Source organism: Lepidochelys kempii, chromosome 19 (genome assembly GCF_965140265.1).
Source record: "Lepidochelys kempii isolate rLepKem1 chromosome 19, rLepKem1.hap2, whole genome shotgun sequence".
In the NCBI taxonomy this organism is placed as follows: domain Eukaryota; kingdom Metazoa; phylum Chordata; order Testudines; family Cheloniidae; genus Lepidochelys; species Lepidochelys kempii.
The window spans coordinates 61,662-133,750 of NC_133274.1; the positions used below are offsets into that span (position 1 = coordinate 61,662).

General features: G+C 41.0%; 2 protein-coding genes across 4 annotated transcripts in view; both read left to right on the forward strand.

The window, feature by feature from the left end:
- MYCBP (MYC binding protein) overlaps positions 1 to 11,885 on the forward strand; it is a 14,046-nt gene extending 2,161 nt beyond the window's left edge. Inside the window, exons 3-5 of one of the 2 annotated variants that reach the window (XM_073318028.1) lie at positions 6,291 to 6,339; positions 7,211 to 7,340; positions 8,329 to 11,885. In XM_073318028.1, coding sequence (XP_073174129.1) covers positions 6,291 to 6,339; positions 7,211 to 7,340; positions 8,329 to 8,445 — 296 coding nt within the window. In that variant the 3' untranslated portion in view covers positions 8,446 to 11,885. The remainder of the gene's footprint in view (positions 1 to 6,290; positions 6,340 to 7,210; positions 7,341 to 8,328) is intronic. The other variant, XM_073318029.1, reaches the window with a different exon arrangement.
- Positions 11,886 to 14,117: 2,232 nt separating this feature from the next.
- On the forward strand, positions 14,118 to 37,859 carry RRAGC (Ras related GTP binding C). 2 transcript variants are annotated; one of them, XM_073318022.1, is made up of 7 exons: positions 14,119 to 14,523; positions 25,585 to 25,788; positions 27,419 to 27,618; positions 28,558 to 28,672; positions 30,938 to 31,080; positions 34,412 to 34,560; positions 36,178 to 37,859. In XM_073318022.1, exons 1-7 carry the CDS (start codon positions 14,260 to 14,262, stop codon positions 36,324 to 36,326), a joined length of 1,224 nt encoding a protein of 407 aa, XP_073174123.1. In that variant the 5' UTR covers positions 14,119 to 14,259; the 3' UTR covers positions 36,327 to 37,859. The 2 variants fall into 2 exon arrangements, with proteins under 2 accessions (XP_073174124.1, XP_073174123.1); XM_073318023.1 differs by lacking the exon at positions 25,585 to 25,788 and having other exon boundaries at positions 14,118 to 14,523.
- The last annotated feature ends 34,230 nt before the right edge of the window (positions 37,860 to 72,089 follow it).

Below are 72,089 nucleotides of genomic sequence, written 5' to 3' on the forward strand. Positions count from 1 at the left end.
CTGCTACCACTGAGAACAGTCTAGAGCCATCCTCTTTGGAACCCTGTTTCAGGTAGTTGAAAGCAGCTATCAAATCCCCCCCTCATTCTTCTCTTTCACAGACTAAACAATCCCAGTTCCATCAGCCTCTCCTCATAACTCACGTGTTCCAGTCCCTTAATCATTTTTGTTGCCCTCCGCTGGAAGCTTTCCAATTTTTCCACATCCTTCTTGTAGTGTGGGGCCCAAAACTGGACACAGTACTCCAGATGAGGCCTCACCAATGTCGAATAGAGGGGAACGATCATGTCCCTCGATCCGCTGGCAATGCCCCTACTTATACATCCCAAAATGCCATTGGCCTTGGCAACAAGGGCACACTGTTGACTCGTATCCAGCTTCTCATCCACTGTAACCCCTAGGTCCTTTTCTGCAGAACTGCTGCCGAGCCATTTGGTCCCTAGTCTGTAGCGGTGCATGGGATTCTTCCGTCCTAAGTGCAGGACTCTGCACTTGTCCTTGATGAACCTCATCAGATTTCTTTTGGCCCAATCCCTCTGTATCCTATCCCTACCCTCCAGCGTATCTACCTCTCCTCCCAGTTTAGTGTCATCTGCAAACTTGCTGAGGGTGCAATCCACGCCGTCCTCCAGATCATTAATGAAGATCTTGAACAAAACTGGCCCCAGGACCGACCCTTGGGGCACTCTGCTTGATACTGGCTTCCAACTAGACATGGAGCCATTGATCACAATCCGTTGAGCCCGACAATCTAGCCAGCTTTCTATCCACTTCATAGTCCATTCATCCAGCTCATACTACTTTAACTTGCTGGCAAGAATACTGTGGGAGACCGTGTCAAAAATTTTGCTAAAGTCAAGGAATAACACGTCTGCTGCTTTCCCCTCATCCACAGAGCCAGTTATCTCGTCATAGAAGGCAATTAGATTAGTCAGGCATGACTTGCCCTTGGTGAATCCATGCTGACTGTTCCTGATCCCATTCCTCTCCTCTAAATGCTTCAGAATTGATTCCTTGAGGACCTGCTCCATGATTTTTCCAGGGACTGAGGTGAGGACTTATGTCCCGTCTCGGTCTTCTCTTTTCCGGACTAAACAAACTCAATTTTTTTCAATCTTCCCTCATAGTTCATGTTTGCTAGACCTTTAATCATTTTTGTCAGTCTTCTCTGGATTCTCTCCAATTTGTTCACATCCTTCCTGAAATGTGGCGCCCAGAATTTGACACTCCAGTTGAGGCCTAATCAGTGCAGAGTAGAGTGGAAGAATTACTACTTGTGTCTTGCTTACAACACTCCTGCTAATACATTCCAAAATGATGTTCATTTTTTTTTTTTTTTTTTTTTTTGCAACAGTGTTACACTGTTGACCATTTAGCTTGTGATCCACTATGACCCCTAGATCCCTTTCCGCAGTACTCTTTCCTAGGCAGTCATTTCCCATTTTGTATGTGTGCAACTGATTGTTCTGTTTCTTCCTAAGTGGAGTACTTCTCATTTGTCTTTATTGAATTTCATCCGATTTACTTCAGACCATTTCTCCAGTTTGTCCAGATCATTTTGAATTTTAATCCTATCCAAAGCACTTGCAACCTCTCCCAGCTTGGTATTGTCTACAGACTTTCTAAATGTACTGTCTATGCCATTATCTAAATCAGTGGTCACCAACCCATCGATCGCGATTGACTCGTCAATCCTGGAGCCTCTGCTACTCGATCACCATCCCTGGGCCACTAAAAGTCACCTCCGATCCTGACTGAATGGCCCCGAATCCCTCCGAGCTCACCCTAGTGCTGCTCCAGGTGAATCAGTCAAGGAGCCAAGTTAAATCTTGCACAGTGGGACTCAGGCAGGCTGTGTGCCTGCCTGCCGTGGCCCCATGCCACTCCTGGAAGCAGCTGGCTGCTGGCATGTCTCTGTGGCCTCTGGGGTGCGGGTGTCTGTGCGCTGCCTGCCCCCGCGGCCACTGCGCCCCCCCGGCCTGGGGCTGTACAGATGTGCCAGCAGCTAGCCGCTTCTGGGAGCAGTATGGGGCCATGACAGGCAGGCCCCGCTGTGCTGCCGATTGGGAGCCGCCTGTGCTAAGCGTCTCCCAGCTGGAGCCTACACCTCGCACCCCCTCCTGTATCCCCAACCCCCTGCCCCAGTCTGGAGCCCCCTCCTGCACCAAACTCCGTCCCAGAGCTTGAACCCCACATTCTTGCACCCTTGCCCCAGACTCAACCAATGCACACCGCACAGTTGAGAATGTTACTGATTTGTGATACTGTCTGAAGGATTTTGGATCTATAACCACAAATGACACTAATAAAAGGTACAACTCCTAAAATGTCCAGTGGAGTCTGAGTTTAGGTACATTGTGACCATATGACCCCTGCACCCAAACTCCTTCCCAGAGCTTGCACCCCTCACTCCTGCACCTCTGCCCCAAGCTCAGCCCAGAGCCCCCTCCCACACTCTGAACCACTCAGCCCAGAGCCTGCACCCCCTCCTGCACCCCAACCCCCTGCTCCAGCCTGGTGAAAGTGAGTGAGGGTGAGCAAGTGATGGAGGGAGGGGGGAATGGAGTGAACAGGGTGGGGCCTTGGGGAAGGGGCAGGGTAGATCCTGGGTTGATCTTAAATTCGAAAAGTGATCTTGTGTGTAAAAATGTTGGAGGTCCATCTAGGTTGTATTTCCCTAGTTTGTTTATGAGAAGGTCATATGTGACCATATCAAAAGCTTTACTAAATTCAAAATATACCACTTATGCTGCTGCTTCCCCCTCTATACACAAGGCTTGTTACCCTGTTAAATCAAGTTATCAGGTTGGTTTGACCTAATTTTTTTTTTTGACAAATCCATGTTGACTGTCACTGATGACCTTATTATCTTCTAGATGTTTTCAGATGGATTGCTTAATTATTTTATATAGTCATGTTGCCTGGGTGTAGCAAGTGCAGAATAGAGAGCACAGGAGAGAGTCCACATAAGGCCCCCCCGCAACTAGGAGGAGCAATTGCAATTACAGGTGAAGCAGGCTCAGAGCAGACTGAATTTTGGAGAAATTTAGCCAACAAGAGTAACACACCTCTGCTGAGCAATTTCTTGGTTCTCTGTAATTTGGGCAGACTTGTAATGTGGATGGCAAAAGACATACTCCTGACACCAAGGCCATCCATGCGTGACACATAGAGGCACTAGAGATTCTTAGTCAAATGACTGTAAGAATTTTTAACATGGGCAAAACAACTTTTTTGCCTTAATCTCATTCTTGGAAACAGCTGAACTGTTGGGTACAACTTTCCAAAAATTTCAGCATGAGGCATGCACATGGCATGTAAGTAAAATTTCAGTCCAATGGTCCATAAAGTTAAAAGTAACTATAAACAAAAGGAGTACTTGTGGCACCTTAGAGACTAACCAATTTATTTGAGCATAAGCTTTCGTGAGCTAAAGCTCACTTCATCGGATGCTGTAGCTCACGAAAGCTAATGCTCAAATAAATTGGTTAGTCTCTAAGGTGCCACAAGTAGTCCTTTTCTTTTTGCGAATACAGACTAACACGGCTGCTACTCTGAAACCTGTAACTACAAACAGGGGGTCTCAGTGGAAAGTATTAAGCAACCTTACCCACAGGTCTAATTACCAGCGCTGGCTATAATCTGTGTTGTGAAAGTACCCATCCGTATCTGGATTGGGGTGCCACTGGGTTAAATATTGAACGAACAAACAGAAAATCTGACAACTTCAGTAGAAATTCTGTGTTGGTTTTTATTCTGCCCTCATCAGAGTTCCCTATGTGTATAGCTCACAATCTAAGAAAGTCAAGCAAAATATATATAGCACTCAAGAAATATTTAATTCTCTCTGTACTTTTTAGTTTTGTAATTGCATAAATATTCACTTCCTCAGTCTATAAATCCATGCATGGGTTTGTTTTGTTTGGGGGGTTTTTTTTTGTATCTGTAATGGCAAATTTAGTTTTGATGCTTCTCCCCTCTCATTTTTGTCATAAGTGCCTAGTGAAAAAGACTATGCAAATATAGTGGTGCATAGCAAAAGTCTGTCAGAGAGAAAATAGGCATTATGCAAATGAAAACGTATCACAAAATGTTGCATGTGCATACTTAAGCTTGTAGAAAAAATACGGTATCTTGAGTTTCAGGAATACTCTGTTGTGTAATTAAAGACTGCATCATAATACGTTTTCACAAGCAGACAGTCAAGGTTGCAAGTTAAACTGTGCAACCTTAACATTCTTGTTCTTTTTGAATGGGATATATACACTAATTCAAAGCGTATTATATAAAGTGTTCTCATAGCTTTCCATTCTTTAATACCATATTAGAAACAAAAAAATTAACATTTGTTTTATCTATTTCTAGTTAGCTTATATTTTCTCCTTGAATGAAAATGAAAGCAAGTAATCTCTGTTTAATTGCTTTATGAAGTGCTGCCATAGCTTTTAGGTCAAAACTATTCTGTAAAATGGAGCAGTTGGACACTCAATACTGGTATCTCACTTTGGTAGGTATATTCTACCATTTGTACCAAGTTTCAGATTATAGTGACTGTTTTGGAATGGAGCTAAATTGCACATACATTCCGTCGTTTCGTTTAAGAAACGTGGTATGAGTGCAGATCAGCTTACTTTTACTCACTTCCATGGTGAATACATATTTAGAGTGTGGAGGACACTTCACTCCACATGCAGTTTTTTTTTGTGTGAAGTCAGTCTTTTTGCCACTTTTAGGTAAATCGGTGTGCTCCATCTGGTGGCTCTAAAGCTGCTGCTGTTCACTAACAAACTAGTCTAAAAGGATGTAGCTACTCTTCAGTTAACTGACAGTGAACTCGACTAGCTAATACAGTTGTCCTGGAAGGGAAGTTTTGGAATCCAAAATTACATGAACAAGTGTTGGGACTGTCCAGGCTAGCAAGTTAAGATGTGTTGGCTTACTTGACAATACATTAACTTGGTACCTATGACAGTGATATTCTGGTCTGTGACTGGGAATAATTTAAAAACAAAAAAACCAAGTGTGGACATACTGACCGTGATAAATGGTATTCATTTTGGCTTCATTCCAAGTCCAGAAATCTAAGTATGAATTAATCAACAGGAGAACTGATGGCTCAGGCTCTTTTGAGGATTCAGTCAACAAAGCGTTGAACAGTGAATACTTCAGAAGTTCGTGCCTGGTGGCTGTCTTTGGTGCACATCTGTGTTAACTCAAAATATTAGTTATTGAGTTCCATACCCAATGTAAGACTCTGAGTGCCCCTGGAGATGAGAACAACCTATAGATGGGTGATGGAGGAGCCAAGTGTGCGACTGTAAGAGTGCAACTGCATTCTTGAGACACCATTTAGGATTCTTGCTTCCACTTTAGAAGCAAAGCAGCAGGTGGTTGCGATTTGTTAGTTCCCCCTGATCCCCCAGTAAAGGAGGCCTGGTGATGGAGGAGAATATTGAGTTTTTCAAACTTAGTAAAGAAGATTCTGTCCTTGGCTACACTAGAGGGCTTACAGCGGTGCAGCTGCACCGCTGTAAGGTCTCTAGTGTAGCTGCTCTAAGATGATGGGAGAGAGGTCTCCTGTTTGGCTTAATTACTGCAGCCCTCAGAAGTGGTGGTAGTTATGTCAGTAGGAGAAGCTCTCTGGCCAACAGAGTGCTGTCCACACCAGCACATAAATTGGCATAAGTTATGTTGCTCGGGGGTGGCTAATTCACTCCCTGAGCAACATAATTTATGTTGATTTTAAGCTTTAGTGTAGATTACTTTTGATTACCTTTATTATAAGTGACAGATATGATAGTAGGCAACTTCTTTACTGGTAGAGAATGTATATATCCTGGAACTATTATTAAATAGGTATGTATTTGATCAGTTTATGGAAAAATATAACTGCTTGAAAGTTACTTGTAATGTTTGTGTTTATGTAAGTGCAGAATTTAGTGCAAACATTTAGCTTTACAGTTCATTAAAGAATTGTTGAAAAAAAGCGTATTCAAAAGAATTCCAGCTGTATAACTGTAGTCAAAGCTTATGTTGGATGCACAGGAGTCTCTCAGTAATACTCGGCATAATCACGAATACGTGTTCATTGTCCTAATTTTTGATTATAATAAAAGTTAACTTTGTGTGTGAATGTTTAAATTAGTGAAACATCACCTTTAGAACACTAATCTGGAAGTAATCCTTTTTAAGTCTCATATGTATTACCTTTGACTACTGGTGCACATTTCAGAAATTGAACCATTTGAGGTGTTTTCTGCTTTCAACTGTTGGATGCTTTTTATTTACAGTGTTGGTAGCCCTATATGAAGAGCCAGAGAAACCAAATAGTGCACTGGAGTATCCTTTTTCTTCCTTCTGTGAATTGATTTCAGACATATGTGAGGCAAAAGATGGAAGCATAGTCCAAGGCAGATACTCGTTTGTCTCCATATTATATAAAGTAAACAAAATATTTTATTTCCATATTAAATAAGAACAGCAGCAATTTTGGGGAAATGGCACTCGGTCAACCAAGTACAATAGAGAACTGGAAATTTAGCTCTTGCATGATACAAGTCCTTACTACCAACAGCCTGAGGCTTTTGGCTTATCTAACCCAGTATCTTGGTTGGTTGGTTTTTTTGGCAGTGGCTTGTGTTTTTAATAGACTTTTGCCTTCCTTTTGGTATTAAACATTTTCTATAAGGCTATTTGCATAGGAATGCCTTCCTTTTATTTGCAGGTGTACTGCTTAGTTTGGAACAGTGTATTTTGCATAACTGCTGTTTATTACTGACAACTATCTAGTTCTTCTTAATCTTGCTGGGCTTCCTCTTTGACCTCTGCCTCAGTGAATTATGAGGGCTTACTACACAAGTGTTTACTGTCAAATTTTCTGCCTTACAGTTTAGTATTCCCTTGTTCTTATGTTGTGGGAGAGGGTAAAAGGAACATCTTTCAGCTTTTACTTTATACTATTTTATAACAGTGCCCTTCTCAATCTTCTTTACAAGCTAAGTAAACCTTGCTGTTCTCCTTCATTGTGTTTTAAAGGCCTGCAGACAGCCATGTTGCCATCTTCTTTAAAACAATTCTGTTTGGCTTTTTTCTTAACTGACATATCTGGTGTATCCTGTCAGTCTGCCCTTATGTCTTGCTCTACCAGTGTTGTAGTTTATTCAGATTCAGGCTATCATTTTTAAGTGAAGAAACACTTAACTTTTATTAGCTTTCTGAAGCATCATATAGGAGCTGCAGCTCCAGAAAATCCAGAAGTAGAGGCCCTTCGCCTGGAAGTGGCAGAGATGAAAGAAAAATATGAAGCTGTGTTGGAAGAAAACAAAAAACTAAAAGCAAAGGTAAATATTTGAGTCTCCATTGCTGTATCTTCTTAAAATGTAAAAGAAAAATACAGTGGTATTAGCAAAAAGAGAGAGTACTTGTGGCACCTTAGAGACTAACCAATTTATTTGAGCATAAGCTTTTGTGAGCTACAGCTCACGTCATTGGATGCATTCAGTGGAAAAAAAATCACTGGTATTCGTTACTGTATCAGTAGTCAACATTCATCAGTGATAATGCAGTGTCACTTTGTGCAAGTCTCAGAACAAGGGGAAAGCCTGATAGGCTCTTGGTGGGGGGGCCACTCAATTGAAAAGAACACTTTTCGTGTTTTAATATGACTATCCACTCAGTTTCTTTTTCTTAACTTTCTTTAAAAGCCATGGGAAACCATTACAAGTACCAAACTCAAGTAAAATTGAGTGGAAACTATAGAATTAACTTCTTAAAAAATGGTGTAAAAATCAATCTAGATGATACTTCCCAAACAGATTACAACATTTTAAAGATGCTAACTGAAAAAGCTTCTTACAGAAAATAAATTCAAGGTGGAAGAGTCCTATTAGGTCAATGGGATCAACACCTTGCAAGATCTGACCCACTGGAGGCATTTATGTGTATGCAAAATAAAACCTTTAACTCTAGTTTAAAATACCTCTAGTTCTCTGACTCTGAAAACCTTCTGAATGGATCCTGAGTGTAAACTAAGGCAGAGTCATTGTTTTGGGTATACAGACTGCCTGCACCTCTCAGCTATCTAAGTAGGGTATCTGTTCTTAAACCAAATTATATTTGAGACAGATTTTTCAAATAATTCATTGTACAGTTACCATAGTTATACAGATCCATAACTACACATGCAAATAGCCACATAAACGAGGGGCAGAAACAGTGCTGGTTCTGAAAGTGTGTGACATACTTTTTCCCATGCAGTGATGCTGTTTTCTACACTAACTTTACTTACCAAATGACTAGTTACTACATACTATGTTTTACCTTCTACAGCTTTTGATCATGCAAGCTTTTTTGCATGGATTATGGGACTGCCCACAAAGAAGCCTGAAGCCTGCAAGCTGCTATCTTAGTACACACCATATATTATCAGTGGTAGTTCCACAATAGAACAAAGGCACTATTTGTCCATTATTTGGTCCAGAAAACACCTACTTAACAATAAACTCATTGGTCAGATTTAATGATCTCTCCGTTAAATTTGCTGTCAAGACATATATGCATAAGAATGGCCACGCTAGGTCAGGCCAGTGGTCCATCTAGCCCAGTATCTTGTCTTCTGACAGTGGCCAATGCCAGATGCCTCAAAGGAAATGAACAGAGAAATTATCAAATGACCCATACCCTGTTGTCCAGTCCCAGCATCAGGCAGTTGGGGGCTTAGGGACATCCAGAGCATGGGGTTACATCCCTGACCATTGGCTAATAGCCATTGATGGACCTATTCTCCATCAACTTGTTGAATTCTTTTTTTAACCTAGTTGTACTTTTGGCCTTCACAACATCCCGTGGCAACAAGTTCCACAGGTTGACTGTGTTTTGTATGAAGAAGTACTTCCTTTGGTTTGTTTTAAATCTCTTGCCTATTAGTTTCATCAGGTGACCCCTGGTTCTTATGTTATGTGAAGGGGTAAATAATACTTCTCAATTCACTTTCTCCACACCATTCATGATTTTATAGACCTCTATCATATCTCCCCTTAGTTGTCTTTTTTTCCAAGCTGAACAATCCCGGTCGTCTTAATCTCTCTTCATATGAAAGCTGTCCCATACCCTTAACCATTTTTGTTGCTTTTTCTATTTTTTTCTTGTATCTTCTTTGAGATAGGGCAACTAGAACTGTAACAGTATTCAAGGTCTGGGTGTACCATGGATTTATATAGTGGTGGTATGATATTTTCTGTCTTATTTTTCTCTTTTCTAATGGTTCCTAGTATTCTGTTAGGGTTTTTTGTTTTTGTGTTGTGTTGTGTTTTTTTTTTTTTTTTTAACTGCTGCTGCACATTGAGTGATATTTTCAGAGACCTATCCACAATAACTGGAGGATCTTTCTCGAGTGGCAGCTAATTTGGACCCCATGGTTTTGTATGTATAGTTGGGATTATGTTTTCCAGTGTGCATTACTTTGTATTTATCAACTTTGAATGTCATGTGCCATTTTGTTGCCCACTCACCCAGTTTTGTGAGAGGCCTTTGTAACTCTTCACAGTTGGCTTTGGACTTCACTATCGTGACTAATTTTGTATCACGCAAATGTTGCTGCCTCACTGTTTACTCCTTTTTCCAAATCATTGATGAATATGTTGAACAGCACTGGTCCCAGGACTCATCACTGAAGGGGAGGGGAGGGGAGGAGGATGCCACTATTTACCTCTCTCCATTCTGAAAACTAGCCATTTATTCCTGCTCTTAGTTATCTGTCTTTTAACCAGTTGCTGATCCATGAGAGGACCTTTCCTCTTATCCCATGACTGTGTAGTTTGCTTAAGAGCCTTTGGTAAGGGACCAGGTCAGAGGCTTTCTGAAAGTTCAAGTACACTATATCCACTTGATCACTCTTGTCCACATTTGTTTTACAGTAAAAAGGCTATAAGTATTTGACTTGAACATTCTGCTGAGTCAAGCTGCCATGCTTATCTAAATGGTCCTGGCTTGGGTTAAAATGGGAGTGCTTCCTTGAGGGGAAAAAATTAGATGGGTTGTAGGAGGAGCATGGATGTAGTTTATTGCAGCTGGCAGGCATTTTTTTTGGTCTCAGATGGCTTAAAATGAGAGTAATCTGACTTTAGCAGAAGGGGGACTTTCCTATGAAAGTGGTCTAAGAGATCTGATAAACTCATTTGGTAACGAGGGTTGAATTATACCTTAGTGTGTGGGCTAGTTACAAAGTTTTGGGCCATATGCCACAACTCTGTGAAAAGGTGCAAGAGGCTGCCCTCGGCAGTAACCAAGTTTGTTGGGGAAATCAGGAATGATTCAGAGTGCCATTAGGACCAACAATTTTTCTGCTCTCATTTCCTTGTATCTCTCCTCCCTCTGTATCTCTGAAATTTTTCTCCTTATTGATTAGTACTTTCCCTTCTCCCCTCCTATCTGCTTTTTATGCACTTTACCTCTTTTGTTCCATCTGTCTTTTTTTGTCCTGCACAGTCACCCATTCCCCTGGATCTTTGAGTTTTGTTGGGTTTCTGAATGGCAGCAGAACAACTTTACATGAGAGGATTGTGGAGCAAAATCATGTTCTAATCAGTTTCTTTCATTAGTCTTTTAGCATGCAGAGCATTAAAGAGGAAACATTTATTTTCCCTTTCCATTAAGTACTGTAGCGAGTTTAAGTAACTAGCAAGTTTCCCTTTTCAGTTGGGTGCCTGTGTAAAGACCTCTGTGCACAGGGGAAAACCTGCTAATCTGAAGAAAGTACATGTAATTAACTGAAAAGCAAAACTTGACTAAGATCCACTCATACAGTCCAGAAGTTTTATTTTGTAGCTAGCTTGGTATGCAAAAGACATGGAGCACTGTTTCAGCAGCTGTTGCTGGCAGCACACTGTGATAAGTTTAATCCAACATTATTTGTAAATGCCAGATGAATATTTCGATCAGACTTGGAATTTCTAACCCATAAATGAGAAACATTTTAAATGCAAAATTTAAAACTGAATGGCAGATTCCAGATATTCTAATATTTACTTTCATAACCTTCCCTATGTCTGGGATTCTTTTCAAAGGGTCTGGTGAAATCTACTTGGTCTTCAGCTACCTAATTTTTATACCTATGCATCTTTAACTGTAGAATTCAGTGTGTATTTTAAGTGGCCAAATTATCACTAAATCAGTGTGAAGTTTTGATCTAAGGTTCTGATGGTAGGTTTGTCCTCTATTTTAAACTTGGAATAGTCTCATGAATAGCTAATCCCAATTCTAGTGGTGGCAGTCAGACTATTTTACTCCAGCATATTTCAGTACAGCATACAAGAATGTAGGACGCTCATTCTGCCCAAAACTAACTCAAGATGGCCAGTATTGGGCAATCACAATGTAAAACCCTCTCTTCTTTAAAGTAAGAAATTAAATATTTGTCAGGGGGAAAAACTGTCAAAAGCATTTAATAGATCTTGTGTGCTGAAATTTCCTGACTCTATAAGTCACTTAAGAACTTTTGAAAATCGTGCCCTGCACCTTTAAAAACCTCTCTCTCTCATAGCTGCATCTTTGCACAATGCATTGTTCCCTCCCTTCTCCCGCACCCCCACAGAAAAAAGGTTTACCGCATGTTTGTAGTCTTTGAAAATAAGGGGACCTAAGTATTCAGTAGCAGATTAGATTTTGTAGAATAAAGCTTGCTATAAAACAACTACTCCTCTCTCCTGTTGGGGTAAAATATGCCATCAGGGCTTTTTTAACATTCTACAGCTAACAAAATCACACTTTTTTTTTTTTTTTAAAATTCTACAGCTGTCTCAGTATGAACCACCTCCAGAAGAGAAGCGTGGTGAATAGGAATGCTTTCACCTTTTGGTTACTTACCTGAATAAAGGGCTTCATCAGAAGTTTACTGTCTTGACTTTTTTTGGATATAAATATCTTGAAACATTTCATGCAATATGTTGGCAATCATCTTACAACTACATGAATTGCCTAGGGAAGTTGTGGAATCTCCATCCTTGGAGATTTTTAAGAGCAGGTTAGACAAACTCCTCTCAAGGATGGCCTAGATCAGTGGTCTCCAACTTTTTTTTTATGCCCAAGATCACTTTTTGAATCTAAGGGCAGCCCAGGATCTGCCCTGCCCATTCCCCAAAGCCCTGCCCCAATCACTCCATTTCCTCCTCCTCTTGGTTGTTCATTCTCCCCCACCCTCACTCACTTTCACCAGGCTAGGGTTGGGGTTCAGGAGGAGGTGTGGGCTCTGGGCTGGGGCTGAGGGGTTTGCAGTGTGGGAGGGGGCTCTGGGCTGAGCATGGGGCAGAGTGTTAGGGGTGCAGAAGGGGGTGTAGGCTCTGGGAGGGCATTTGGGTGCAGGAGGGGTCTCCAGGCTGGGGCAGAGTGTTGGGATACAGGAAGGGGTACATGGTGCTGGCTCTGGGAGGGGGATCAGGGCTGGGGCAAGAGATTGGGGTGCAGAGGGGGCATGGGGTGCTGGCTCCGGGAAGGGGCTCAGGGCTGGGGGTTGAGGTGCAGCTTCTCGTGGGTCAGCACTTGCCTTCGGTGGCTTTTGATCTGTGGCAGGTGCAGCAAGGCTAAGTCAGACTCCCTGCCTACCCCAGCTCCACAGGGCTCCTGGAAGGGGCCAATGTGCCCCTGGGAGTGGGGGGCACGTGGCCCTGCAAGCTGCCCCTCTGTAAGCACTGCCCCTGCAGTCCTCCTGGCCAATGGGAGCTGCGGGGGTGGTGCTTACAGGCAGGAGCAGTGCGCAGAGGGAGACCCTTGTCCTCCCTGCTCACTCACGGGGTCGCACTGGCCACTTCTGGGAGCAGTGTGGGGCTGGGGTAGGGAGTCAGCCCCCCCAAGATGGTGATTGACTGGAAGATCCTCTAGGATCACTAGTCTAGATAATACTTGGTCTTGCTATGAGTGCAGGGGACTGGACTAGATGACCTCCCAAGGTCCCTTCCAGTCCTACAAATCTATGAAAAAAGGCCTTATGATTCTTAAGGTAATCTGCAAACATTTGTAGTGTTCTAAACCTAACTTTTTATAAGCTTTGGAAGGAGTTAACTCATGTGATGTGAATGTTATACCTTTCAGAACAGGCTAACAAGACTAATTTAGCACAAAGTGCCTGAAGTACAGTGAATAATTTCAGTAGCACTACTAAGACTAAATATTGCTTTTCATATTAGCTGCAGGGTGCATTCTATTCCTAGCTATTTACAAATGTGAGGATTGATTACATTGCACAGCAAAAACCCACTAGTGAAGATCTATAAATACAGGTTTAATGAAACTATACTCGCTAAGGGACAAGAAGTGAGGAATGGATGAAGTTTAAGGTGATAAATTCTGGCAGTCTCCAGGGCTACACCCTATTATAGGCCAGGATTGTCATCCCTTTACCACACCTACTATCACTTTTTTCTGGCTGACAAATTATTTAGGTTGGCTGTCTGTAAATCAGAGCTGTGAGATTGCTGGTATTCACTGTAAGGTTGCCAACTTTGGATAAATTCCTGGAGATTTCATCACATGGCAATCTTTAATTAAGCATTAATCTTTAAGTTAGGGAGACACCAGGACAATCTTAGAGGGTTGGCAACCCTAATTCACATACATAAAGTTAAGCTACTTCTACATTAATAGGGTGATTTTGTTCACTGTTCATGAGGTAGGTTGTGGAGGGAGCAGAGGTGTTCAGGTAGCAGGTCTCCTGGTATGGGGGATTGTCAGGTGGAGTACGGAAGGAGTGTTGTACCTTGTACCACTCTAGCTCCCCAAGTTGGCAGTTATCACAACCCTCCCATCCTTCCCGAGCAGCGGGAAGCAGTCTCGGGCTCCGCGCTTAGATTCCCCGCCCCTGCTGGTCCGGTGGGCCAGGCTCCGGGTTTTTGATGCACCCATCGCAGCCGTGAGGGGAACACACATCTGGCCCCGACCCAGGCACCGCCTCCCTTGCAGGGACTGGTCCATCTCCGTGGGGCGTCCCACCCCGCCCCGAGGAATGGAATCCCAGCTACATGGCCCCGCCCGACTCCCTCTGTCACGTGTAGCGGTATAATCAGGTGACTCATCACCTGATCCGAGTAAGCCTACCCTGCGGGGCCCAGCCAATCAAAACTCACGGTTGTCAGGTTAGGCCAATCGGCGCGGAGGCATGTTAGGTTGCGTTAACGCGGTAGGAGTTGGGGGTTCCTTCCATCCCGCCCTAGGCGGAGCGAAAGCGAGGGTTTGCGGGGTAGGCAGCGCTGGAGCGGGCGGCCTGTGGGGATGGCGCTGCAGTTTGGGGGGCCGGGCCCGGTCGGGGGGACTGAGGAGCCGGCTTTAATCGGGGGAAGCTTTGGCGCGTCTGATTCGTTCCCCAAGGACTTCGGCTACGGAGAAGAGGAGGAGGCGGAACTGGAGGGGGGCTCCGGCCCTGGTGGAAGCAGTGGTGTCCCGGGTGTGGCTGGGGGCGGCCCGGGTGGTGCGGATTCCAAGCCCCGTATTCTACTCATGGGACTGCGGCGCAGCGGGAAATCGTCTATCCAGAAGGTGAGGCCTGTAGGTGTGGGGGGTTTTGTGGGGAGCGGGAGTGTACGGGGGCTGTTCGTGGGTAGAGGGCCCCAGGGGGTGGCTAAGGGGTGCAGGGGCTAAGATGTAGCCGCTCTATTTGTACCTGCACTTCGACTCTCGTCTTCCTTTATCTCTCTCCTCCTCCTCCCCCCCACCCACCCCCCATAAATGAGGCACCCGAATCTTGAGAAGAACATTTCTCTGAGCTGCAGTTCAGGCCTTGACACCGGTTATATAGGCGCTTCCAGTGTAGTTGCCTTTATTCATTGAAATGGGCCCTGAGCTTGCTTGGTCTTTCTGTTTCCCTATTTTCTCAGTAAATTGTGTGGTAAGCTGTCTAGGGCAGGGGGCCATTCCCTTTTAACTAACTATTTAGCAGGCCGGTAGCCCAGCGGCGGGGAGAGTGGCACTGGCTCCTTGTCTCCCGGGCTGGGGGAGGGTAAATGCCACCTGCACTGTCTTGAACCGTCTATGTGGCTTGTTTCTGATGAGAACTTCTCTCCACTTTGTACGTGTTAGTAGGCAACTTCTTCTTTTTAAAGTAGCAGCATATAGAGAAATTGAACAAAAAGGTTCTTATTTCCTAAAAAATGTATTCTCTGTCTGCAGAGATGTATGCTTCACGTTGAGTTTGGGCTTCAGCCTTTTTTATTTCTGATGCACAGGTGTCTTCTCCCCAAAACCAAGGTGTGCCTCAGGAAATGAAACAGGCAGATGTTTCTGAGATTTTTATCTACATGTTGATTTAAAAATAGGGTAAGCCACACCAGTGTGATGAATCTGCATTGTTGTTGTTAAAATTGCCAGTTCAGACAAGCCTTTAGTTTTTTAAACATTTTTTGGGAGCTACTCAGATTTCATTATCTGTGGGTGCAAAAGTATAATTAGATCTTCTGGATGATTTACTTCTTTGAGACAAAGAGAAAGATGGACAGTTTTGGATGGTGAATGCATTAACAAATGGCAACAGTGTGTTAGACTTGCTGTTAGGCTTCATAGGGTTGCTAGGGCATTCTGCCCATCAAGGTCATTGTGTTGAGCTTCACAGTAGAAATCTAAGTTTAGAAAAATGGAACGGTGTGACAGTGATCCTCAATACTTGTCTGCAGCTCTTCAGAGTCTACACATAGCTCTCCTTGCTAAGCCCTTTTCTGTGACCCCCTATGTAAAGATGTGTCAGAGTATCGCAGTGTAGAGCATTGCCACGGCAGTAGCAATCTGAGCTTGTTAACCGTTCTCAACGTCTGTTAGCCAAAGGGCCAAGCCTTCCCAACAGCATGAAATTCAGTGGTCTGGTGGACCACCCTTCCTTCTGCCTAGTCTCCTGGGTTTATTCCCTTTCTCCTCCATCTCAAGTGCTTGGGTCGTATGACCTCATGCACCAACTCTGCTAGTCTTGACATTGCGTGCCCATGCCAGACTCTCACTTCCCAAAACAAGTCCTCTACTTTCAACTCGCCCATGGTCAGAGATCCCATGGTGGTCAAAGAAAACGCTACAAGACTCACTGAAATTGCATCTCAAGAAAACTGATGTGGACATCAGAAGCTGGGAAGAGCAAGCCACCAACCATTCTCAATGGTGCCACGTTCTCTGTCAGGCAGCCCTCAAAGCTGAAAAAGAGAGCAGGAAGGAAAAAAGAACTTTCTTTCAGCAGGCAGCTGACCCACCAGGAAATGTCTGTACCAACTGTGGGTGGTTCTCTGGTTCCAGGATCGGACTCCTGAGTCATCTCAGGACCCATATGTAAATCTGTGGTACAGATCATCCTTGAATTGAGGGATCGCCGATGATGATGATAACCTCAGTTGGACGTAGACTCAGCTCGGAGCTCCAAAATAATGCTGCCATCACCAGATACGTAAACACTCTCAATTTTATTGTCATGAGTCTTTTGGTACTTACTTGTTTAAAGCCCTGGACTTGGAGGTAACTTCAGTTTTTAACAAAAGTTTCTGGCTCTCACGGTTGTGGAGAAATACTGGAAAATGTGAAACCTAAAGATAATAAATCCAAAAGGCAGATTAAAAATTCCTCCAAATGTATTATTTTAAATCTCAGGATTAAACTAATCTCATGATTTCTGGGGGGCTTGACTCATGACTTTTGAATGCTTGAGTCTGGCAATAATGTTAGTTCATGCTGGGCCTCACCCAGTGCTGCTCTCTGCTGGAGTGGGAGGTCATTTGTCCCCCATACAGTTCTCTGCTTGCGGCTCCTAGCCTGGTCAAAAACAGGAAACATGGAGCTGAACTGCTTGAAGACCAGTGAAGGTCTCTACCTGCCATCCTAGCAGAGGACTCTTGTACTGGGAATCCCCCAATACCACCCCATCCAGCCAAGTGCTGTATATGGAAGGATCTAATAAGCCTTCTGACGGTGTTTTTCAAAGTTGGTGTTGTGACCCAGTACTAGGTTGCAGCATGTAAGGCACTGGGTCACTCTTATCAGCACCGCTGACCGGGACTTTACAAGTCCTATCGGTGGTGCTGCCCAGTGAAGGCAAGCTAGTGCCTAACTGTTCCAACGCTGTGCCCTGGAAGCTGCTGGCATGGGGGCCACAGGGCTCCATGCGCTGACCCTGACCCGAGCATCGGCTCCGTACTCCAATTGGCTGGGAACCGGCCAATGGGACCTAAGGCAGTGCCTGCAGACGAGAGCTGTCCGGAGCAGCTTGTGCACCTCTGCCTAGGAGCCGGACCTGCTGCTGGCCGCTTCCGGGGCACAGCATGGTCCGCAGTGCCAGGACGGGGGAAGCCTGCCTCTGCGCCCTGGCTGAACCACTGAGGAGGAGCTGCTGGAGGTAAGTCTGTGCCCCAATCCTCTGCCTCAGCCATGAGGCGCCCCCGACCTGAAACAGCTTCCTGCACCCCAAACCCCCCGTTCCTGGCTCCAGCCCAGATCCTGCACCCCCTGTTCGGAACCCTGACCCCCTCCTGCACCGCACTCCCTGACCTAGCCCAGAGCCCCCTCCCACACACCAAACCCCTCATCCCCAGCTCCGTTGGGTTGTGGGCATCAACAGTTTTCTTCAAATGGGTCCCCAGAAAAAAGGTTTGAAAACCACCGCAGGGGCTCACGCATATGCAGAGCCCTCTGCTGGTGTGGGGTAGCATTGCCAGCAGGGGCCTTCCACAGATTGTAGACAAACTAATGACTGTTGCTTGGAAAAGATTCCTACTTGTTGTGGGCAAGTGGATTTTTCAAACTCTGTGTTGTGGTACAAGGGGGCCCAAGAAACTAGAAGAAAAAGTTGTGGATGGTTGCTGAGAAGCGCAGTAAGAATCAATAGACAAAAGCCAGCTCTGGACTCCGTGAAATTGTGGACAACCATATGCTTTGGAGCATTGCTTATAGCTATTAGGATTCCCTAATGAATGGAATATCTAGTCCAAATATATATCTAGTGCTGCTCTTCCTGTTGGCTGTGGCTCAATGATAGTTTTCTTGATAGGAGTTGCCATACCTTATCATACCGGGGTCAGCACAGTCTAGTGCCTGTATCTAACAGTGGCTGATATGTAATGCTTTTGAGGAAGATGCAAGTAGGCAGTTATGGAATAACCTATCCACAAGAAAATCTTTTTGTCCTAATCTCCAATACTTGGAAGATGCCCTGAAAGTTTAGATAGCAAAAATTAAAGCATTTTGGAAAGAATCTATTATAACTGGAGATTCTTGTTGTTTGTATAACCATTCAATCTGTTTGTGAACCCTACTAAGTACTTGGACCTTTCAGTATCTTGTTGTGGTGAGTGACACAGGTAAATTGTGAACTGTGTGAAATTATTTGTTTTGATCAATTAATTGAATATCCCCCTTTTTCTTTTTCTTTTTATGAAAACTATCAGGCATTGCTATTCAGCTTGCTTTGCCTGACATTATTTACCTTGTTTACCATTGTTGTGTGTCCTCTTCCTCATCTTAACTCTAAACAGTTCCCATCTCTTCATACCACACCACACAATCCATTGTCTACAGCCAAGCTCTACGATACAACTGCATTAGCTCCAACCCCTTAGACAGAAACAAACACCTACAAGATCTCTATCAAGCATTCTTACAACTACAGTACCCACCTGCTGAAGTGAAGAAACAGATTAACAGAGCCAGAAGAGTACCCAGAAGTCACCTACTACAGTACAGGCCCAACAAAGAAAATAACAGAATGCCACTAGCCATCACCTTCAGCCCCCAACTAAAACCTCTCCAATGCATCATCAAGGATCTACAACCTATCCTGAAGGACAACCCATCACTCTCACAGATCTTGGGAGAAAGGCCAGTCCTTGCTTACAGACAGCCCCGCAACCTGAAGCAAATACTCACCAGCAACTACATAACAGAACCACTAACCCAGGAACCTATCCTTGCAACAAAGCCCATTGCCAACTGTGTCCACATATCTATTCAGGGGACACCATCAGAGGGCCTAATCACATCAGCCGCACTATCAGAGGCTCGTTCACCTGCACATCTAGCAATGTGATGTATGCCATCATGTGCCAACAATGCCCCTCTGCCATGTACATTGGTCAAACTGGACAGTCTCTACGTAAAAGAATAAATGGACACAAATCGGACGTCAAGAAGTATAACATTCAAAAACCAGTTGGAGAACACTTCAGTCTCTTTGGTCACTTGATTACAGACCTAGAAGTGGCAATTCTTCAACAAAATACTTCAAAAACAGACTCCAACGAGAGACTACTGAATTGGAATTAATTTGCAAACTGGATACAATTAACTTAGGCTTGAATAGAGACTGGGAGTGGATGGGTCATTACACAAAGTAAAACTATTTCCCCATGTTTATTCCCCCACCCGCCATTCCTCAGACGTTCTTGTCAACTGCTGGAAATGGCCCACCTTGATTATCACTGCAAAAGGTTTTCCTCCCACCCCTCTCCCCCGCTCTCCTGCAGGTAATATCTCACCTTAAGTGATCACTCTCGTTTCAGTGTGTATAATCTCTATGTATATAAATCTCCCCACTGAATTTTCCACTAAATGCATCCGATGAAGTGAGCTGTAGCTCATGAAAGCTTATGCTCAAATATATTTGTTAGTCTCTAAGGTGCCACAAGTACTCCTTTTCTTTTTGCGAATACTGACTAACATGGCTGCTACTCTGAAACGTCTCTTCATATGAAAGTTTTCCTAAGTTTTAGTTGTCTGAGTCATTCTTGTTGTCCATCTGTTTGCTGCATTTTGACTGGTGATGCACATCTGTCAAATCTTTGTTGAACTGCCCACAATGATACCCAAGTCTCTTTTCCTGAGTTGTTAACTTGAAGCCCGGTAAGGTGTGTAAGTCATTCAGATGATTCCTTTGCATTGATTTGCATTTATTAACAATGAATTTAAACTGCTTTCATGTTGCTAGGTCACTGTTGTCAGGTCCCTCTCAAGCCTGTCAGTTTTCTCCAGACTCAATTAACCAGAGTAATCTTGGGGTTTGTCTCGACTACAAAATTAAGTCGACCTTAGTTAGTTGATATATAGCCACCGCAGTAATCACTGTGTTTTTTCATGTCCATACTACCCTCCTTTGGCCAGTGGTGTGCATCCTTTCAAGCAGTGTTTGCACTGATTTAAGTGGGGTAATGTGGGGGGGCTGAGAGCACAGGGCGGTGAGGCTCCTCCAGCCGTGAACTGACAGCCAACAGGCGATGTAAGTAACGCAGTATCTACACAGACGCTCATTTGCCTTAACTACCTTGACCTAAGCGCTACTCGTGTCATGAAGATGAAATTATTAAGTTGGTGTCATAGGCAACTTATATTGGCAGCAGTAATGTTGTTGTTGTTGTATAGACGCTTTAGAGTTAGGTTGATGTAAGCTGCCTTATGTTGACCTAACTCTGTAGTGTAGACCAGGCCTTGCTTTTTGCAAATTTTGTTGTGTCCGTGAGTTCCTATCTTGGAATAGTAACTTTAAATTTTCTAGTTCTGGTCAGTATCTAATATTGAAAGGGGTCTGTTTTCATATTCTGTTTTGAAATCTCAAGCTGAAATCCCACAAAAATGTCTGTTTTGAGAGAGATTAGCTCAAGATTGCAGAAATCTAATGATAGAATTATGTAACTTTCCACTTGGTTACAATGTACATTTTTTTTTTTTTCAAAATTCTTGCCACACTTTGAATATTTGGATAATTACTGTTATACCAGAATTGGGTAAAATGAGTTAGGGTTTAGGTGGCTTGTCTAGTGTCACATGTCAAATCAGTGGTAGGAATAGAATTCACGTCTTCTGACTGAAAGTTCCCTGTTCTAGTAGATGATGGTACTTCTGTGGCACCAGCTTTTTTTTTTAGATGTCTGCTCCATTCCAGAACCAGATTTCTAGGTCAGCCCTGAACCAACACCCTTACCTTGTCTGTGTGGGGCACCATGCTGATAAAATGCTACCTTTCAAGTCTGAGGTTTGGCCCTGTCTGCTCTTGGTATTTAAGGATCTCCTGGCTGTTTTTGAAAGAGCAGGCTTTAATCTCAATGATATCCAAACTTAGAATCATAGAATATCAGGGTTGGAAGGGACCCCAGAAGGTCATCTAGTCCAACCCCCTGCTCAAAGCAGGACCAATTCCCAGTTAAATCATCCCAGCCAGGGCTTTGTCAAGCCTGACCTTAAAAACCTCTAAGGAAGGAGATTCTACCACCTCCCTAGGTAACGCATTCCAGTGTTTCACCACCCTCTTAGGAAAAACTTTTTCACAATATCCAATCTAAACCTCCCCCACTGCAACTTGAGACCATTACTCCTCGTTCTGTCATCTGCTACCATTGAGAACAGTCTAGAGCCATCCTCTTTGGAACCCCCTTTCAGGTAGTTGAAAGCCGCTATCAAATCCCCCCTCATTCTTCTCTTCTGCAGGCTAAACAATCCCAGCTCCCTCAGCCTCTCCTCATAACTCATGTGTTCCAGTCCCCTAATCATTTTTGTTGCCCTTCGCTGGACTCTCTCCAATTTATCCACATCCTTCTTGAAGTGTGGGGCCCAAAACTGGACGCAGTACTCCAGATGAGGCCTCACCAATGTCGAATAGAGGGGAACGATCACATCCCTCGATCTGCTCGCTATGCCCCTACTTATACATCCCAAAATGCCATTGGCCTTCTTGGCAACAAGGGCACACTGCTGACTCATATCCAGCTTCTCGTCCACTGTCACCCCTAGGTCCTTTTCCGCAGAACTGCTGCCTAGCCATTCGGTCCCTAGTCTGTAGCTGTGCATTGGGTTCTTCCGTCCTAAGTGCAGGACCCTGCACTTATCCTTATTGAACCTCATCAGATTCCTTTTGGCCCAATCTTCCAATTGGTCTAGGTCCTTCTGTATCCTATCCCTCCCCTCCAGCGTATCTACCACTCCTCCCAGTTTAGTATCATCCGCAAATTTGCTGAGAGTGCAATCCACACCATCCTCCAGATCATTTATGAAGATATTGAACAAAACCGGCCCCGGGGCCGACCCCTGGGGCACTCCACTTGACACCGGCTGCCAACTAGACATGGAGCCATTGATCACTACCCGTTGAGCCCGACAATCTAGCCAGCTTTCTACCCACGTTATAGTGCATTCATCCAGCCCATACTTCCTTAACTTGCTGACAAGAATACTATGGGAGACCGTGTCAAAAGCTTTGCTAAAGTCAAGAAACAATACATCGACTGCTTTCCCTTCATCCACAGAACCAGTAATCTCATCATAAAAGGCGATTAGATTAGTCAGGCATGACCTTCCCTTGGTGAATCCATGCTGGCTGTTCCTGATCACTTTCCTCTCATGCAAGTGCTTCAGGATTGATTCTTTGAGGACCTGCTCCATGATTTTTCCAGGGACTGAGGTGAGGCTGACTGGCCTGTAGTTCCCAGGATCTTCCTTCTTCCCTTTTTTAAAGATTGGCACTACATTAGCCTTTTTCCAGTCATCCGGGACTTCCCCGGTTCGCTACGAGTTTTCAAAGATAATGGCCAGTGGCTCTGCAATCACAGCCACCAATTCCTTCAGCACTCTCGGATGCAACTCGTCCGGCCCCATGGACTTGTGCACGTCCAGCTTTTCTAAATAGTCCCTAACCGCCTCTCTCTCTACAGAGGGCTGGCCATCTCTTCCGCATTTTGTGATGCCCAGCGCAGCAGTCTGGGAGCTGACCTTGTTAGTGAAAACAGAGGCAAAAAAAGCATTGAGTACATTAGCTTTTTCCACATCCTCTGTCACTAGGTTGCCTCCCTCATTCAGTAAGGGGCCCACACATTCCTTGGCTTTCTTCTTGTTGCCAACATACCTGAAGAAACCCTTCTTGTTACTCTTGACATCTCTGGCTAGCTGCAGCTCCAGGTGTGATTTGGCCCTCCTGATAACATTCCTACATGCCCGAGCAATATTTTTATACTCTTCCCTGGTCATATGTCCAACCTTCCACTTCTTGTAAGCTTCTTTTTTATGTTTAAGATCCGCTAGGATTTCACCATTAAGCCAAGCTGGTCGCCTGCCATATTTACTATTCTTTCGACTCATCGGGATGGTTTGTCCCTGTAACCTCAACAGGGATTCCTTAAAATACAGCCAGCTCTCCTGGACTCCTTTCCCCTTCAAGTTAGTCCCCCAGGGGATCCTGGCCATCCGTTCCCTGAGGAAGTCGAAGTCTGCTTTCCTGAAGTCCAGGGTCCGTATCCTGCTGCTTACCTTTCTTCCCTGTGTCAGGATCCTGAACTCAACCAACTCATGGTCACTGCCTCCCAGATTCCCATCCACTTTTGCTTCCCCCACTAATTCTACCCGGTTTGCAAGCAGCAGGTCAAGAAAAGCGCCCCCCCTAGTTGGCTCCTCTAGCACTTGCGCCAGGAAATTGTCCCCTACGCTTTCCAAAAACTTCCTGGATTGTCTATGCACCGCTGTATTGCTCTCCCAGCAGATATCAGGAAAATTAAAGTCACCCATGAGAATCAGGGCATGCGATCTAGTAGCTTCCGTGAGCTGCCGGAAGAAAGCCTCATCCACCTCATCCCCCTGGTCCGGTGGTCTATAGCAGACTCCCACCACTACATCACTCTTGTTGCACACACTTCTAAACTTAATCCAGAGACACTCAGGTTTTTCTGCAGTTTCGTACCGGAGCTCTGAGCAGTCATACTGCTCCCTTACATACAGTGCTACTCCCCCACCTTTTCTGCCCTGCCTGTCCTTCCTGAACAGTTTATAACCATCCATGACAGTACTCCAGTCATGTGAGTTATCCCACCAAGTCTGTTATTCCGATCTTAACTTGAGTAATTACTTGTATCCACCTCAATTTCAGCAATTAGCAATTAAATATGCTGTTCTTAACTTGTCCTGAAGCTATTGTGTTGTGGTACTGGTTCTGTTACAGTGGTTGCTGTATTCTGCCCCAGAGATGGCTCATTTTTGGAGATGGGTGAAGCTCATTCAAAGAATCTTGACTCTTGCAAAAGGTGCTATATAAATCACATTCTTTTTCCTTTACTTAACTATTAAGCCACTTAATTGTTCAGTTATAAATGACTTGTGGGGTAGAGCATGCAGTCATGGCGTATAATTTGTGCTACTAGAGCTGCAGACTTTAACTGTAGGCTATCTTCGGGCAGGGACTGTTTCTTTTCAGTTCATACAGCACTAACTATATTTGGGACTCCAATACCAGTTGGGGGGGTCTTTGAGGACTACCATAGCATAAATAATTACTACTAGTGCTGCCGCTATGTTGTTCAGTAACTGCAACTTGAAAATTGCCCCCTTCTCTTTCAGATGTTTGTTCTACACTTATTCTTGAAGGGAATGGGGTCAGCTTTTCTCAAATCTGTCAGTAAGAAGAGCAAATGATTTGTTGTGGTATTATTGTCCTCACTCTTTCAGTTAGACTAACTACAGTTCTTGTGATTTTTGGGGTCTCTAAAACTGGGAAATCTGTTAAAATTTTCTTAACTTTTATCACAGCTTTAGAACAGGTTGTTTCTGACTTTGTAAAGTTCATCCTGGAGTGGTAGTAACACATTTAGTTAAGGAGCCCAAGTTTTAATTATCCCACTGAAATGAAAAGTGTGAACACTTCCGGAACCAAAGACTTGTAATATTACATGGCCACAGCCACAACACTGGTTATGACAGGTTTCAGAGGAACAGCCGTGTTAGTCTGTATTCGCAAAAAGAAAAGGAGTACTTGTGGCACCTTAGAGACTAACCAATTTATTTGAGCATGAGCTTTCGTGAGCTACAGCTCACTTCATCAGATGTTTACCGTGGAAACTGCAGCAGACTTTATATACACACAGAAATCATGAAACAATACCTCCTCCCACCCCACTGTCCTGCTGGTAATAGCTTATCTAAAGTGATCAACAGGTGGGCCATTTCCAGCACAAATCCAGGTTTTCTCACCCTCCACCCCTATAACACTGGTTATAGCTTCCCACTTACAGTTATTGTGGCAGTACACAGATGATCTGGAGGTACTGTATTACGCTAGTACAATGGGAAAAAAAGCAACTTGTCTTTTGCTGACTGGGGGATGGGATAATTCAGTCTTGTAAAATCCACGTAATTGAAAAACTATTTAGTGCAACTTAACTTTAGGTTAATTTCCTTCATCAGATAAAATAAACAATGTTTGCTATGTTTCAGAGTAACAGCCGTGTTAGTCTGTATTCGCAAAAAGAAAAGGAGTACTTGTGGCACCTTAGAGACTAAGCAATTTATTAGAGCATAAGCTTTCGTGAGCTACAGCTCACTTCCTCAGATGCTTATGCTCTAATAAATTGGTTAGTCTCTAAGGTGCCACAAGTACTCCTTTTCTTTTTGCGAATGTTTGCTATGTGTTTTTTTTTTAAAAACTTTTTCCCATTTTTCTTCCATTCTGAGACTTGTATTTTATTGGCAAGTTGCATGCTGATTGTGTGGCTTTATCCTCTGGTCATTATTACTTTATCTGTTCATTCTGAGAGAAAAAAGCAGCATTCTTAACTAGATTTTTGTCAAATCTTCAAAAGCCAATCAGTCTTCACTTTTTCCTTTTAACAGGTGGTGTTTCATAAAATGTCTCCCAATGAGACCCTGTTTTTGGAGAGTACCAACAAGATTTACAAAGATGATATATCCAACAGTTCCTTTGTGAATTTCCAGATATGGGACTTTCCTGGACAAATGGACTTTTTTGACCCAACATTTGATTATGAGATGATTTTCAGAGGCACAGGGGCACTGATATATGTTATTGACGCCCAGGTAGATATTAATAGCTAATAATGCTGGGGAGTTTTCTTGCTATTTGAGACGGAGATGACTGTTTAAAAACCTAATACTGGCTAGAACCAATCTCTTTCTTTCTTTCTTTTTTTTTTTTTTTTAAAAACCTGAATTTACTTTGTTACTGGCCCATTACATTTCATAGCTTGGCTGCTTTAATGGACATAAGAATTATTGTGCAAGATCAAAGCAGAGAGTCTATATAGTCCAGTATCCTCTGTCTTAGTTCTTAGTGTTTGGCTGACACCCTTGAGCTTGAGGGTTTTACTCATGGGTGCCTTCTGCGCCTAAAAATTCTGCGCACAATATTTTAAAGTTCTGCAAATTTTATTTGTCAAATAAATGTGGAGGCTCCAGCATGGCATTGGGGAGCGAGCACAGACCACTGGCTTCACAGAGGTGGGAGATCATAGTGCAGCTGCCCCCGGGACACAGACTCAGCAGAGAGCCTGCACCCAACCCTGACAGCGCAAGGACTGGGCCTGCCCCAGAAAAACCCCAGGGCCCTGCCCCTCCTTGCCAGGTCTGGACAGGCAGGCTCAGCAAGGCAGAATCCAAGTGTGGAGGGGATCCAGCTGTCGGTTGAGAGGGTTCTGTGTGGGGCAGTCTGGGTGCAGGTGGCTCAATGGGGGATCAGAGTGTGTGTGGGGGATCTGGCTGCACAGGGGCTTGTTGGTGGGTCCTGGGTGGGGTCTAGATGCTGGGGAAATTGGGCTCAATGGGGTGGAGATCCAGGTTCAGGTGGCTTGTTGAGGTGGTACAGGTGAGGGGGAATGGGGGTGGTGGGGTCTGGGGGCATGAGGCTTGGCGGGAGGCCTGGGTATGAGGGGGTCTGGATGCACAGGAACTGGGCAGATGGGGGGAGCAGCTCGCTGTACAGTGATCCCTCCCCCTGTAGCTGAGGAGCAATGGTCGCAGGGAGTGGGGGAGTTTGCAGAGATTCCTACAGCTGGGGGAGAAATCTGGGGGTGGGTCTGACATGGCCCTGGATGCTGTGCAGGGGAAGAGGAAGTCCCATCCTCCCCAATCCATCTGGGACTAGCAGCTGAGCCCTGCACAGGGTAGGAGCCACCAGCCAGGTCTTCCCCAGTCCCGCCCCGTGCCCCACAGTGATTTGCCTCTCTGCTGGCTGCCCTGGACACCCGAAACATACTACTGTGGAGGGTTGCATAACCACTCTTGTGGCTTCTCTTTGCTTCCCCACATCAGAAAGTCATTTTTCTATGGGGAAGCAAAGAAATCTGTGGGGGAACATAAATTGTGCACATGCACAGTGGCGCAGAATTCCTCCAGGAGTAGGGTTTGTATCCCTGTTGGGTGGTGTGTTTTTTTTGTTTTGTTTTTTGTTTTTAAGTGAGTGCATTTATGTTATGAATGAGATCTAATCCTCTTTAAAGGTGACAGGACAGGATTTAGAACTTAATATCTGGATTTCTGTTTTGCCAAACTAGATTGTTTCTGCCACACTTCTATTCAAAGGTGGAAACTTTTTTTTCATTTCACTATTTTTGTATGTGTGCAAAGAGTGGAATAGAAGGGGGATAGCGAAGAAAGATCAGTTAATTGGCTGGCAGCTGTGACATTAACCTCTGTCTACACTGATATACAGGATGACTACATGGAAGCTTTAACAAGACTCCACATTACAGTTTCTAAAGCCTACAAAGTCAATCCAGAAATGAACTTTGAGGTTTTTATTCACAAAGTTGATGGTCTGTCAGATGACCATAAAATAGAAACTCAAAGGGATATTCATCAGAGAGCCAATGATGATCTTGCAGATGCTGGGCTTGAAAAACTTCATCTTAGGTGAGTGATAGAAATTTTGATCTGTAACAATCTCACAACTGTATACATGAAACTAGTGACTTTTTTTCTTTAATTTCTCATCAGATTTAATACGAGGGACTTTAATGAGGACTAGTCCACACTTTGATACTAATATTACACAGACTACTTCGGTCTTACAAAATATACTATAGAACATTCACTAGTATAGAACTAAGCATTATTAATTAAATGAGTTGTCAATAAAGAAAATATAATTTATGATACATGATCCTGGCTTTATTTTGCTTGCCAATTCCTTACTAATTTAAATGTATGTTGTATTGCACCTTGCAAGCTTTGCTTTATCAAGTATTAAAGCATCTTTTCGTGTCTCTGTAACTCACTTTTTCTTTCTTTACTCAAGGTCAGCGCTAACTCTGGTATATAGTCATGGTTGATGGGCTGTCGTTTGCTTATTGATATTTAATTGTTTAAATTATTCTGTCTGAGTACATTGAGGTCAATGTCTGTTTTTCTTTATGGCCATCTCTACTCTGGGGAAATCTTTAAAAAATTGCCACTGGTTCTAACACTATCTCAGTGTAGACATGACCTAAGTGGAAGTGGTAGAAAACAGGAAGTTTTTTATAAAATTTAAATCTCTGAAAGGGAATGGCCTGGGCCTTTTTAACACATTTTTAATAGCTCTCTGCCAGAGGTTGTAATACTGCTAGCAAAAGGTAATGTGAAAAACATGCCCAGATCTCTCGCTCGCTTGCTTTGGTGGGAGATCATCCCTTGCTTACTCCAACAACTCTGTAAATGCCTCCTCATTTCTGTAGCAGCAGAATGGTATTGTGCCAGTAGAACTTGGATAAAACAATAGAGTTCAAATGTTAGGATTTTTAACTTTGACAATTTATTGCAGCACTGATTTACATTTTCTTAGATTGGATTTTTTTGTTTTTAAACCTACAGCTTTTATTTGACCAGTATCTATGACCACTCAATATTTGAAGCCTTCAGTAAGGTCGTACAAAAACTCATTCCACAACTGCCAACCTTGGAAAACCTACTAAATATCTTTATATCAGTAAGTGAAATATTATTACTTTTAGTTACTAACCTTATCTTAAAAATAAACTATTTTAAAATATATGCTGTAGTGTATACTGGCAAAATTGTGCTTTTTGCAAATTTAGCATATTCCAGGCTCCTCTTGCACCCTTGCCAGTGAAATAAGCTGTACCAGCAAAAGCACGCTGATGGTCTAACTGCATCTACACTATGGGTTTTTGCTGGCACAGCTATGTTAGTCACAAATCACATCTCATTATACTCCTCATTAACATAACTATGCTGGTGAAAGTTTATAGTATAGACCTGGTTTTAGTCAATTATAGATAATTGCACAGTGTCGGGAAGGGAAAACTGCTCATGGGGAGCATTACTTGCTAGAGGTAGTGTTGCTGTTTTCTGTTGATTACACTGAAATTTATTTTTAATATAACCTCTGGTGAGAGGAAGCAGAATAGTAGAGTGGAAAGACAACAGAAAGGTTTGCATGAGGAGGACTGTGTACAGCAAACATTAAGAGATCCTTGTTATCATAGGGGCAACTTTAAAAAAGCCCTCCTGAGAAAGAAATGAGTGAGGGGTGTGTGTGGGGGGGGGGTGCTCACTTATTCATGCTGTATAGCAGGAGACAAGGAAGTGCTTGGATATCCTCTTGATATGGCTCTGTAAGAACCTAGCCAGATAAAGGGATAAGAATGGAGCTGTAGGTTGGAACAGAGCTGTGTAACACTTTGAGGAATAGAACATGGAGTATAAATTTAATATGGAAGTGGCCAGTGAATAGTCTTCAGAGAGATGTCCGGGATATGTGCCCGAAATGTGGTATACAAACCACCTGGGGAGAGGCTACTATAAATGCTTCTTTTGGCTCATAAATAGAGATTCTGACTGAAATCCATATTGCACTCATTTGAACCTATTTACTGCCAGTGGTAGGCATTTGGTGAACTTTCAGTATGCATATATGCACCCTAGGTCATCCAGTCAGAATATTCTCAAAGAAGTGACCGTTAGGGACATGTGATCGCTTCAGTGTCCTCTGATAATAACTTCTGTAATATCTGATACTCTTCATGCAGTCACAAATATGGTAGCTGATTTTAGTTGCCCTCTCTTTCCCATCAGAATGTCCATTCCCTACATCATTTGGGCTACTTACGGTGTGATTGCTACCTACAGAGAAAGTCAACTGTATAGGAGTAGCCTCCGGTCTATAGAAAGTATTTGCCACTGCCTAAATAACTTCTTCACCTGAAGAAGAGCTCTGTGTAGCTCAAAAGCTTGTCTCTTTCGCCAACAGAAGTTGGTCCAATAGGAGATTACTTCTCTCACCTTATCTCTCTGATACCCTGGGACTGACACACCACAACACCGCTGCATATAATTTGTTCATAGTAATACTTGTCCTTCACCTTTCATTACTGAATTCATTTAGTGGCTAGAGCTAGTTTATTGGCATTTGCACATGTGCAGCTATCTTGTTGAAGAGGAAAAATTCTATAGAAGGTAGAGAAGTAATTGTCAGTTAGGTCCTTGGGAAATTGTAGTGAAATTTAGTCTTTATTAACCATAAAAACTCATGAACTGATGGGGAGTGGGGGTTTTAAAATGTTGCCTTCTAAATTTTTTCAGTAGCTTATATAATGGCCGTTTACGGCAAATAATTCATTCATTCAGAGTGGTAGTCGTGTTAGTCTGTATCAGCAAAAACAATGAGGAGTCCTTGTGGCACCTTAGAGACTAACAGATTTATTTGGGCATAAGCTTTTGTGGGCTAGAACCCATTTCATCAGATGCATCTTATGCCCAAATAAGTTTTAGTCTCTAAGATGCCACAAGGACTCCTCGTTGCTTTTGCTGATACAGGCTACCACTCTGAATGAATGAATGAATTATTTGCTGTAAACGGCCATTATATAAGCTACTGAAAAAATTTAGAAGGCAACATTTTAAAACCCCCACTTGCCATCAGTTCATGAGGTTTTTATGGTTAATAAAGACTAAATTTCAGTACAATTTCCCATCAGCTAAAATGCAAAATTGATAATTTAGTTAGCTAGCTGCATTTTGCTAAAAGGTTTCCAAGCTGATGCAGTGCCCTGTACAGAATCTCTGGAGACTATGGAAACTGTTCAAATCTTAATCCCATTTTGGTCCTTTTGAGTAATTGAAATTTGTTTTTTCCTGCTCTTAAAAATGTGAAACTATGAATTCTACGTAAGACTTAAAATTTAGATGTTCTGATGACTCAGCATGCATCTCCAATTCTTTCTTTTTGAAGAATTCAGGCATTGAAAAAGCCTTTCTCTTTGATGTAGTCAGCAAAATCTACATTGCGACAGACAGTTCCCCTGTGGATATGCAGTCATATGAGCTGTGCTGTGACATGATCGATGTAGTGATTGATGTGTCTTGTATATATGGGTAAGTGACAAATCCTTTTAGAGAGTTGGCTTAAGATAAGCTCTATAAAATGGCTTAGATGAGAGCGGCAAACTTCATGCAAACATGTCAGTCCCCTTAGCTACAGGGTGAGGTGGGCTGTAGAGCTTCTTCTCTGGTCCATTTAGAGAGGAAAGATGGTATTCTGGTTCAGCAACTGGACTGGGTTGTGCAGATAAGAGCTTTTTCTGTCTGTCACAGCTCTCTTTGACCTTACACAAGTCACTTAACTTCTCTAAGCCCCAGCTTCCACTTTAAAATGTGAATATACATTTTTTTGCCTCAGTGTTGAGTGTAAATCCATTTAATTTCTGTAATGCTTGATGATGAGAGCTGTACAAAAGCCTACAAATTCTATACCATCCACTCCTGTTCTTATGCACTTTCCTAATGAGCATTAATTAACAATGCAATGAAACTACACTGATTCAAAAGGTTCTCATTGCCTGGGGGAAGTTACTTTTTTGAGCAGGTCAGGCTCAGTCTTCGTTAACACCTTTCTGATGGAGGCAGACTGAACACTGTTTCCTCTGCAGCCTAGTCTAAGCTTCACATCTAAGTGGTATCTAATGGATGTTGCACTGCCTCAGGGTGGTTGCTAGAGCAATAAGAAAAGTATTTCCTCCAGAGGTGGCACATATACTGCTGCAGTGTGTGCTTTAGCTTCTCTTGACTCACAACCAGAATATGACCTTAATGCAACTACGGATAGGATGTCTTTAGTCTGTATTGACAGCTGCTTGGAAATACCCTCTCACACAACGGTGTCAAACTCATGGAGAAGGCTGAATTCCATTCTTAATTATAGCCCAAGGGGTGAGATATAAATTTAGGATTAAATAACATTGTTAATCCTCGATGGATCTTCCTCCAATATCAATGTGAAGTTTTATGCAGATCAGGTAGAATATAGTATTTCTTTCAGTACCTTATTACATTCAGCATCGTTTATGGGGAAAATGGGCTCACAAATAGGACCACTGCTTCTGCCCCTCTTTTTTTCTTTCTTTCCCTTTCTCTCTCTCTTTTTTTTTCCCCTTTGGATTTCCTTCCATGCCAGAACTCCAGATTCCTACTCCCTACCCATTCCATCCACTGAATTGTGGAGCAGTTAAAATAGTTAATTCTTGCTTTAATGTTTTCAATAGACTTAAAAAGTTAATACACAAGACTAACTGTTGGGCAGGGGTGTTCACTTTCTTAGTCAGTCATTCCAGAACCAGGAAGATAGTGTTGCATGAGTTAACCTCCCCAATTTGATACAAGTGTTTCTTTGCAACTGTGGGGGTCCAGAGACTCCTTGCTTTTAAATTAAAAGTGAGATATTGTAGAACCTGAATTTGTCATGTAAGGCCACATATATAGATACAGCGAGTGGGCCAGGTGGAGGACACCACTACTCTAAGTACTTTCAACAGAGAAGAGCAAATGAAGTATATTCTGGAGTACATACATGCTGTTGCTAAACACTAAGGGGTAAAAGTACACACAACTAAAACTTAACTGCAGCTTTCTTAATCATTTGCCTTTAAATTGACATCCAGGCTTCATTATAATTCTAGTGTATCAACATGTTACACCTTCTCCACTTCAGCTCCTTTAACTGATTAAATTACCATTTTAAGGTAGCTAAATACTTGAATATCTTCTCTTAACCGTCTCTTTCCATAATATAGGCACAAGACTTCCAGAAACAAGGATCTAACATTAATTTTTAAGTCTATATTTAGACTCCTAAATAAGTGGTCTGGTTTTCAGGAGTTCTAAGCATCAAACACCCAGCAATTTCTAGTGAAGTTGATGTGCTTAGCACTACGTGGCCTGATATTCAGAAGATTCTTTAAAGTGTGCTTTGCTATGCCAAATAAGTAGGTTGTGATGACAAAGCCACAAGTAGTTTTAAGTTGGCCTATACTCTAGATTTTATAAGATCTAACTGTATAAGGTGTGTTACAAATATGCAATTTTATGGCTGAAAATACTTTTTTCCAGGGATAAACTGGAGGATGTTAAACTAAACTTTATCATGGAATTGTAGTTGCAGCTCTGTAGTGATGGATGCTAATGAGTAGTTCCATGAGTGTAACCTTTAAATACCTAAACCCTACAGTCTTTTTATTTATTTATTTATTTTTTTTTAATACAAGAAAACACATTTGAGTGTCATTCTGCAATGAATCCATTCCTACAAATTAACAAACCTTAATCCTCCCCAAATACAGGGTTAAAACCCTGGTATTTCAGTTCAAAGCACAGGCCTCTACTACTTGAGCTGAAGGAAGCTCTTTTGACTGTAGAAGGACCCTATGCCCTATAAGCTGGGGGTGGGGAATCATAACAGACAAAGGGGAGTCCTGTGCTGTCTCCCATACCACACTTCCAGTAGGCTTGTCCAAACTCCTTTCTTCACCCCTTCATGAGATATGCATTTATTCTATGGCTTAAATGTAAGAAATAGTCATGAGGCAGGGCTGTACTTGTGAACAGTTCTCCATATATGCTTGCCTATATTTCCTCTCAAGCAGTTTCTTCCTAGGACTTTTCTCTGAGACTTCTTGGCTCCGAGACAAGAAAGCTAGAGGCAGGGACACTTAGCCTTTTCTCTTGTTGGTTCTGAGACCCATCTGGTTTTAACTATCAGGGTGAGTCAGTGAAATAATTCTGCATGTCCACCCATGGTCTTAAAGCTTAACCTCCCCTCTCTATATTTCTCTTCTATAGTCACCACACACTTATATATGTTTAATTACAACACAACTTCTTCAAATGTAGCCTGTGTATAAGATTTAACTAATGGTATGTTTAAAGGATAGTAACAAGCAGCCTTTGATCAAGAAGAATCAGTGAAACAAAATCCAATATTTTAATGTTTGAACTTGCATTTTGACCAGTTTTCTTTGACTAAGTGAAACTAGGAATTTTGATATCAAACTAGTTCTAACCAAAGTTACATGTAGCTGATGGATCTAAATGGCAACCTTAAATATGGAGACATGATCATCCTATCTCCCTACTGCAAAGGTAAAATGAAATGCTTAGCTTCAAACCTGCTCTCTTAACTGGAAGTTGATTGGAGGTATGATTGATGTTGCTGATTTGACATTTAAGGAAAATTTGTGCCCATATCTGGTTTAAGATAAGAATATTAGGGTTTGCTAAATGTATTTGCTGCTGAGTTTCTCCTCTTTTTCTCATGTCTCATTCTGATATACAGCCATGTGGGGTAGGGCATTCACAAAGTGTTCTCTTTCTGAAAAGCGATCTAAATTGTCAGTGTATATTGAATGGTTCATTGTTTGTATCATTATTGTAGTTTAAAGGAAGATGGCAGTGGAAGTGCTTACGATAAAGAGTCGATGGCGATTATCAAACTCAATAATACAACTGTCCTATATTTAAAGGAAGTGACAAAGTTTCTAGCACTTGTCTGCATACTTAGAGAAGAAAGCTTTGAGCGCAAAGGTAAGCACTTTGACTAAAAAAACTTTTTCCAGAAAAAAAAAAAGCAGTTGATCACTTAAAAGATCTTATGTTGATTTATGAAGCAACTGAAGAAGTCTAATTAAAAACTATTTGTATCTTGACCATCATTAGCTTCCTTAAGATGACTTAAACCTTGGATGTCTTTATTTCTTCCATTCTTTGAGTAAACTTTTTTTTTCTTCTTCCAAAAGAGAGAAGTGTGAAGACGTCTCATTCTCTCTGCAGTATGTGGAAATAAATTAAACAGTTTTAATTCTGATCTATCCTCCCATTAATATAAGGGCTGGATAATCTAACTTTGGCTGAGTAATTTGCCTCTGTAACATCTACATCAGTTGAAGCAACATATAGTAGCTCCGATTGCTGTTTTTCCTCTGTTTATGTTCACTCATAATAATGTAAGGGTATTTATGCTAGAAAATAGTTATGAAGTTTAGTGGTTTTTTGTTCTTACTCCAGTTTGGGCCTTTTGATCTGAACTTAGATTTAAACAGTGTTCATAACATCATTTACTGAATTGGAGTTCAAAAGCAGTGTTAGGGATGGAATGGTAGTGTACAGTAGAACCTCAGTTATGAACACCTCAGGAATGGAGGTTGTTTGTAATTCTGAAATGTTCGTAACTCTAAACAAAACATTATGGTTGTTCTTTCAGCCATTTACAACTGAACATTGACTTAATACAGCTTTGAAACTTTACTATGCAGAAGAAAAACGCTGCTTTTTAACCTCTTAATTTAAATGAAAGAAGCACAGAAACAGTTTCCTTACCTTGTCAAATCTTTTTTAAAATTTTCCTTTATTTTTTTGGTCTCTGCTGATTCCTGACTGCGTAGTTCTGGGCCCAAATGAAGTGTGTGGTTGAGCGGTCTGTTTGTAACTGAGGTTCTGCTTTACTATTGTTCCTGGCCATATTTAATTTTATATGATTCCTTTTTCTTCACTGTTCATCTTCATTTATCCCACCTCTATGGCTGTCTATAAACTCTGACATATAAGATCTTTTTATTAGCTGTCTCTAAAAATCACTGCTAACATTTTTTTTCAAATAGTAATGCTGAAGTAGTGACCTTGCGACAGTGTTTTGAAGGGCGAGTGTGGTCACGTGCGAGCGCTGAGAGAGAGGTCTCCCAGCGCTCCTGGTAATCCACCTCCATGAGGGGATTAGCTCTGAGTGCTGGGAGCATGGCTCCCAGCTCTAGGAGCCTATTTACAACAGTGCTTTAAAGCGCTCTGACTTGCTGCGCTCGGGGGTGATTTTTTCACACCCCTGAGCCAGCAAGTTAGAGCGCTATAAAATATAAGTGTAGCCAAGCCCCCAGTCATGATCTGCTGTTTTTGGCATATTTTATTATACATTCCTAACAAATGCCTTTACATCCTAAAAAGTGAAACAGCGTAAATAAAGATTGGCACTGTTTTTCATTAAATATTCTGCACAATAACTTACCTCTGACTCCTTTGGTTTTTATAGAGTCTTTCACTGCTCAGAAATCTCTTAATAAATTAAGCAGAATTACTTTATGCTAATTTAAGTTTCATTGGGTATTTGAGAGAGACACTGAACCGAGGAACCTTTTTTCCTTCCCTCCACAGGTTTGATAGACTACAACTTCCATTGTTTTCGCAAAGCTATTCATGAAGTCTTTGAAGTAGGTGTTGTCTCCCATAGAACCTGCAATCAAGCAACCACCCCAAACATGAAAGCAGTGACTCACAATGGCACACCTAGAAATGCAGTCTAGGTGAAGATTTAAAAACTGGTTGGACCAACTTTTACCAGCTCTTCACTCCAAAGTTTAATTTTATAGAACAGGATAAGAATACTGTCTTAGTCTGGTGTGTGTTCCACAAGAAAAGAGCAACACTAACTCTGGAAGAGCAGCCTGTTAACTGATGTTGGACAACTGAAACTACTGTAAAACATTTGAAGTTCAGTGGAGTTAGAATTGTCAACTGAAAACCAGCTTTAGCCTGATCGTGGTGGCTTTTCCTGTTCAAAGTCCTATTTTAAGAGTCTGGATATAATATAAATGGGAGAAATGTCCCTTTTGGTGGAACTTACAAATGATTGTGTAATGTGGAATACTGCAGTGACTTGCTCATCTTCATTTTTAGTTGTTCTGTAAAATATCCAGTTTTGTTTAAGTTGAACCTTTTGCCTTTCAAAGAAGTTGGTGGTGTGGACACTATGTAGAAACGTCCTTAAATTCATGCTTTTTGCTTTGTAAAGGTCTGTGGTCTATAACTTCAGTAAAACCCAAACATTCCATAAAATTCCTTTGATTATACTTGCATTGCTCTTCAGAATGTCCCAGAAAATTCCTTATCTTGATAAACAGAGGGAAGGCCAAGGTTTGCCTGCTCTCATATGTTCTGGTCCAGTTAAGACTGAGCTCTAGCTTTGTTCTAGACCAGTTACCTTCCTAGGTTTCAGATATCTTCTTTACAAATACGGTGAAAAATGCTAAAGGCAAGAACCACCACCTTTCACTGTGCTTTTATCAGAAGAGGCTTAAACTAAAACATTCTCAACCTTGAATTGATTACTCGGTCCCAGTGATGAGAGGGATTTAAATAAATAACTGTAAATTTACAAACATCTAGCATAATATCTAACACTTAGGGTAACATTTTTATAATTGTCAAAGCTACTTTCCTGGGGGTAAAAACCCAAATCCTTCACCTTTTGATGTCAGAAGTCTTTGGATTTTCTACAGTTCATCCCATTTCTAAATCAGAGGCTGGGGTGATGAGCACAATCTATGTAGGAATGGAAAATTGATTTCCAATGGCATTGACCTAAATGACCACGAGAGTGCCAGTTTGACCATTTCCTGTATTGATACCCCTCCAGAATAGATAGCTTATGATATTGTTTTTTGCCTCAGACCTACTTAAATACTGAGTGTCTCCTTGATCTTTTCAATAGTTTCCATAGTATGAAAACCAGCATATGTGAATCGTTAATCTAATTTATTGATAGTTATACACTATGAAAGTTTGAAGTTATCTGTCATGTAATGAGTGGTAAGCCCTTTCCCTGTTCCCTTCAATTCTTTCCCCTTAGTACCAATGCTTGTATGTTCAAAAGTCACTGGACCAGTTGAGTACACAAGTGCCCACTGTAAAATGTGTATATATGAAGTTCTATATACTTAATTGTGACTTGAGTGATTTCTGCAAATTAAGCGTTTACCTGACTCCTCATATTCAGGGGAGAGAACCCCTTTTCCCTGAACTGTTTAAAATGTGTATGAGTAAATGCATTCACCCCAGCAAGTGTTCATCTGGCATACGTATTGTACCTTGTCTCATGACTTCAGGGATGTTGCACCTAGCATCCATTTTTATAAAGGGGTCTGTTTCAAAGCTCATTCAAATCAGGGATGGAGGGATTCAATGGGTTAGATCAGGTTCCTTAGTAAGTTTCTAAACATGCACCCGATACGATTTTGGCTGTATGTTGACAATAGAATTGTAGTTACCTGGGTGGGGGTGCAGTTGATGCTGAAGAATAACATGTAAGTGGTTTGACAGGATCAGTAGAGCACTACAGCATAATCCTTCATCTGTATTACAGTGGGTGTGTGTGTGTGTACGTGTGTGTACTGTCAGAATTAGCAGCCCACCTAACCAGTAATGGAGCATGGTAGCAGACATCATTCCAGTGCATTTGCTGGTCTCTCAACAGTGCAAGCAGAGAGATGTTTTTCACCTCTCTCTCTCCTTTGATCTCTCTACCTTGCTGCACAAATAAAGTGAGAGATGACGACAAATTTATCACTAGCACCTTCCTTTGTCAGAGGATAAACGATGCATCCACAAAAAAGTTAACTGTCAAAATTAACTGGACGTAATTAGGTCCAATAAAGAAGAAAGAGTGCTTTCTTCTTTTTCCCAGTAAACAGTGTGAAATACTTTTATTTCTAAAATGCAGCTTCCAGAGATAAGGACTGCTTTTACAGAATTACGTGAGAGGGTGTCCTTAATTTTTTGTATCTTAATCAGGGATGGAATATAAAGTAGAGTGAGTTGTTGTGTGTGCTAACCTTCTGAGTTAATATTAACTAATGAGAAAGGGAAAAACTTGACAAGATATTTCTAAAATGTGTTTGTCAGCACAGAGGTGTTGCTTAAATCAGTTTGTTTACTTTCACTCAAAAGAGTTGATAAGTCTAAAACAGCTCAAATTGCACATAGAATTCTGTTGCTCTCTAGTCTTGTCCCCCTTTCCTTAGGCTGTAAGAATTGTAATTGAGCGCTTGACCATACTCAGGTATTTAATCATCAAAGATGGTGAAATGTAGTTTGGCACAATAAATGTATCAAAGAAAATAAAATCACCCCTTATCTTCTAAAATATACAAAAAGCTTAGGGCTGTGCTAATATCGTGCTCCAGAAGTTCTCTTGCTGCTGTCAGATAATTCAGGAGTATATTTTCGTTAAACTCAGCCTCAATCTACAACTCCAGCAACTCTACAGGCTTAATAGGATTGCTTCTGAGCAAGTGGCTGCCCTGGTTCTGTCTGGAACTGCAGTTTCTTTAGCTATAATTCCAGTAGTCTGCGTTTCTGCCTTCATTGACAGTGTCTTCCCCAATGTGAAGGAAGAAAATGTTTCCATTTCCCCTGTTCTGGGAATCAACATCTCTTCCCGTCGCTGGCTTGTTGCAGTGAGAAATCTTGCAGAACAAAGGGTGGGGAAGCAACAGCACTTAGGAGGAACAACGTGACAGAAAGCAAGGGCATTGGGATGCTGCTCTAATTTAAAAAAGGGAGACAGAATACATTAAAAAATGGGACTGAAGTACCTGCACAGGCACAAAGGGGGAGAGAGAGGAAGAAAACTGAAGCTAGGATTGTGTTTCATGTTTTGTTTTGTCTTTTTAAATTGTGTTTCTGTGGCAGATGCCATGTAGAGAAACTGCAGGATAACAGAGGATTTGCAGATCCTTGCAGGGGGAAGAAGTCCTAAAATTCAATGGGGTGGAGGGAGAGAGAAAATGGAGCAGTCAGACTGCATGGGGACAGATGCCTTGGGTTTGTAGAATGATGCAGCTGTTGTGATTAATTGCTTTATATTTAATGGTAGGTACCTTTTTCCTGAATTTCAAGTCCTGCTTTTAGAGGCTTTCAGGCCATATGGTTTCTAATGACTAACTAGGAGGAGCTAGTGTATAATTCATTTCCAGGTGGATTAAATTGAGTCACAGGGTGGCAGAGGAAATAGGAAAATGGAGAAGATAGGACAGCTGGAGGAACATGAGGGAGGAAAAGGCAGGTAGACTGGAGGAGGAGAAGCTGGTGTAAGCCAACTTTAAAAACCTATGAGAATGTAATGCTTGGTTGGAGAGAGAGGTGGAGGAGCTGTCAAAAATAAATAAATACAAAATAAAAATTCAGGCCACTGTTGAGAATTAATAACTTCCTTTAGTGCCTAAAGTCCCTAATGTGATAAGTGCCCTATAGAAATAGTAAGAGACAGTGCCTGCCCCAAAGAGTGTACAAGGTTAATACATAAAAGAGAAAGGAAAAAAATAATTTTCTCCATTTTATAAATGGGGAACTGAGGCTTACAGAGGTGAAGTGACATGCTTAAGGTCAACAGGCAGTCTCTGACAGAGATGGGAATTGAATCTACATCTCCCGAGTCCCACTCCAGTGCCTTATCCACAAGATTACACTCCAGCTCTAATTTACGAGACCTCTGTTACAGTGTTCACATTCTCTGTGTTTATTTTCTTTCTAACAGTGTTAGGCCAGATAACATCTCTAAATTGACTAGAGCCAATTTGTTTAATGTGGTGGGTGCTGTCAGCCTTTTGAGGTCATTCTAGGCTCTCCTTGCTGATCAACCTAGTCTCCCACTTTGCATACCTGAACTATTAGTGCAAGAGGCTGGTCATGAGAGTACCACATCCTTCCCTTCCTCCATGGTTTCTATCCACTTTACTAAAGTGCAATACAAACTTCAACAATCTCTGTAACATATTACAAACAGGCAGTGGACTTCTCCAATCAAAGTGTAAATTAAGCCAAGCTGTTTGACGTCTTGGTTTTGCAGGCTTTTAGGCCTCCCTCTCAAGGTTTCCCTTGCTCTAACAACCCTGTTCGTTGACATTCTGTTTTCCAAAAAGAAAAGGAGTACTTGTGTTTTCCATCTCCCATAACTCTTTCTGCAAGATAATAAAGAGCCTGCTGTGCTTAGGGACTGTCATTCTAACCCACAGGAAGTCTGACACCCTGAATCATTAGTGAGGAAGGAGGCCAAGGGAGCTGCTTCATTCCCCAACCCACCATAGAAAGTAACACCCTGAGCTATGTTTTGCAAGCAAAGCAGCCCTGAGGGGTTTGTACACTAGGAGAATTGTGAGCCTCTGCAGTGGTGTAACCAGTGAGAGAAGCTGCAACACAGACAAGACCAGAGTGTTTTCATTCACTGAGTGTTTTAGCATGCTGGATAACCCTGAGCTGTGTAAAGGTGCACCCGTTTTGTGCTCTTCTTGGAGATGCCAAGCATCAGACACTGGTATAATCCCCACGCTTTTGGCATCAGGACATCCTGCCTGTAGTACCTCCTCCCGACCGCCAGAGGCGAAGAGAGTCTGCTCTGCCATTGACCAAGTACCCCTTTGCCTTGACCTCCCCCTCCCGAGCAGCTTGCCAAGCCACCCCGCTCCGGCCTGTGTCTGTCGCCGAGCCAGGAGACCCAGACTCCTTCCTCCATGTGTCCTGAGGCCTCCCGAGAGGGGGGCTCCCCGTGGGCCGGTGGAAGGGCCTTCCTGCCTCTCCTCCTGAGATGTGGGGAATAGGCCCAGGGTCCCTCTGTTCAGGGCTAGGGAGCTTCGTGCATGGACGGAGCAGCCCTAATCTTGGCAGGTCTGCAGCCTGGGTACTAACCTGGGGATTCCCATTTATTTAAGGCAGGAGACATCCCTGCTGGAAGTGATGGGAAAGAGACAATAAGAGATTTGCTGGGCTGCCCAGACAGGAAGATGAAAACATGCTCCTAAGGTGAGTTGTCACTGTTGCTTTGCATTTACTAGGACAGAGGAGAGGGCGAGGCTTCAAGAGCAGCTGGGCTTGAAGCCAGAATGACCAGGGTGTATAGTGCAAGAAGGGACTGGATGGAATAGAACAAAGTACGTTTGAGGTGTGTGAGCAGGGGTGGAAAGAAAATATATTAAAAGCCTGGGAAGAAGGGAGGAAACATCAGTATGGCTCCATATTTCAGTCTGGACACATGGTACTTGTGCACACACTTGTGGCTCACATTATGGGACTAATCTACACTAAACTGAGATTACTTGATTAGTGTTGATCTCTGCTAGTGCCCAGCATCCAGTATCACATCAGAGAAGCTATTAGAGGGTCTCTCCAGCTCTGTAAATTGGCACTCATCTAGGAAGCATTTCAGAGAGTGATTTGTGCATGTGCACATGCTTTCTCAAATCTGGTATGTTGTAGCAACTTATGGTGTAGAGGAATTCAGACCCTATCAGAGGCACTCAGTGGTTTAGAGAAACAAGCGATAAACCTCAAACCTGAGCACCACCAAATAGCATGAGTTCAAGTCCTGCCATTGGCAGATTTCTGAGAATATTTGGTGTGCACAGTACTTAAGCCTGCTTTCTGTAGGGGCTTCTTTAGGAAGTTTTGCCTCAAGTGCAGCCAATATTACAGAGTCTAGGAAAGTTACAGTCTTGTGATATCTGACAGGCATGGGTTTGGGCATTGCTCAAAGGCTGAGGGTGAGTTGAGGTTGTAAGGGGTGTGTGGTGAGGGAGACATAATCTTAACTTTGTATTTCATGGTGTTCAGAGAGTTAAGAATGGCTCAAGACAATGTTAGGCAACCATAACTTTGAATTATTGATGTTTCTTTGCAGTAAATTATAAGCAAACATAACTGAGAGGATTGAAAGAGAGAATTAAATGAGTGTGCTTGGGGCCTGCATTCACTAATCAGGCTGAAAGGAACCTGCAGCAAGAACACTAGGAACTAGAAAAAACAGCAGCTTACCTTTTCCTTATGTGGAGTTTAAAGAGCAAATATTCTTATCTGGCATATATTTGTGTCTGGGCGCTAAATACTGTGGGCACTTGCATTAAATGATTATTGCTGCTGATATAATATGGCTGATGTGTTTGTTGGTTGCTCACATATTTATTGTTCATTACTACTGTAGCACTGATTTTGTGATTATTTTTTTTAATCTAATATGCAGAATTCTAGCAAATGCTTTGGCCATCTGGTGGCCAGAACTGCTGCCATTCATCCTAATCCATTTCTGCAGTACTTCATTCTAAAATGCACTATTTACACTTAAGTTTTGACAGTAGCAGCCATCACATATGTGTTTATTTTACTAATAATTCTAATCACTTACATCACATTTGGCAAGCTCAAAACATTGTACAAATATTTAATCCGCACAACACCCTGAGAGATATGTGGTATCTCACTATCTGTGCCTTCACCCTCACCCTTGTTTGGCCCCTCACCCTTGTAAGGAAACTGATCAGAGAAGTTGATTTGCTAAAGGCATACATCTAGTCAGTGTGAGAGCTGGGATTAAAACTCAGGAGTTCTAGCCTCCTGCTCTGAGTTTAAGACCGCATTGGCTTTACAAGATTGTCTGTTGAAAAGGGTCCTGTCAGTCTGAGTATTTCACAGTCTAAACATCTGTCAAAGTCCTCTTGTTGGAATGCATGTCCTTGTCTCATCTTATTTTTAAAAAATGCACTGTTTCACCATCCACCCATCTCTTTAGGTGTGTCTGCAGAAAGGCATAGATGACTACTCTTCAAATAATCTGCGCTTTGGTTCTCTAATAAGTCCAAGGGACCTTGCTCTTATTTTGATTTATATATCGATATATAGATGTAGATATAGATATTTATATAGATAGATAGATAATATAACTTTCCATTCCCTCCATACCCCAGATCTTCCACCAAACTCTTAAAAATCACAGATACAACCTTTTATAATCTTAGTTTTTGTCCATGATAGGAAATATTTGTCTTAAATTTTCTAACTACTTCCATTTGATGTTGTACACTATTACTTGCTTTGATTGACAGGTTTCAGAGTAGCAGCCGTGTTAGTCTGTTTTCGCAAAAAGAAAAGGAGTACTTGTGGCACCTTAGAGACTAACCAGTCTCTAAGGTGCCACAAGTACTCCTTTTCTTTTTGCTTTGATTGAATTATTCTTGTTGTTCCTTGTTCTCTCACTAGATGGCACTATTGTAGTATGTCTGAGTTTTCCAGTAAGTTTTTTTTTTTTGAAGTTGTCCTCCTCCGCTTTCTGCATCAAGTTGATTTTCTCAGTGCCATCTGCACACTAAGATGATGTACCAATAGATACAGCTCAGCGGTGTCTGTAAGTTTTCCTATCTTGATCCTCAGAACAGTGCAGCTGAATACAATTATTTCCAGTACCTTTCTCTACCCTTACTGGTTACTGCTTATTCCCTACCCTGGGACAAGTGCCTATTGCTGCTCTCCACTAGCCATGCCACCTTGATGATATTTTCAATTCCAGTACCTCCTAATCCACTGGCCTGAATCCCAGCACACCTCACTTCTCCTCCCCGCCATCCCTTCTGGAGAGTTTTCACCCTGAGGATTCGAATCTGGTAGGAAGGGAAGGCGGCAGGGGTGTCATCTTGGGAGAATAGAGAAAGAGGTAGGCTTTATGGAGCTGAGAAGGCGTTGGAGTGTGTCTTGACCCAGCCTGACTCCCATTTGCCAGAAATCTTCCATGATCTTCAGCCCGTACCACCTACTGGCGTCCACAAAACTCTTCGGAGTTGGTCATCTCTCAGGTAGGAGAAAAATCACTCTAAGAACTTATGATGTGTAGTATTGAGAAATTAGTAGGTTCTTTTTATTATTTGCTTTCACATGATTTGGCAAGAAGGAAATGGCACTTGATCACTTATAGCAACTTACTTTGCTGCAGACAACTTCTTTGTCAGAGACGATCGCAAGCACAGTATACATGTATATAAAGTAGGTCTGTTGATTAATCACAGATAATTCACGATTAACTCAAAAAATTCACGATTAAAAAAATTAATCACGATTAATCGCATTTTTAATCACACCATTAAACAATAGAATACCAATTGAAATTTATTAAATATTTGGGATGTTTTTCTGCATTTTCAAGTATTTGATTTCAATTTACAACACAGAATACAAAGTGTATAGTGCTCACTTTATATTATTTTTATTACAAATATTTGCACTGTAAAAATGATAAACAAAAGAAATAGTATTTTTCAATTAACCTCATACAAGTACTGTAGTGCAATCTCTATCATGAAAGTGCAATGTAGATGTAGATTTTTTTTTGTTACGTAACTGCACTCAAAAACAAAACAATGTAAAACTTTAGAGCCTACAAGTCCACTCAGTCCTACTTCTTGTTCAGCCAATCTTTAAGACAAACAAGTTTGTTTACATTTACGGGAGATGATGCTGCCCATTTCTTATTTACAATGTCACCTGAAAATGAGAACCGGTGTTTGCATGGCACTGTTGTAGCTGGCATTGCTAGGTATTTACATGCCAGGTATGCTAAACATTCGTATGCTTTGGCCACCATTCCAGAGGACATGTTTCCATGCTGAAGACGCTCATTAAAAAATAATGCATTAATTAAATTTGTGACTGAATTCCTTGGGGGAGAATTATATGTCCCCTGCTCTGTTTTACATGCATTCTGTCATATATTTCATGTTAATGGCTGTTTTGGATGACGACCCAGCACATGTTGTTCGATTTAAGACTACTTTTATTACAGATTTGACAAAATGCAAAGAAGGTATCAATGTGAGATTTCTAAAGATAGCTACAGCACTTGACCCAAGGTTTAAGAATCTGAAGTGCCTTCCAAAATCTGAGAGGGACGAGGTGTGGAGCATGTTTTCAGAAGTCTTAAAAGAGCACCAGTCCAATACAGAAACTAAAGAACCCGAACCACCAAAAAAGAAAATCAACCTTTTGTTGGTGTCATCTGACTTAAATGATGAAAATGAACGTGCATCAGTCCGCACTGCTTTGGATTATTATTGAGCAGAACCCGTCATCAGCATGGAAACGTGTCCTCTGGAATGATAGGCGAAGCATGAAGGGACATATGAATCTTTATCGCTTCTGACATGTAAATATCTTGTGACACCAGCTACAACAGTGCCATGAGGAAGCCTGTTCTCACTTTCAGGTGACATTGTAAACAAGAAGCGGGCAGCATCTCCTGTAAATATAAACAAACTTGTTTGCCTGAGCGATTGGCTGAACAAGAAATAGGACTGAGAGGACTTGTAGGCTCTAAAGGTTTACGTTGTTTTACTTTTGAGTGCAATTATTTTTTTTTTACATAATTCTACATTTGTAAGTTCAACTTTCATGATAAAGATATTGCACTACAGTACTTAAGTGAATAGGAAAATATAAAATATAAAGTGAGCACTCTAACGCTTTGTATTCTCTGTTGTAATTGAAATCAATATATTTGAAAATGTAGAAAACATCCAAAAATATTTAAATAAATGCTATTCTGTTGTTTAACAGAGCGATTAATCACGATTGACCCTTTTAATCGCTTGACAGCCCTAATATAGAGTTCTGCCTAAAGAATGTTTTCTTCTTCGTACCCATCATGTTAGGTGTTTCTACTCTGCATTATAAAGGGAGACACAAAGCATTTAGGTGGCCTAGAGATCTCAACACAGTTTCTCGTGCTGAACATGTCTCATCACCCTTGTTCTGCAACTACAAGTATCCCCCATAACTGTTAAGCTTTTATTCTCTTTTACTGTATGTGTAAATGAGCACAACATTTTTTAAGGCTACCAGTGAAGAAAAAATTGTATAAACAGCAGGTGCACTATTGCGTTTTGAACTGAATATAAACTGTGAATGAGAGAGAATGTCAGTGGGGGCAGAGAACCCAGACAGCTTGATGATGGGCACATCAGAAACAGACATTTGCTCTGTGGTATACAGTTTGTATTGGGAAAGGTGTTTTTTCCCATTAACATTAATGTTATGTCTAAAATTCTGTAAATTATTCTGGACCATTTTATTTAGGCTTCTGTTACTGTTTTTTGTTTTGTTTTGGGTTTTTTGGTCAGAATCCTTGTAAATGATTCAACAAACATCTTTCTGCAAAGGACTGTGAGATAACTGGGCAATAAACAGAGACAAAAGTGAGTGTGTGGACTACTTGCAAGAATAAAGTTACTTCTGTGCACAAGTGTTTACAGGATCAGGCACTCTAAGGGTACAAAATACATATGTAGTTGTCAAGGTTCCTACTCCACTCTGAACTCTAGGGTACAGTTGTGGGGACCTGCATGAAAGACCCCCTAAGCTTATTCTTACCAGCTTAGGTTAAAACTTCCCCAAACTCTGCCTTGTCCTTGAACAGTATGCTGCCACCACAAAGCGTTTTAAACAAAGAACAGGGAAAGTGACCACATGGAGACGTCTTCCCCCAAAATATCCCCCCCAGGCCCTACACCCCCTTTCCTGGGGAAGGCTTGATAATAATTCTTACCAATTGGTACAGCTGAACACAGACCCAAACCCCTTGGATCTTAAGAACAATGAAAAATCAATCAGGTTCTTAAAAGAAGAATTTTAATTAAAGAAAAGCTGAAAGAATCACCTCTGTAAAATCAGGATGGTAAATACCTTTCAGGGTAATCAGATTCAAAACATAGAGAATCCCTCTAGGCAAAACCTTAAGTTACAAAAAGACACAAAAACAGGAATACACATTCCCTCCAGCACAGCTTATTTTACAAGCCATTAAATAAAAGAAAATCTAACACATTTTCTAACTAGATTACTTAGTAACTTTACAGGAATTGTAAGGCTTGCATTCCTGATCTGTTCCTGGCAAAAGCATCACACAGACAGACAGAACCCTCTGTTCCTCCCCCGTCCAGATTTGAAAGTATCTTGTCCCCTCATTGGTCATTTTGGGTCAGGTGCCAGTGAGGTTACCTTAGCTTCTTAACCCTTTACAGGTGAAAGGGTTTTGCCTCTGGCCAGGAGGGATTTTATAGCAATGTATACAGAAAAATGGTTACCCTTCCCTTTATATTTATGACAGTAGTATTTTAAATTAGTGAATTTTGTGCTATTTAAGTATAGAAGTTGTAACATTACCTAGAATAAGTAAATCTGTCAGGCTCTTTCCCCCCACAACCACAGGTATGTTTAACACACCTCAGTCTGGACTTGTTGAACCCTTTGTCATTCCAGTTCTTGACTGCTCCTGAGTTTCATTGCCACTCATGCTGCACTATTTGGTTATTGATGTGTCCACTATGTGCTAGGATGGAAAAACTGCTAATTTTACTTGTGACTTAAGCCAGATTTAAACTCAAATAATGGTTCTTAACTTGGTGTAGCAGTTGAGTCCTGAATGAAACCCACACTATCCATGTATATATGGTGTCAGCTATTATATCTCTATCTCCAGTTGTATACCTTTATAAATAGCAATTTTATAATGATGCAATCATTGTGAAACAGGAGAGAGAGTTCTGTGATGGACATATGAATACAGAATCCGGATACCCTTGCTTTAATATTCATAGACTCTTCCTAGATTCAGTTAGGAAGTAGATTGTTTGTGAATAAAGAAGTTTTAAATAAAAAACATCAGTGAGGCCTGAGACAGAGTTTATGTAACCAAATGTCACTTGCTGCTTTATTACTTGGAAGTTCAGCTCCTTTGCTGTCCGTTTTTCCTTCTCCCATCAATTGTTTGACAGGATGTTTCTGATTTTGAAAGTTATCACTTTTTTGCTCATAAGTGTACTTTTGTTCACATACGGTATCTTCCAAGTGATAGTCTTTGGCGTGAAGTTGTTTATAACAGACTCACAGATATTTGATAGTATTCACTTCATAAACTTAGCATTAGTTCATTTTTTGTTTTTGAGCAAACCCTCTTATGTCTGAATAATGACTGATGCACAGGGAGTGTTCATATCCAAACTTGGCGTGTTGAATACACTTGTAACACATGATGCTGTGAAAAGAAATGTCATTGGAGCAACAAGAATTTAAGATGTACTTTTAAAAAAATCCAAATTCCATAATTTCACAGAAGAATAGATCAATATTCCTACATTTAACAGTTCTGTTTAAAACCTGCTGTAAAATTAAATAATGTATCTTATATTGGCTTGAAACTACTGTGATGTTAATTCCCTGGTTGTGTGTCAGTTAAGGGTAAATTAGCCTTCCAGCTCCAGTCATGACTCATTATGTCATTATGTGTTAGGCACTTACTGTACCTCCACTACTACGCAATTTAGAGCCAATAAAAATTGTGACAGCGTTTTTATCCACTTCATTAAGCTACTAATTTCTTACCAAAAAAAAGTACATTAATCTTTTTATAGCTTCATGCAGAGTGGCATATTTTTAGTCTATAACATTGATTAGGTCCTGCCTGAGAATAATTTTTTATGGTACTTTTAAAAAAAAAAGTAAATAAAGTTACTATAGTTTATAATTTACGCTATAATTTTCAACATAGTTATGACCATATTGATCTCAGAATGAAAATGTCAGCTGTATTAAATAAGTAGAACAAATGAAATATAGCCCAATGTTTAGTGACACAACAAATTATGAAATACTTCCTACAATGTAGTGTACAAATACACAGAAGAAAAGGCTATTTTCTAACGCTGGATGCATCCCAGATAGCATGAAGATTGTCTGTGTTCACTGAGCTAAATATTTTTGGGTAGCAATCAGAAAAATATTTGTCTTCTGGATATTTTTGAGCACGTGCCATGATGGAGGGTGGGTGAATACAGGGAAACTGCTCTGTTGACACTTGGAATTCCCAGCACTTAGTGGCTGGATTTGGAGTACAGTATGACTCAGTCATTTTGAAGTTCTTTTTCACTTGTTTGCGATGCTTGGTGAGAGCTGCTGTGGAGCCTGACACCTTACTGTTGTGAGAGTTCCACATAATGGAAAAATTCTAAGTGAAAAGAGAAAATCTAAGCTATACTCTTTCTGATATCTCTGTTCTTCCTTGGTACCCATTACCGTGGTATCAGACCACCTATTCTTGTGATGTTGCTGGCCATCTTCTAGCTATTGATACTTTTTAAAAAATGTTCTTTCAAATTTATAAACAATGTACAGTAGAACCTCAAACACCTTGGGAATGGAGGTTGTTCTTAACTCTGAACAAAACATTATGGTTGTTCTTTCAAAAGTTTACAACTGAACATTGACTTAATACAGTTTTGAAACTTTATTATGCCGAACAAAAATGCTGCTTTCCCTTTATATTTTTAGTACTGTATTTGCTTTTTTATTTTTTTGTCATCTCTGCTGCCACCTGATTGTGTACTTCTGGTGCCAAATGAGGTGTGTGGTTGACTTGTCAGTTCGTAACTCTGAGGTTCTACTGTAATTCCATTAACGGGCCTAACCTGCATTCTGGGTAGTGTTACAACAATTGACATTAGAGAGACAAAGTGGGTGAAGTTAATCTTTTACTGAATCATAAGAATGAACCAAAGGTCCATCTAACCCAGTATCCTGTCTTCCAACAGTGGCCAATGCCAGGTGCCCCAGAGGGAATGAACAGAATAAGTAATCATCAATTGATTGATCCTTTGTTGTCCATTCCCAGCTTCTGGCAAACAGAGGCTTGGGACACCATCCCTGCACATCCTGGCTAATAGCCATCAATGGATGTATCCTCCATGAACTTATTTAGTTCCTTTTTGAACCCTCTTATAGCCTCGGCCTACACAACATCCTCTAGCAAGGAGTTCCACAGGTTGACTGTGTGAATCAACTTCTGCTGGTGACAGAGACAAGCTTTCGAGTTACACAGAGCTCTTAGCTCATTCGGACAAGAGCTCTATGTAGCTTGAAAACATGTCTCTTTCACCAGCAGAAGGTGATCCAATAAAAGATATTACCTCACCCACCTTGTCGGTCTAATAACCTGGGAGCAGCATGGCTATAACAACCCTGCAAACAACAATTGACATTGGCAGTTTCCCAGTACTATCCCATATAACAATGACTGCTTGTTTCCTCTCTGCCATAGGCTCCTACAGATCATTCCCTTCTCAAATGCCTGGGAGATAAACAGATAACATGACTGGATTATAGGCTATGGTGAACCAAGGGGGGAAGTGGGTTTCAGAGTCATAGAGCCTTCTTGGAGAATGGCCTTCCAAAAACCTCTTCCTTACAGCGAAGGTCTCTGGCTCAAGCAGCGGAGTTAGACTTGGATTTTTTCTTGTCTGTTTTTTTTCTTTCACACATGGAGAGATTAAGCTACTCTAATGATTTGTCCATACTCTGCTTGTGACTTTGACTCTAGGCCAGTATTTCTCAACATTTTCAGGTTGGTGATCCATTATGCAAAGTCAAAAATGTTCACTCACCCTTACTAAAAGTGAATCAAATGATAATGATACTCTTATATAATTTGTTTGTGTTTCAAGAAGATGACAGAAAATACTTGAAGGGTAAGGGTGTGTGTGGGAGTGACGTGTTTTTTTTTCTGCTTCAGATTGTAATAAAATTTTAATTTTCAGTGCCTTTCGTGACTCCCCTGAGGGTTGCAACCCCTTGCTGAGAAAAAAGGGTTCAGACAATGCTCAATGCTTAGACAATGCTTCGTGCTTCACCATCTCAGACCATCGCCCTTTTCCGTAACAGCTACAGGGCAGCATTTCTGGAAATCTCCTTTTATTGCCAGTCAGCCACTATGCCGACCAGGTTTTTAGTTAGTTTTTGCTTCAGTTTGCAGTCTCCTTTGCCAGATGGTGTTTGATACTAATATTGATGTTAATGTCTTTTGGATAATGACACTGTCTGCAGCAGGGGTTTTCTTGCAATTATAAACTACAGAATGCTGGAGGGATATGTTATATTTAGTTACCTTTATGTAGTGTGCTGTTACTGTTTAACAGACAATTATCATGAGACAATGTCTTGGCCTGAACATTTTGCTGTATTTTAGGTTGATGGTACATCCTCTGTTTAAATACTACCCAGCAGGCTAATAGGAGTGAATAAAATGAGACCTATCAAATTGAAATTTAATTATTTTTTGTTTTAAAAAGATGGGGAAAAAGACAACCTCTCTCTTTCTCTTACAAAGTATGCTCTTTATCAGACTGTCTATGAAAGGCATGATTTTGTGGCAACCTCTCAGTATTTGATACATCAAGAGCCTACCTTTTACACTTCTTGAGGGAGTTTTAGCTTTTTCCTATTAAAAATGAATAATAAAATCTTCAGCTTTCATCCTAATGGGGTTAGGAGGAGGTGTTTTGCCTTTTATAGCTACACAGAAGATCGAAAAGCCAGTTGAAACCATCACAAATTTAAGGAAAAGGTCATCATTAGAAGACCTGTGAAAAGAAGCTTTTAAAAAGCATTTCTGGGCTTAATGCAACAATTATATCTTGCTAGTATCAGTAAGCAGACCCTATATGTTTCAGCTGTCTGAAATGAAACAAGGCAAGGCAGGAAGCATGCTTTAGGTTTATACAGGATTCCAGAAATTAAGGGAAAAGGGAACTTCAGAATGAATACAGTCTTCTATACATTTTTCTTTTATTCTGGAGTATATAGTAGGAATTTGTTTTTATAAATTCTTTTGTCAGTGTTATGGAAATGGCATGAGAAGTACGATAACTTGCATATATATTTGTCCGTATACCTTTAAAAATAAGAAATGGGCTGGGTACCTGCAGTAGGCTCAAAACACAGGGCTTGCAGTAGTCAGAATGTTCTCACTATTTTTAGAACTTTTAGCTCTCTGGTATGATGAAGAGAAAGTGAGAGCAAAAAAGGGGAAACTTGCTGGAATGAGAAAAAACTTGTGAATGTTTCTGGTCTTGGCAGGTCAAACAAGTTCTAAATCTGATATTAGACTGCAGAGGAGAAGTTCTCTCCATACTCTGTGGGACTAATAATGTTTTTCTTTCATCTCCTCATTTTATTTACTGGTCTGTAACAGCTGCTTGAAAGCGGCAATACTAATAAAATTACACTAAGCTTCCATAATGCCAGCAGTTGATCTGGGGGCATGAGCAGAAAATTTTACACAGTGTTCCCTTCCCAAAGGCCGCTAGCCCCTAAAACTGTCTAGTTTTCTGATGTGTCTAGAGCCTTGTCTATTCTATGAAATTACTCTGATTTTACAGAAGTCGATTTTCGGGAACAGATGGTATAAAGTTGAGTGCATGCGTCCACACTAAGCACATTAATTCAGTGGTGTGCATCCACAATACCATGGCAAACATCGACTTTCCGAGCGGTGCATTGTTGGTAGCTATCCCACAGTTCCCGCAGTCCCTGCTGCCCATTGGAATTCTGGGATGAGCTCCCAATGCCTGATGGGGCCAAAAATTTGTTGCGGGTGGTTATGGGTAAATGTTGTCAGTCAACCCTCCCTCCGTGAAAGCAATGGCAGACAATCATTTCGCACCCTTTTCCCTGGATTGCCCAAGCAGACGCCATAGCATGGCAAGCATAGAGCCCGTTCAGCTCACCGCAGCAGTTATAACCATTGTAAACACCTCGCGCATTATTGTGCAGTTTATGCAGAAATAGAACCTGAAAAACCAGGCGAGGAGGTGACGGCAGCGCGATGACGAGAGTGATGAGGACATGGACACAGATTTCTCTGAAACCGTGGTCCCCAGCAGTTTGGAGATCATGGTGTTAATGGGGCAGGCTCATGCCATAGAATGCCAATTCTGGGCCTGGGAAACAAGCACAGACACCCTGGACAGTACTAAGGAGTTGTTCAACTATAGGCTGAGCAAGTGCAGAATGGTGGTAGAGTGTGCCTTTGGACGTTTAAAGGGTCGCTGGCACAGTTTACTGACTCGCTCAGACCTCAGCAAAACCAATATTCCCATTGTTATTGCTGCTTGCTGTGTGCGCCACAATCTCTGTGAGAGTAAGGGGGAAGACATTTATGGCGGGATGAGAGGTTGAGGCAAATCGCCTGGCTCCTGAATACACGCAGTCAGACACCAGGGCGATTAGAAGAGCACAGCAGGAAGCGCTGTGCATCAGAGAAGCTTTGAAAACCAGTTTCATGACTGGCCAGGGTACCGTGAGACACTTCTGTTTGTTTCTCCTTGATGAAAACCCACCCCCTTTGTTGACTTTAATTCCCTGTAAGCCACCCGCCCTCCCCCCTTCGATCACAGCTTGCTTGCAAAGGAAATAAAGTCACTATCATTTAAAAACCATTTATTCTTAATTGATTGATTATAAAAATAAGGAGATAACTCACAAGGTAGCCCGGGTGGGGTGAGGGAGGAGGGTAGGAGGGAAGGAAAAGGCCACTTCAAAACTTGTTGAATGACAGCCTTCTGTTGCTTGGGCTGTCCACTGGGGTGGAGTGGTTGAGTGCCCGGAGCCTCCCCCCGGTGCGTTCTTGGGCATCTGGGTGAGGAGGCTATGGCACTTGGGGAGGAGGGAGGGCGGTTCTATACACTGAAATGTAAGTACAATATTTTATATTCCGATTGATTTATTTTATAATTATATGGTAAAAATGAAAAAGTAAGCAATTATTCAGTAATAATGTGCTGTGACACTTTTGTATTTTTATGTCAGATTTTGTAAGCAAGTAGGTTTTAAGTGAGGTGTAACTTGAGGGCCACTGTCCTAGTGGGATCACTTGTGATTTAGGGAGGATGATAATTTCCTTTGCTTGCCCTCTAGATGGCTGTCTTGTTCTCTTCTCATAGTGTATTATGCAAAGCTGTTTTACATAGGACAGTAGGGCCAGAGATAAGTTTGTAGCCATCCACATCTTTACAACAAATAAGAATGTATAGTATGCGTGACCATGCCATTGTAACCCTGCTGCGGACAGATGTCAGCAGATAAGCCCTGTGTGTGTGTGTCACTACTCAGGGGAAAGCCCTACTTAGCACTGTAGAATTTAAAACGTTTTCTGGGTTTTTTTAAAGTATGTTTTCAGTGATGATCATTGTAACGGTGTGGCTTTACCTTCTATGGCCAAAGGCCTTGGCCTGGTGAACCCTGGTTACCGAAGAGGCACACCCGAGTCAAATAACATGGCTCCCTGTAAATAGTATAAAGAAAAGGAGTACTTGTGGCACCTTAGAGACTAACCAATTTATTTGAGCATAAGCTTTCGTGAGCTACAGCTCACTTCATCGGGTGCATACTGTGGAAAGTTTAGAAGATCTTATTATATACACACAGCATGCTTTGTGTGTATATAATAAGATCTTCTAAACTTTCCACAGTGTGCATCCGATGAAGTGAGCTGTAGCTCACGAAAGCTTATGCTCAAATAAATTGGTTAGTCTCTGAGGTGCCACAAGTACTCCTTTTCTTTTTGCGAATACAGACTAACATGGCTGTTACTCTGAAACCTGTAAATAGTATCAGGAAGTGGAAAGGGTGAGTGGAGCTCAGAGATTGGGAGGAACTGCAGAGAAAGGGAGGGATTGCTAGAGACAGGAAGCCTGGTAGTAGTTTGGAGGAGACACCTCTGAGGGCAGAGATGAAGGCCCTGAGAGACTGATCTGTGTTGAGTTTAGTTGGAAAGCCCTGAAAAGGAGGAAGATTGACAGCAGTGGGGCTGCAGAGCAACCTTAGGCCACAAGAGTGTGCTCTGGTGGCAGCCGACTCTATGACAATAACGAAAATGGGCAACTGTTACTCCATGATCAAAAATTATGGTTCTAACAACCTGGACAACTTCTGTAATACTTCTCCATCTAAGTGTTAAGAAACACTTTTCTTTATCCGGAGAAAAAAATTGGAGCAGACTGGCAACTCTGCTAAACTACACCTTGTCCAGTTCTGGGATCCAAAATACTCAGTTCAACTCTGGATTTCATCACTCAGGTTCCTTTATTTGGCATACAGCAAAGCTACGCTGAGTTGATCAGACTCAAACTTAGAGGGTGGGTATCGGGTGTACCACACATCCAAAGTTACACAGACAACCTCTTGCTTTGTATACATTTACACATTACATTGCATTTTCTATACATTAAATCACACATTCTTGAATTGGCTTGGTCACTCTGCAGGAACCAATCCCTGTACACATGGAACTTGATCTTTACATTCCAGGTTTACCTTGTCCATAGTCCCTAACATCAGGGTGTTGCTGTTTATCTTAGCACAGACAGCCTGACTCTAGCGTACCATTTGTCAGGCCCCTATTTACAACTTAATCTTCCATTCACCTTCCCAATTATGTGCACTAAGAAATGAGGCAAGTCCCTTACATGAAGGCAGGCCTGTACTGTGTAAGTAAGGTACTGTGTACCAAGGGCCAGGTATGTATGATTTAAGGTTGGTCACCTCCCTGTTGTAAGAGGTGAGGCTGTATTCTTACAGAATTCCTCTTCTCTTGGATTTAAATTATACAAAAGCTTTCTGTCAGTGAGCATATTGTCCACTTTAGTCACTGGCGTAATGTTCTTGCTGCCAAAAATTGCAGAGACCACCAACCATAGTTTATTTGGAATCTCAAACTGATTCGAACCTGGTTCTTCACAGCACAAAGAGTGATGAATTAATCATTGTGTCATCTCCAATTCCCTCTAAAAGCCTCTCTTTCCAGGCGATGACTGTTTCCTGATAACAAACCAAATAAAAAAATAATTTTTTTCAGGATTTTCTATATTAGATGTTTCCATCTATCTCATGGATATAATGTAACCTAGAACAAAAGAGAACCACATTTTTCTGTATTTTAAAATATTGCCAAATCTATGAACAGTTTTAACTATAAAGGTGATAGTGAATGTTACTTTAAAATTTTTGGATTTAATTTTCAACAAAATATTACTGTACCACTTAAAATCAGTGCAGACCATAGAACATATACACATCTTCAAGGGGACCCTCTGGATGTGGTTGTTGGTTACTAGAAAAATCTGCAAAGCATCTCACGTAGACTTGGGATGGGGGAGCCAGGTCATGTAGAATAAAACTTACCTGAACCTACACTAAAATTGAACCTTTCTGTAGTTTTAGATAAGTTTAGTTTACTTAACCTCCTTCATTTTCTTTCTTTCTTTCTTCATCTGCCTTTTCTGGCTCTGACTGGAAATGGGAAAAAAAAATACCACGAGAGATTGTTTTTGCAATATTTCTAGTTCAGTCTGAAACAGGAGGTCCCGGAATATTTTCTCACAAGATTTATGGCTTGATTTTGCAAATATGAGGTTTAAATTAACTCTTGATTCCTGTGGACATTTGTCTATCACCAATGATCTCTTAGAGGGTGATCATTGTATCCTAAATAGATCTTTAAGAAGTTCAACGGGTTTAAGAGAAGTATGATTCAAGATTTTATATGAAAAGAGTCAGTGGTTTTAGAGCCACACTACCAAGCTGTGGTGACTACGTATGTGTTATGGGTATTACTAAGGCACTGATCACCTTGGTATTTAAGTGCTTATAATAACATTTAGCACTTATTTAGTGCTTTAGCTAATGAATCCCCACAACGCCTCTGTGCAATAGATGGATATCTAAATGTCACTATGTGTGTTTTATCAATGGTGAGAATGAAGAACAGCAGTTGTGACCTGTCCAAGTCCTCACAGCATGTCAGTGGCAGAGCTACATGTGCTCTTAGACCCTTGCTGGGGCTCTATTATCTTTTCCAGTTTATACAGGATTATAGGGGGACAATGTGTATCGCCATCTGCCAACGTCCAGTCTGCTCCCGTTCCCTAAGCAAAGACCTCTGACTGTGTGGAAATGTCTCTTAAGGGGGAGGACTGTACTACAGATATTTAGATACAACTGCCGTTTATGCGGTGAGCTTTATGGAGCAGGCACCAGTCATAGGTGATGAGCATGGTATAAAGCCCAGGCCAAAAATCTAAAAAATTGAGTTTAAAGTTAGGATCTTAAGTCCTTATTTAGGCTCAGAAAGTAATGGGCCTCATTTTCGAAAGTGCAATGAATGGGAGCTTCTGGCTGCTCAGCACTTTGAAAATCAGCCTTTTTTTAATGTGTGTAAAGAAATGTATAATGAACTGTGTTAAATAGATTAGGGCTATCAATTAATCTGAGTTAATGCATGTGATTAATGTAAAACAAATTAACTGGATTTAAAAAATAGTTGCAATTAATCGCAGTTTTAATCGCACTATTAATAAAATACCAATTTAAATGTATTATATATATTTTTGAATGTTTTTCTACATTTTCAAATATATTGATTTCAATTACAACACAAAATACAAAGTGTGCAGTACTCACTTTATATTATTATTTTTTATTTAAAATATTTGCACTGTAAAAGAAGATAATCAAAATAAATAGTTTTTCAATTCACCTCATACAATTACTGTAGTGCAATCTCTTTATTGTGAAAGTGCAACTTACATATGTAGAATTTTTTTAACATAACTACACTCAAAACCAAAACAAAAAACTTCAGAGCCTACAAGTTGAAGCATGAAAGGCATACAAATGTTTAACATATCTAGCATGTAAATACCTTACAGTGCCCGCTACAACAGTGCCACGCGAATGTCTGTTCTCACTTTCAGGTGTCATTGTAAAAAAGCTGGAAGCATTATCTCCTGTAAATGTAAACAAACTTGATTGTCTTAACAATTGGCTGAACAAGAAGTAGGACTGAGTGGACTTGTAAAAGGTGAATTGAAAAATACTATTTCTTTTGTTTATCTTTTTTACAGTGCAAATATTTTAAATAAAAAATAATATAAAGTGAGCATTGTAAACTTTGTATTCTTGTTGTAATTGAAATCAATATATATGAAAATGTAGAAAAACATCCAAAAATATTTATAATAAATTTAAATTGGTATTCTGTTATTGTTTAACAGCGCAATTAAAACTGCGATTAATTGTGACTATTTTCTTATCTTGCGATTATTTTTTAAATCATTTGACAGCTGTAAAATAAATTCATATTAAATAATGTTAGAGAAGTAGATATTTATTTAAGAGTGTTATAAGAAAATATAAAAGGGAACTTTTCTGCTGTCTGTAAGCGTCTTGTTGACACAGCTTTTAAAACTCTTCTAAAACAATTTCAGATGTTATAAAATCAGAGTTGGTTTGTGTCTTATCTGGCGTGGATTCTTTGTGTAGTTAACAGGGCAAAGCAAATCAGACAAATGTGTGATTTAATAGTCAAGTGTAGATCTCACTGGTATGACAGACTAAGGAGGATGGATATTGACTGACTGCAGAACTAGCCAACCAGTAACTTCAAGGTCATAAGCTTGTTTCTTCCACCAACAGAAGTTGGTCCAGTAAAAGATATTGCCTCACCCACTTTGTCTCTGTAATAACCTAGGACCAGTATGGTAACCTCCAACAACACTGCAAACAAGAAACAGATAAGTAAGAATAAGACAGCTGTTGTAAGAAATAATGGAATACATGAAAGCAATGAAAATGAGTAAGGAAGAGGATAGCAATGACTAATAAAGATAGGGAGGTACCGATTAGTTTTATCAGGATAAGTTAAAAATGCATCCGTTAAAAGGATTTTGGGTTAGTGTGTATGAAAATATATCTTGAACAGAATATTTATAGATTAGGTAGTTTTAATTATTTGCACCAGTGTGATGTTGTGAGACAAGGTATATAAAGGATGCATGTTTAAAAAAGGGGGGAGCTGTGGAGCAATGCAGGCCCCTCACCAGATCAAACCAACATAGAGCTGATGAAGATAGAACAGCCTATTTACGCCCCAGAACTGGGTAAAGAGCAGGATAGCTTTCCGATCAGTTTGCTTTACTTATGCTTTACGGTTGATTAAGGTGGTAATATATTGTCCTAAAATTTTTCTTATTAAAGCTTTAAACTAAGTTAAGCTTTTTAAGTTAAAAATGTTAAGCTTTTTAACTGCTGTGGTTTTGCTTTTCCCCAAGTGCCTAAATAAGGACTTAGGAGCCTAACTTTAGGTCTCAGAGGAACAGCCGTGTTAGTCTGTATTCGCAAAAAGAAAAGGAGTACTTGTGGCACCTTAGAGACTAACCAATTTATTTGAGCATGAGCTTTCGTGAGCTACAGCTCACTTCATCAGATGTTTACCGTGGAAACTGCAGCAGTCTGCTGCAGTTTCCACGGTAAACATCTGATGAAGTGAGCTGTAGCTCACGAAAGCTCATGCTCAAATAAATTGGTTAGTCTCTAAGGTGCCACAAGTACTCCTTTTCTTTTAACTTTAGGTCTCTACTTTTGAGGCTTTTGGCCTGGATCTTGGCTTCCTAACTTTCTGTAAATCACATGGTTGGTGAGTACAAATAAAAGGTTTAGAAAAGACATAGTAACAGTCTGGGGTGACATCCTGGCCCAGCTGGAGTCAATGGGAGTTTTGCTTCAGAGTTGTAGTCGAGTTAGTCTGTATCAGCAAAAACAACGAGGAGTTCTTGTGGCACCTAACAGACTAACAAATTTATTTGGGCATAAGCTTTTGTGGGCTAAAACCAACTTCGTCAGATGCATGGACTGGAATATAAAGTAAGGAGTTCAGTCACTGTCTTTAAAGAGATCAGAACTTTCACCCTGGGTATTTAGGCATAATATTCCACCCTCTGTTATTCCTCATCACCTCTTTGAAGTAATGACATGAGTTTAACTGATGCAGTGCTTGCTTTGAGCTGGGCTGTTCTAATGAATGCATCATGAAGTTTTGAGTTACTTATAGGCAGTAAGAAAAGGAGTACTTGTGGCACCTTAGAGACTAACCAATTTATTTGAGCATGAGCTTTCGTGAGCTACAGCTCACTTCATCGGATGCATACCGTGGAAACTGCAGCAGACTTTATATACACACAGAGAATATGAAACAATACCTCCTCCCACCCCACTGTCCTGCTGGTAATAGCTTATCTAAAGTGATCATCAAGTTGGGCCATTTCCAGCACAAATCCAGGTTTTCTCACCCTCCACCCCCCCCCCCCACAAACTCACTATCCTGCTGGTAATAGCTCATCCAAAGTGACCACTCTCCCTACAATGTGCATGATAATCAAGGTGGGCCATTTCCTTTTTTTTTTCCCAGGGACACGGACACACACACACAAACTCACTCTCCTGCTGGCAATAGCTCATCCAAACTGACCTCTCTCCAAGTTTAAATCCAAGTTAAACCAGAACGTCTGGGGGGGGGGGGGGTTAGGCTACTTTGCATAATGACTTAGCCACTCCCAGTCTCTATTTAAGCCTAAATTAATAGTATCCAATTTGCAAATGAATTCCAATTCAGCAGTTTCTCGCTGGAGTCTGGATTTGAAGTTTTTTTGTTTTAAGATAGCGACCTTCATGTCTGTGATTGCGTGACCAGGATCTCTCTGATCACGCAATCACAGACATGAAGGTCGCTATCTTAAAACAAAAAAACTTCAAATCCAGACTCCAGCGAGAAACTGCTGAATTGGAATTCATTTGCAAATTGGATACTATTAATTTAGGCTTAAATAGAGACTGGGAGTGGCTAAGTCATTATGCAAGGTAGCCTATTTCCCCTTGTTTTTTCCTAACCCCCCCCCCCAGACGTTCTGGTTTAACTTGGATTTAAACTTGGAGAGTGGTCAGTTTGGATGAGCTATTGCCAGCAGGAGAGTGAGTTTGTGTGTGTGTCCCTGGGAAAAAAAAAAGGGGGGGGGTGAGAAGGCCCACCTTGATTACCATGCACATTGTAGGGAGAGTGGTCACTTTGGATGAGCTATTACCAGCAGGAGAGTGAGTTTGTGTATGGGGGTGGGGGGGTGAGAGAACCTGAATTTGTGCTGGAAATGGCCCACCTTGATTATCATGCACATTGTAGGGAGAGTGGTCACTTTGGATGGGCTATTACCAGCAGGAGAGTGAATTTGTGTGTGGGGGGGGTGGAGGGTGAGAAAACCTGGATTTGTGCTGGAAATGGCCCAACTTGATGATCACTTTAGATAAGCTATTACCAGCAGGACAGTGGGGTGGGAGGAGGTATTGTTTCATATTCTCTGTGTGTATATAAAGTCTGCTGCAGTTTCCACGGTATGCATCCGATGAAGTGAGCTGTAGCTCACGAAAGCTCATGCTCAAATAAATTGGTTAGTCTCTAAGGTGCCACAAGTACTCCTTTTCTTTTTGCGAATACAGACTAACACGGCTGTTACTCTGAAACCTGTCATTATAGGCAGTAGAATTCAAACATTTGAATTGTTTGTAAATGTCTTCCAAATTTTGCTAGCATTGTTTGTATTGTTGTTCTGTAATGAAGAAAATTAGCCATCACAGTGTTCGAGGGTTCATTTGGCTTCATGTAATAAGAGCATTAAATCTGTATGGAATGTGAAACCTGGCTCTACCCTCTCATATGTACTGCAGTGGCCTCAGATAAGTACAAAAGAAGAGAGTTCTATTATTGTTATGGTAAAAATAGAGTTCATAACAAAAATGTAAATACTTCGGTGATTTCAGTATGCTTTTTGGTTTGTTTTTAAAATTCTTATATGCAGTAACATCTGGGTGAAGTAATTTTATTTCTTCATACTCTTCTCTCAGAAATTAACTATTTTCACAATTAGTAGACTGTGACATAGCGGTATACTCCTTTGGACCTTACCACTAATCCTGTAATGTTAATATGTATCTGTACGAGTAACTCCATAAGAAACCGAACACGGAGGCAATTAAATGAGCTCACAGCTAATATGATATCAAAAATACATAAATAAAAATTTACTGTCTGGAAAAGAGGCTTTCTTTCCCAGTGAGTTCTGAAGGGGAGATGGTTAAAATGATCAAGCATCCTACTACAGTGAGGAGAGATGCCAACTTCCACAAGCATCAATAATTAGCTCATACTGATAAGAGTTGACTGATTTAGTCTGCCTCTCCTGCATACAGTAGGTCATAATATAAGAGATAAGCAGTTATGCTCACTCCATGATTAGAGTTGAATCATGTTGTTTGAAAAATCATGATGTAAAATATTCAGTGATCTTATCAGTCATTCATAATAACTTCTATGTCATGCAGACTTTTTGTGGGAAAGAGCAAAGTAATTGGTATCCATCACAGGCACTACTGTTAAGATCACAAATTCCATGACAGTACTGCTTTCAGAGTAGCAGCCGTGTTAGTTTCAGAGTAGCAGCCGTGTTAGTCTGTATCCACAAAAAGAAAAGGAGGACTTGTGACACCTTAGAGAGTAACAAATTTATTTGAGCAAGTAAATTTGTTAGTCTTGAAGGTGCCACAAGAACTCCTTTTCTTTTTGCACTTTAATGGGTCTGTCAACTTAACTTAGCCTGTAATAACTCACAGCACATAAGTCTTAATGAGTAAATGAATTTATGATTGAATAAGTTAATTGTAAAATTTCACACAGAACAGTAATTGTTGCAGAACTCTATTTGGGACAGAAAGTTTAACTGTGAATATCTTGAGTGTTCCCATGCAATTAAGCTACACAAGCATGAAAGCAATGAGGTGGTAATAGATGTGCACTCAATAAAAAACTAACTAAAGAACCATAAGACCTAGAAAATCTTAGAACGTCCTTCATGGTTTATGTTTGACTTTCTTAGTTGATATGTAAAGAATGCTTTTATTTACAGTAGATGATCTTGAAATTTCAGCTTATTTAATGGATTCCAAGGCCAGAAGGGACCATTGTGACCTCTTGTCTAACACAGTCCATAGAACTTCCCCAAAACAATTTCTAGAGCAGATATTTTAGAAGAACATTTCTAACCAAACAGACTGTATGGAGAAATGGAAAAACTGACTTTCTGTCAATCTTGCAAAGATGCATGTAGCTTAGCAGTCTGTGAACTATGTTGTAAAAAGCTTGAAAATGCCAAGGAGAGAGGGAGGTTACGGAATTACTGACTGTGCCTCTGCCTTGGTGTTGATAGTACTCTCACTTGTCAGAAGCAGCTGCTATGTAAGCAGCCACCTCTGAAAAGAGGGTGGGATCATTCAAACATGTCAGATATAAGCTAACAAAAAAACCTGAGATTTTTTTCCTTGCTCTTAGTTTGAAAAATAGAAAACGTTTTTCAAGGCAGCAGAACACAACCACATTTCCATTCACATAGTGAAAAAGTTAGTATCGAGTGGGGACCTTAAAATCTGACTTCTCTACACCAGGCATTTACTTTTATTTTCTTTTATTTGCTGGTTGATGGATTATTGCATAATATTAAGAAAACAATATATAGAACTCATAGGTACTGGAACTAGGGGTACTGAGGGTGATGATGCACCCACTGGCTTGAAGTGGTTTCTGTCCTATACAGGGTTTACAGTTTGGTTCAGTGGCTCTCAGCATCAGCACTATAAAAATTGTCCCAGCACCACTGACAGAACTATGTTTCTATTTATTGTTTGTGATGCTGCATTTGGTTTCAGATTATACTTGGTAAAAGAGATCCTATAATAATAGAGCTTAGTTCAGTGAATTAGTTTCCTTCTAAATTGTATTGTTCTGAATTGTGTTTCTGCTTGATGAGATTTTTCCCAAATGTTATTCAATTAAAAAACCCCACAAGTTAATGAAGGTTTCGGATGAGAATTTGGTTAGGCAAGTTCAAGTTCAACACCCAGTTCAAGTATTTATAGAGTTAAATTCCCACAGCAGCATTGTTGGTTTCTTTGTGCTTAGTTGATGCTTTGTGTTACTGAATAATCTGATTGATGTACGTCTTTATGTGTATGGTGATTAAATTAATTTTTATTTTCTCTAATTTTTATGCATTTAAACTTACAACTTTAACATTCAATTAATATAATACCTTACTTTGAATTGTCCAATTTATTTGGGGGAGGGGGGGGGATTAAAAGGGAAAGGAATAAAAGAGGGAAAACTACTGATTACACATTGGAATATCAGTATCCAAGGGCCAAGTTCTACTCCCATTGACTTTAGTGGGAACAGGATTGGCGCCAAAAGACTTAAATAACAAATAAAGGGTTAGCCATATTTATGATTTTTCCATCCCAGCAAGAAACTGAACCAGAGAAGGCATCGCAAAGCAATAAGGTTACATATTGAGCTAAAGCTAAATCAAATTTCTGTTAGGCATAAGTTCTTTTTGAGGCCTTTAAGCAATAGGGCAGTACACAGAAGACATTCATGATCTACATATTCATTTTTTAAAATGTCATCTTGTTGAAATACAGACCAAGCCCAGATTTCCGTAACTTTCAAAACCAGGTGAGAGCAAACACGTTCAGACCAGCTCAACCATAAATTATTTCCTCTCTCTGTATAAAACTTCTTCTGGCTCCTATAGTCTTTCCATCTCATTATGTGCTTCTGTATTTGCAATATGATTTTTTCAATTTGTCATAGCATGGACTTTAGAATTCTATAAGCCGCATGCTGTGGAGGGTTGTTTTGGCAGGATAAGGGCACTGCACTGTGCTCCCCCTTAATAATAGGTCCACAACCTTTAAAAAATATAGATACACTTTACTGGACTGCTGTTATCTAATGGACTAAATACAAGTGTCAAAAATCTGGCTTTTCTGGCAGAACTCACGGAATAACTTTGAACAAGTTACTTAATGTTTCTGTGCCTCATTTTCACCATATCCAGAAACATATTCAGGTCTTAAAAACTGCTGGATACCACTCACTCATATTTGTCTGTCTCCTTCATGTGAAGTCCTCTAGAATCCCTTCAAACTCTGAAACTGGTCAGATGTGAGGAAGTTTGAACACACTTGCAGGCTAGTGCATATTCAGATTAGTAAGGAAACCAGTGTGCGGTATAGTGGATCCTTATGTAAAGTAACACTCAGAAAACTTTTTGGTGCAGACGAGTGTTTTTTCATACTTGCCTAACTCAAAAACAGCTGGAGGATTTTCTCCACAATTTAAAAAAAACAATTTCAGGTTTGATCTAAGGCCAAACATGAGAAATTTCAGACTGAAACAGAAATGTCTGAGAACATTATGAACATCTAAAACAGTTGTTTACATGGAATGGTCAACTCACTGGTAATTGTGGTGTTTTGATTATATCAATGGGATAAATAATTTGTCACATTCCCTGTTACAAGAGGTTGTGAAGAAAAATGAAGGTCAGAACGTATAGCTGATTGTATTGAATTCTACCATAAATTAAAAAAGTGGGTTTCTTGATGCATAATGGGTGGATTTAGGCCCCAGTCTATTAATCCGATCCAGTCAGGTGGACGCTTGTGTACCTGTACTGCCACTTTAACTTTGTTGGCCTTTGTTCAGGTTCAAGATTCTAGTATGCCTGTAGAGATCCAACTGAAGAATGTGGACATTATTTTGGCTGGATTGGGAGACACATAAACTGGAGAGGGGGAAACAGAAGTGCGACAACTTAGTGGTCATTCACAACATTTTGTAAAAGTCTGGTGTGCAAGACAGACTGTTCCCAGGATCAGACAAATTTAAAAGGTTAAACAGGGTCACCCAGGTAATTATAGCCCTGTCAGTCTGACATCGATCCTGGGCAAGATAATGGAGAGGCTGGTATGGGACTTAATTAATAAAGAATTAAAGGAGGTTAATATAATTAATGCCAATCAGCATGGGTTTATGGAAAAATAGATCCTGTCAGACTAACTAGATATCTTTTTTTGATGAGATCACAAGTTTGGTTGATAAAGGTAATAGTGTTGATGAAATAGTTTAATTAAAATTATAAAGGTGTAAAATTAACATGGCACACATTAAATGCATTAAAAGCTGACTAACTTATAGGTCACAAAATTAGAGAGACAAGGTGGGCAAGGTAATATCTTTTATTGGACCAACTTTTGTGGGTGAGAGAGACAAGCTTTCGAGCTACACAGAGCTCTTCTTCAGGTCTGGGAAAGGAACTCATAGTGTCACAGCTAAATACAAGATCAAACAATCTTGGCTCTCTAATATCCTGGGACTGACACAGCTACAACAACACTGCATAGGTCACAAAATGTATTTGTAAATGGGAAATTATCATTGAAGGGATGTGTTTCCAACAGGGTCCTGCAATGGTTGCTTCTTGGTCCTACACTATGCAACATTTTTATTAATGACCTGGAAGAAAACATAAAATTATCACTGATAAAGTTTGCAGATTAGACAAATATTGGGGGTGGTGGTAAAAAATGAAGAGAACAAGTCACTGATTCAGAGTTATCTGGATCACTTGGTCAACTGGATGCAAGCAAACAGTATGTGCATTAATGTGGCTAAATGTAAATATATACATCTAGGAATGAAGAATGTAGGCCATGTTTACAGGATTGAAGACTCTATCCTGTGAAGCAATGACTCTGAAAAAAATTTGGGAGGATGGGGTGGATAAGCAGCTGAACATGAGCTCCTAGTGTGAAACTGTGGCCAAAAGAACTAATGCAATCCTGGGGTGCATAAACGGGAATTTTGAGTAAGAGTAGAGAGTTTATTTTACCTCTGTATTTGGCACTGCTGCAACCCCTGCTGTAACTAGTTATGGTGTCCACAATTTCAAGAAGGATATTGATAAATTGGAGAATGTTCAGAGAAGAGCCCCGAGAATGATTAAAGGATTAGGAAACATGCCTTATAGTGATAGAATGAAAGAGCTTAATCTATTTAGCTTAACAAAGAGAAGGTGAAGGGATGACTTGATTACAGTCTATAAGTATCTACATAGGGAACAAATATTTAATAATGGGCTCTTCAGTGAAGTAGATAAAGGTGTAATACGATCCAGTGGTTAGAAGTTGAAGCTAGACAAATTCAGACTGGAAATTAGGCATAAATTAACAGCGAGAGTAATTAACTGTTGGAACAATTTACCAAGGGTTTTGGTGGATCCTCCATCACTGACAATTTTTAAATCAAAATTAGAAGTTTTTTTCTAAAAAATCTGCTCTAGGAATTATTTTGGGCACATTCGCTGGTCTTTGTTAGAGAGGAGGTCAAACTAGATGATCACAATGATCCCTTCTGGCCTTGGAAGTTATTAATATGAATCTGTGAACCTGGCCAAAACTTAAACTACCAGTAACCCAGGCTTGCATTACAGGGGAAGGAGAAGTATTAACTTTTGCTAGCAATAGTAGTTTTTGAACAATTTCTCCAGTATATAAGACCTCTTTCTTTTATCAGCAGGCAAGTAAAAATAACCAGGCATAACTGCATAGATAGTAGAAAGTAAAAGCCATAGACCACTGAGTTTTCTTGTGTATATAATAATCAATGATGCCAGCCAGAATATCAGCAGAGTAGTGGATCTTGTTTCAGAACAATACAACAACAAATGCAATTGGTTAGAACTCTAGTACATTTAATGAAATGTGTTAAAAATATTAAACCTTCCCTTGCCAATAGGCATGATTTTTACAAGAGAGTGATCTGTTTTAAAAAGTGCTTTTCTTTTCTCTTCCTCTGTGAAAGATGCGTATCAATAACATGCTGAACTGACGCTACATAAAGTGCTGTCATATGCACAAAGTAAACAAATTATAGCTATCTGAGTTGTAACTTGTAACGATTAAAAATATCTGAAAAGGTTTAAAGTTGTGTGATTTTTTTTTTTTTAAAATGTCCCTGGTGCCTCCTCAAGACTCTAGTGACACGGCATCCATAAAAGGAGTTTCCACTTGTCATGAGGTTTGTTGAAATGGAGTTTTTTCTTATCAATTTGAGCAGTTATGAAATCCTTTCCTTGAGTTACTGCTCAGAGATGTGCAGAAGCATCAACAGCAGCGTGTCTCAAGCAGCAGAAGTGGCATTATTAGGAGGAGCAGTGTTGAGCTGTTTGTTCATAAATCAGCTGTTTCTGTCCATACACAGGGATGCTTTTATTATTTGATTAAGACAGGGCACAAAGAAGTATGCAGTGAGACCTAAGATTTTTATAAAGTCAAAAAGCTATATCAATATTTTAAATGCATATGAAGTTCACACAATGTAAAACAACTATGATTTCCTTCATTTTAGTTGATTAGTAGTGAATTTCTAGCTGCATAGATAAATTAGATGAAAAGGCAAATTATGGTATATTTGAGAACAATTTATTTACCAGTTTAAAACAATCCTAATCTGATGCAATCCTAAAATTGTATCTAATATAGTCCTGAAATCACACCACAGGGCAGGCTAGAGGGGAACAAATCTGCACGAAGAATACATGATACTGACTGGAGACAGAGCACAATAGAAACTATGTGATCAAAACAGAATTTCCAGTCATAACTTTAAGAGAAATTCAGTTTCCCTCTCTCTCTTCCCCTCCGCCCCACTATAGTTAAATATTTCACCTAAAGCAGGACTGTTCATAAAAACTGAAGTTGTGATATTATCAAGTGTCCTTCTTCCTGTGTTTTATTTATGTTCACAGTATATTTAGTCTAAGAAGTTTTCTCAGTTTACTGCTTACAACAGTTATCTTCAGTTGTGACGTCACTCTTGTCTTCACCACAGATTTGGCTATGCGGCGTGCTTCTCAGCACATCTGGGCTGAGCCTTTAATGCTGACTTGCAGATACTAGACCTTATGTGGTTGTCATTCAGGCTTTCTGCTGAAGAATATCATTTTATGTTCTCCTTTATGGAGTCTGTTGTTTCTTTTGTATTCGAACTCTGCATTGTAAATGTTACGGGCAATGCTATTTGCTCATTCTTTGTTTTGTGTTTAGATACTGAAACGATCTGTTTGTCCTGAAATATATCTGCGGTAGCTATGACCAGCACAGTTAATAAATGAGTTAATTTCATTAATCTTTGGACCACCATTTGTATGCTAAAGATGGTGAGCATTTATTGTGTACTTTTATCAGTCCTGGAGACAAAGGAATTTAACTGCCAGTCTCCAGGCTCTGGGGAAAACATGCTATGAAATGGCTGTTGTACATTTTCATGACTTTATTTTCTCTGCTGTCCTCACCAAGTTGCCATGAAAATGAGTTTTTTGGAGAGATGTCAGTAAAATTTGAAGTATGCTACATCCTATGACAGTGTTCACTATTAGTGCCCACTCTTATACCTGTAGGTGGTATAAATGGAAAGTGCCAAGTTGCTTATATATTCAATGGTGGTAATTTCTTTAGCTTTAGCCCCTTCTCTAGGCTTTCTGCTACAGGTGTTGATCTAATTCAGGGGTTCTCAAACTTCATTGCACTGTGACCCTCTTCTGACAACAAAAATCACTACATGACTACCCCAGGAGGGGGGACTGAAGCCTGAGCCTGCCTGAGCCCTGCTGCCTCAGGTAGGGGGGCCAAAGCCCAAGCCCTGGTGCCCCAGGCAGGAAGGCCAAAGCTCAAGCCCCAGGGCTTCAGCCCCAGGCAAGGAGCCTGTAGCCCAAGCCCCACCGCCCAGGGCTGAAGCCAAAGCCTGAGCCCTGCCTTGGGCTTTGGCCCTGGATGGTGGGGCTCGGGCTTCGGCTTTGGCCCCGGGCCCGAGCAAGTCTGCCAGCCCTGGTGACCCCATTAAAACAGGATCATGGCCCACTTTGGGGTCCCGTCCCACAGTTGAATTGGTACTTCTTGAATTCTTTTTACGTACAGTACTTTGAAACCTAAATATTTGCATTAACTGTGACTAACCGAAGGTTAATGTAACCTCTCTAGTCTGAATTTCTTAATATTTTTCAGCGTAATAGATTGTGGCTCTGGAGAAAACATGCTATTGTTCTGAATTTGTTTTACCTTCCTGCATAAGTGTAAGAATGAAAACCTGTTGATAGATCAGTATATATTCCTATTTCAGTTATATTTATATTAAGGCTAATTTATATTTGTTTTTAGAGATCTATATAACTTTATGGAGCAGCCCAGGGAGTTCAAGTCTGGTCCAGTTTAACAAAAGGCCAGCAGTACTTTTTATTTATTTGTAGCACGATACAGTGTGAATTTACTTTATTTGAAACTAAATTCTTTTTCACTTTTTCAGAATTTTCCAGTGAGCAGAAATTTATATTTGTTCTTTTATCCTTTAAAAGTTTTCTGCAGTCTACACTAAAATAATGTTGATAGCAGGATTGAGTTGTTTGGAGAAAGGGGCAATATTTACACATTATTTCCCTACCTCCCACCCCAATCTGAAGGATAAATTACAGCTGAGAAAGAAAGGATGATCTTATACTTAACTCATTGGATAGGGAGCTATGGGATCTGGATTCCATGTGTGGATTTGGGGAAGTCACTTTATCTCTCTGCTCAGTTCCTCATCTGTAAAATGGGGATTATCATACTTTCTTTTTGTGTTATCTTTTTAGATTGCAAACTCTCCAGGACAAGGGGAGTTACTAAGCATTATGTACACATTATGTATATATTCTTGTCACCAAGTTAAGGAAGTATGGGCTGGATGAATGCACTATAACGTGGGTAGAAAGCTGGCTAGATTGTCAGGCTCAACGGGTAGTGATCAATGGCTCCATGTCTAGTTGGCAGCCGGTGTCAAGTGGAGTGCCCCAGGGGTCGGTCCTGCCGCCAGTTTTGTTCAATATCTTCATAAATGATCTGGAGGATGGTGTGGATTGCACTTTCAGCAAATTTGCGGATGATACTAAACTGGGAGGAGTGGTAGATACGCTAGAGGGGAGGGATAGGATACAGAAGGACCTAGACAAATTGGAGGATTGGGCCAAAAGAAATCTGATGAGGTTCAATAAGGATAAGTGCAGGGTCCTGCACTTAGGACGGAAGAACCCAATGCACAGCTACAGACTAGGGACCGAATGGCTAGGCAGCAGTTCTGCGGAAAAGGACCTAGGGGTGACAGTGGACGAGAAGCTGGATATGAGTCAGCAGTGTGCCCTTGTTGCCAAGAAGGCCAATGGCATTTTGGGATGTATAAGTAGGGGCATAGCGAGCAGATCGAGGGACGTGATCGTTCCCCTCTATTCGACATTGGTGAGGCCTCATCTGGAGTACTGTGTCCAGTTTTGGGCCCCACACTTCAAGAAGGATGTGGATAAATTGGAGAGAGTCCAGCGAAGGGCAACAAAAATGATTAGGGGTCTGGAACACATGACTTATGAGGAGAGGCTGAGGGAGCTGGGATTGTTTAGCCTGCAGAAGAGAAGAATGAGGGGGGATTTGATAGCTGCTTTCAACTACCTGAAAGGGGGTTCCAAAGAGGATGGCTCTAGACTGTTCTCAATGGTAGCAGATGACAGAACGAGGAGTAATGGTCTCAAGTTGCAGTGGGGGAGGTTTAGATTGGATATTAGGAAAAACTTTTTCACTAAGAGGGTGGTGAAACACTGGAATGCGTTACCTAGGGAGGTGGTAGAATCTCCTTCCTTAGAGGTTTTTAAGGTCAGGCTTGACAAAGCCCTGGCTGGGATGATTTAACTGGGAATTGGTCCTGCTTCGAGCAGGGGGTTGGACTAGATGACCTTCTGGGGTCCCTTCCAACCCTGATATTCTATGATTCTATGATTCTATGACCTGTGATGCATTGAAACAATCAGTGTCAAGGCGGTTATTGCCGTACAGGTCACATGTTCAAAAGATCA

Excerpts from the sequence above, each read along its gene's own strand:
- RRAGC (XM_073318022.1), top strand. The coding sequence starts at position 14,260 with ATGGCGCTGCAGTTTGGGGGGCCGGGCCCGGTCGGGGGGACTGAGGAG. Across the intron at positions 25,789-27,418 it reads TATATGTTATTGACGCCCAG|GATGACTACATGGAAGCTTT; the intron begins GTAGATATTAAT and ends ACTGATATACAG. Across the intron at positions 28,673-30,937 it reads TACTAAATATCTTTATATCA|AATTCAGGCATTGAAAAAGC; the intron begins GTAAGTGAAATA and ends TTCTTTTTGAAG.